This window comes from Rhinolophus hipposideros, assembly GCF_964194185.1.
Source record: "Rhinolophus hipposideros genome assembly, chromosome: 23".
In the NCBI taxonomy this organism is placed as follows: domain Eukaryota; kingdom Metazoa; phylum Chordata; class Mammalia; order Chiroptera; family Rhinolophidae; genus Rhinolophus; species Rhinolophus hipposideros.
This window is the reverse complement of record NC_138069.1, coordinates 40099124-40171212: the sequence shown is the minus strand read 5'-3', so window position 1 is coordinate 40171212 and position 72089 is coordinate 40099124. Positions and strand designations below refer to the sequence as shown.

Sequence of the window (72089 nt, the reverse complement as noted above, 5' to 3'; positions counted from 1 at the left end):
GGAAATAGCCCCTGATGACTGTCAGAAAACGGCCTTCCTACCTCATCTACTCTGAAATACCGTTTCTTCACTCTCCATTGCTTCTACCATATGCTTCTGGCAGCTTCCACCATGTTCCTGACGGTGGAAAGGGACTGATTCCAAAGGGATGGGGGAGCTGGACTGGTCCTAGCTCCTAATCCAGCCCCAACTTTCAAACGGCTGACCCCAGGACTTGTCCAGAGGAAAGGGGCCCAGACGAACTTCATGGTTGGGGTACAAGAGGGAAGGCATATGTTTCTAAATGGAGAAATTGTGATGTATTTTAAATGCTCACATTAAACAAATGTAATGCCCAAAATACAACGTAACAGAATGATGCTTCTCTCAAGAAACGACAGGACTTTCGGGTGCTTCTTTATTGAGGTGTAATTGACACAACATTATATTAGTTTCAGGTGTACAACCTAGTGATTCGATATTTGTATTGCAAAATGATCACCACAGTAAGTCTAGTTAACATCCACCACCAAACATAGTCACAATTTTTCTTTCCTTGTGATGAGAATGGGACTTATTTTTTTAAGACTAGAGTCTTTGTGCCATACAGGTAGAAGGTTTGATCGTGATACCCACACGTGAAGTGTAGGATGGCTCAATTCTACTGTCACGCCTACCAGGGGATCTCTGTGGCCATTGTTTCATCTGGAGATAATGTCAACTTTCTCCATTTTCTGCCCTTCTGTGAACAAGAGGAACTTGGGCTCCAGGGGACCAAGCCCCAACACTGATTTGGTGCGACTGAATGGATGGGAGGACCCCACCCGCCTTGTGGGGAACTGAGAAGTCTCTAGACCATTCTCTCCCTCCCCTGCTGCCTCAGTGCCACTAAACCAACACACACACACACACACACACACACACACACCTCATCTCCTGGTTTTTGAGCCCCATCTCTAAGATTAAATTATCTGCATCATTCATCCACCTCATCTTGCTCCCATAAGCCCCCTCTGTATTAGAATAATGCTTCATCAGAATTAGAGCCTGTTGAACGCATCAAGTACCACTCATTACTTGTTCAAGCAGGACATCTCATGCCCTTTCAAACAAGCAAAGCATTTCAATGAGGCTCCAGAGGATAGAAAGGGGACCAGGTAAAAATCTCCCTTGGTAATCAATCGATACCCTCCCTCTGAAGGTCCCGTGCATCGAGGCAGGATTAGGACAGGCCTTGTTTCCTTCGCGTTTCATGGAGGTTTTGCCTTTGCTGAGGTGTTCCCAGGGAGTGGGATCAGTACAGCGCTGTGAATTGTGTTTCCTCCCACAATTGCAGAGCATGTGGGATTTTCCCAAAGCCCAAGTCATTCTCATGCACCTTCCTCACTCCCCACGTTCCCTCCAACATGCAGCACAAACGTGCCCACCTCTCTCCATTCTGCTGTCATCGTCCTGGCCCAAGCCACCGTCATCCACCCTCATCGCTCTTGAAGCCCACTGCCATCCCCTTAAGTGACTCTTCTGCTCCCACTCATGCTTCCCCCACAAGCTCTTCTCCACACAATTGCCTAGGTGACCATGAATTAGCTCACGTCCCCCCCACCCTCCACAGTGACTCTTCAGTGACTCTCTAATTTAAAATAAAATCCAAGCTCTCCACCCTGGCTACCAAGGCCAGGCCTTGTCTGGCCCCTTGACCTCTCTGAGCTCATCTAAGACCTCTCCCCTTTGTCACTTGCTGTGCCCAGTGCCCCTGATCTTCCTTGAAAATAACAAACTCAGGCTTGCCTCAGGCCTTCTGTATGTGCTGTTCTCTCTACCCAGAATTCTTTCCCTCAGATTTCAGCATGGTTTGTTTCTCTTGATATTCAGATCTCATTATACATCTCACCTGTCAGAGCCGCCTTCTCTACGCTCCCACTTCAAGCCTTCTCTATGCTCCCACTTGAAGTCGCCCGACTCCCAGTCTTCACCAAATTACCCAGTTTCCTTCCCACAAAACTCTCAGCACTAACATTTCGTGGTTTCCATGTGTTTACTTGCCGACTGATTTCCCCTCCACGTGTACATGCCAACAGGACAGGGACGGTGATAGCTTTGCCCCCCAATAGCCCCAGAGCCTGGAACAGTGCAGATACTGGTCGATAAATGATTATTACATGAATAAGGAAACGCCTTGATGTAGTTCTCCCTTGCAGATTTCCTCCTTTGGCTAAGAGACAGCAAGTTCACAATTCAGATTAGTGTTTCTGTGACTAATCATAACGCCTTGTCTTTGTAAGGAGTTATCTCCTGAGTTCTTCCTAACAACTCCGTGTTGGGTGTGGCCTCCCATTTCGCCAGGGCTCAGAGAGCTGAAATGACTCCCCCAATTTCACATACACACCTGAGGACTCAAATCCGGGTCTGTCTCCAGAATGTTAACGCCGAGAGATTCTGCCTGTCTTGTCCCCACAGCATTCCCTGGGCCTAATAATGTGCAAATATTTGTTGAAGAAACGAATGGATAAATGAATGAGCAAACTCCTGGGTAGAATTCTGTCTCTGGGACCCAGGAAAAAAATCTAACCAAAAATAGTAGATTCCAGCCTCCGGTGCCTCTGGCTGTTCTGCTGGGGTGTCCAGGGGAACCAGCTCTTTCCTCTTCCCCTCCCACTCCTGCCTCCTGGGACCCAGCAGCTGGGACCCCGGGAGGTGCATCCACAACCCATCCAGGCACTTAAGCTCACCCTGTCCTTGAGTCCAAGATTTGCAAATCTGAGGCTTTTGCAGGGACGAAGTTCTTGCTTTTGCAGCGTGCATGTTCCGGGAAGCTGCAGCATTACATGAGCTCACGGGAGCTTGTTAGAAATGCCGAATCTTGGGTTGCCAGCAGTGCTGAATTAGAACCTGTATTCGAACCATCTCCCCAGGTGAACTCAGTGGATATTAGCCTCTGAGGGCTTTGGCTACCTTTATCAGGCATCACTTGTAAAACGCCCGCTCCTTGGGGCCCCATTAGCTGTCAGGCCCTCCTGAAGAACAGCCATCCTCGTGGTGGCAGTTTTGAGGCGGGGCCTAGAAAAGAGAACTAACATCTGGATCCTCTGAGTCACTCATCCAGCAAACATTTATCAGACACTTGTGATGTGCAAGGCACATGACAGGTCCCGAGGACACAACTATGAGAAAGACAATATTTGTGTCCACCACCCACCCACCAAAAAAAATCCTGATAAAAAATTACAGATGGTGATAACTACACATTGTAATCAAAGCCAGTCCGAAGGAAGTGGTTCTGATGACAGGTAAACTGTGATGATGGGACGACGCGGGTGGGGTGGGGCGCTCTAGAAAGAGACCCAGGAAGTTCTCTGGCAGGAGATGCCAGCTAGGCTGAGGCCCAAAGGATGACAGAAGTGCCATCTCTGTTCTGAGTTGAGCTGAGAGAGGAGAGGGTGGAACAGGACAGGACAGCTGATAATCTGTCACCGAGCAAATGACAGGGGAGAAGACCATGCCAGGAAAGGGGGCTTGCATTAGAGGAAGGAGAGAGGCCCATCCTGAGTGGCTGCAATGCATGCGAGAGGGAGAGGAATAGGAGACACGTTGGGGTGTGCCCGGGGCCAGATCACGCAGGGCCTACGGGCCTGGGAGAACATGGGAAGTGGATAGAGGGTTTTAGCCAAGCAAAGCTAGATTTCTGTGCCACCCTCTGTACAGGGGGGGAGGAACAGCAGCAGGGTGAAGGTGCAGTGGGAGGAGGGACCATGGAGTGGGAGCGTACAGGGGAATGGATTGCAGCTGGGTGATGGTGCAGGGGCAAGGGATTGCAGCAGATTGAGGGTGCAGGGGGAGGGACTGCAGCAGGGTGAGGGTGCAGGAAGAGGGGTTGCAGCAGATTGAGGGTGCAGGGGGAGGGACTGCAGCAGGGTGAGGGGGCAAGGTAAGGTGCTGGGCTGCAGCCCACTAGGGTGGCAGGGTACTAGGCATTCGCCTAACCTGATCCTGAGGATTACTGTCCCCTCCGCGCAGAGATGGCAGGGTGGGGGCTGGACGGTATAGTAATATCTTAGAGAGGGGAAGGGGCTTTCCTCAAGAGGGGAAGGGGCTTTCCTCAGGCTGTTGCAGCGGGGTCCAGGACAACAATGGTACTGGGGAGAGTCTAATGTGTGTTGTGTAAGGCTTTTCTTCTGATTACCGCGTTTAGTCCTTACCGAAACCAGAGAAAGGAGAGATTAGTATTTGCTCCTTCTGACGACTGATCCTCAGAGGTTTCCCAATATGGCCAAAGCCACTCAGCCAGAGGTGGCAAAGGGACAGAAATCCTGAAGGTCTCATTCCAGAGCCATGTCCCTAACCCTAGTGATCCCTGTGTTTTGGGGTGTGAGCCCCACTTCGCTTGACTTTCAAACCCAAGTTGCCTCTAGTTTCCAGGCACACCCTGCCCGGGTCCACCTTCACCTCCATTTGCAGTTTATAAGGGCAAAGAAGAAATAATTGCGGAACTAATAATCTATTTCCTCAAAGGCAGTATAATCGAGCTGTCAGCGGAGGGACTCGATGCCTTTTTCTTGCTTCTTCCCCAAAGGGGAAGACACTCGGCTCCTCTGAGCCTCCTGCAAACCAGAGGCCCCGGGCGGCCCCTTGGAGTTTGTGTTCACACCCATAGCACACGCTGGACACCGAGCGGCAGTGCACGGTTCCCACCGCCAAGGAACACTTCCTAAAATGGGAAGAAAGATAGGAAGAACTGGGCACCTGAGCGGTGGGCTCTGGGCCTGGAGGCTCCAGCTTTCTCTGTCACCATGGCAACTCCTGCAGGCGGGATGGGGTGGGAATTCTGGGAATGTGCAGGAGGAAAAGGCCACCAGCAGAGGGCTCCTGCCTGCCGCTCAGTAACTCTGCTGCCTGCTCCCGCCCCCAACCCAGCACCGGGAAGGGCCTAGATACTAATTGTAGCAATCACATCATGCTGACGCTCCTAATAATAACTAATAAGTATTGTGGGCTTCCTCTGGGCCACCCGCGGTGCTAACAACTATCAGGAACAGATTAACATGGGTATAGACGCCAACTTCCAAAGCTTATGGGGCTCCACTCTCCACGTGTAATTCAAAGGAAACAATATTGTACTACAAAATATGCCTAAGGAAATCCAAGAAAGACCCCAATGTTTCCTATGATGGGTGACGCTGTGTCTCGGCAAAATCACCTCATTCTATGAGAGATGAGATTGAGATGAGTGTCAGATGCTGTCTCCCTGGTTATGGGGTGTGTGTGTGCAGGAAGGAGCTGGGGGCTTCTGGACACAAACTTGCTTCTGGTAATTGAATTCTATTTCCTTTCTCTTCCTATTCCCCCTCAACTGCCCCTTCTTCCCCCACCCGCCACCCCTAGGGGAGGGCTTCGGATCCTGACTTAAAAAAGGACACTTTGGGGAACAAAATCCAAGTTTCCAATCGCATGCACCCCTTCCAATTTTAGGATTTCATGTTTGGGCTTTGTTAGATTTGAATTCTCTGGGTGGCAAAGAAAAAGGCAGTTGCTGATGACTGTATTTAGCTGTGGCCATGACAGCTCCCTCAGAAGGGCATTTTATTGCACATGTATGTTCAAACATTGTAAGGTGGCCCTTCCAGGCTCCGCAGCGTCACAGCTGTTCAGGCACAGCTGTTTGGCTGCAGCAATGATATAAGCTGTGCAATGCAGAGCTGCGGTGCTCTAATAATGGTGGCACTTCTCTTTAAAAACAAAAGTGTATATAGAATACATGTATATATAATCAGGAATATAAATTCTCTGCAGAAATCTGTTTTAGTGATTCTGCCATCTCAGCCCAGAAGCTAGATATTCAAGCGCTGTTTTACAATTCACCAGGACACACCAGTAAGATAGCCTCTCCCGCCCCTTTGGAGTTTAGGACTCTGTGAGATCAGAGAGCTGCAGAGTCTCAAAGGACAAGATGTGTGGGAAGGGGCTTGATTTCTACATAGAACGTGTTGTTCAATTAGTGTCCTATAGAAAGAACTAAAATCCTTTCTCCTTGGTGGGATTTTCCTTGAATCTAAAAAAGAATTTTAAAACTCCGCTGCATAGATGTTATCTAAATCTATGTGCCTAGCTACCTACCTATCCATCCATCCATCCTTCCCTCCTTCAATCTCTCCTTCCCCCTTTCCCTTCCCTCCTTCCATCCCTTCATCTGTCCATCCGTCTAGAGAGCGAGATTTCCTTTCCTGGCACCCATGTGATTTTGGTTGATTGGTCCACTTCTTAATCCCGACAATTTAGTTGCCGATGTAATGACCACAAGGAATAGTTATCACATACTGGTAGAGACGTCCCTGCCAAACAAAGTATTATATGGGAAACGATTTGTCACTGGGTTTGTAAAACGGGCCGTGTCCCTTCTGTCTGACTTCTTTGTGCCCGTGTTTGAATCCTGGCTTTGCAGTTGGTTAACTACTCTGAACCTTGGCCACTTTGAAATGCACAGTGCCTGTCTCCTATGGATGTGGGGACACTGGAGAAGAGCCTACAGCACCACGCCCTGTGCTCGGTGAGCACCCCACCAATGCTGGCACTTATTTCTGGAACTTTGGGTTTCACAGTACTCGTTTCCTGACCCGAAGCGATGTTGTTTCTTTCCCTGGGGGTAAAGAGAATGGAGATGCACTGAGAAGTGTGTAGCTCCTCGCAGTGAATGGAGATGACATTGACTCCCTCATTCTTACTCCTGGAAATGTACCCCCAAGTCTGGTCACCGAACCACAGGCACACATTTACGAGAGGCCAGCAAGGCCGGCAGCGGCCCCCTGAGCCTCCAGGCTTCACAGACCAATGGGCTGGTCTCCTTCACTGGTCTCCACTCCCCAAGGTTATGACCTTGAGCAAACCCCTTACCCAGGAGTCAGTTCTTCGGGAGCAAGGGGCCTCATGTGAGGACTCAACAATCAAAACTCACTCTCGCCAGCAAACTTTGCTTCATCCCCTTATCTCTCTTCTTTCAAATCTGATAGCTTGCACCCAGGTTAGGTTTAGGAAGGAAACTTCCGTTTGGAACACAAACCCATCACTATTCCAGGGGCAGTGAGGCGGCTAGGGGAAGAATTTGGGATTTGGTAGACGGGAAGTGGGATCCAGGCTTCCTCACGCACTAGCTGTGTGCCTACCTTCCCAGTCACCCACTCCGAGGGCCAGTTCTCTATTCTGTTCAGCACAGCGGGTCCTTGAACAATGACATTTCGCTCAGTGTCATTGACGAGATGCCACAGGAACTTAACTCGTTTGTATCAATGAGCCTGTGGTAAAACCGGTTTCCTTAAACGTCGTTTCACTTCGTAGAAGCCATCGATGACGTTGACTGAGGCCCTACTGTACCTCGTGGGGGTGTTAACATGCCAGTGTATGTATGGAAGTGCCTGGCACACCACTGATCAGCAATGATTAGTTTCCTCTCCCAGAACCAAACCAGTGCGTCGTTGCAGAGCCAGGAGAGTTGAGAATCACGGGACACACGAGGCCAACCCACACCCCCCACAGCAGGTCAAATCCTCGGCCAACAGTTAAACACACAAGGGGCTGCTTCACTTTCCCATCAGATAAGAGCAGAGAATTAGGCCTCCATTCATTCAAATAAGGAGCCTTGGGTCTTCACTGGATCCTGCCTTTCATGCAGTTTCACAGATTTCAATCGCCACCCGCTCTCTTCCTGAGTAACTTATTTCAGAACAAGTTTTAAATGCCCTCATGTCTTCAGTGGGTTCTGGGGGGTCGTTCCTGGGTATGTTTGGTCCTTCTCTCTTTTGGTGTTGGGAGTTGCTGGCAGAAGAGTTGAAAATAACCTTTTTAAAATGGTGACAGTTGTTTGATCACATGTTTATGGTATCAAAGCCCTGCTTACTGAACTAGGACTCCAATGAAAAGGATAAAGAAAGCTCAGGCGTAGCTTCTGGCATTCCTACTCCCTGATTCACCCCCCAGCGCCCTCCATCTACCCACAGGCAGTTTCTACTGACATTTAATCAGATGATAGGAAACAGAAAACACTGCTGGTTTGCCCACACACTGAAATTGGACGCTGCTGCTCCTTTTCTAACTTCCTTCAGACAAACTGTTCTTTTCCAACTCGGATCACCCCACTGACTCACAATAAGACACTTCCTTCCAGCCAGCCAACAGTGACACCCAATCGAACTAGAAAAAGGTCGAACATAAAATATCCTGACAAGACGCGGGTGTACCACAATAAAATGTTCTCCAGTAAGACAGAATTGGTATTGCTAAATAAAGTGTTTACAGTAGGGCACAAATGTTCATTTTCTGAATTCTTAAGTTTATTCAAAGCCTGTGGTCCCTATACTCACAGCATGGGGAGCACGGCTGGGGGACGTTTACAAAGGAAAATTTTTGAAAGGGGGAAAATGATATGAATTATCAGCAAGATAGAAAGCGTATCATGGAATGACAGCGTCAAAGCATAGGCTGCCTGTCTGACGTGTGTGTAGCACTTGTGAGAAATGAGGGCTGATGGAGCCAGGGAGCAGTGTAACCAAAACAGCTTTGATGAACCGAGGGGATGGTTCATTCTGCAGGCCGACTGCTTTTATTCCTTCTGGGATGGGAGAAGAGGAAGAAGGGAATTATGGAGCTGAATTGGAAATGGGACAGGGGCTGGAAGCCGAGCAACTAGGGAGAACTCCAGTAAAGTTAAACGTGGGCAATGGCAACAGCTCTGGATGTGACTAAAGGGAATCCTTGCAGAAAAGGCTTTCGGATCCCAGGAAACACACTGCGGGGTCCTGAGTTACCTGTAGAGATTCGGTAGTCACAGAAATTTAGGGGGCAAAACATTGTAAACAAATAGGTTTCTGCACTGTAGAACTTCTCAAAGCCTTAATAACCTAATTGCCTATTTTGACTTTCCAAGAAACAGGGTGCCTAATTGTCTAAGTTTATTTACTGACAAAACTTTTCATTTTTTGTCCTTTTCTTGTGGTAAGGATTATCCTAGGGCTCTAAAGATCATAATCTGAGAAGTAAATATTAGAGTTTCTTGCTGTTTAGTATTCTGTCATTACATACTTCAGAAAAAACATTGCCCTGTAAATGTTTCTAACTCATTATCATTGATATTTTCTATGTTTCCTAATTTTTAAAATCAGGAATTAAGTTTCTCCATGACTTCTGATCAGACTTTAAGGGAATATTTCTCAAACTTGAAAAAAAAAGAAAAAACCCTAAAAAAATTTCTTATTTTCCTCCTGAACTGGGTGTGGATACAAACCCATGACCAGAAGAGGTTATGAAATAACTTAAGAATGGTTAGAATAGGGCAGAGAACTTGCCTTGTCGGGTGGGTTTACGTGAACTACCAGTTGAATAAGGAAATGCAGCCCAGACAGCATCTCATAGACTTTCCCGAGTCACCATCCTGGGATTTCAAACACTTCATAGTATTTCAAGATATAGTTGTTACATCACTTGCAGCTGATAGAGCACTTGCCTAAAATAAGTATTTCCTGCAGTAAGACTAAATCTACTTGAACCTTCTCTCTCTCTCTCTCTCTCTCTCTCTCTCTCTCTCGCTCTGTGCTGAAACCATCTCCGAATGCCTAGGAATACTGCAGAGGTGGCAACCAAATGCCACCTCCATTTCCAGTGTCCCTGGGGCGTCCCCAGGGGCCCTTCACTGAACTCTGAACAGAAGTTTTGCTACTGCCAGGTAAGTTCTGGCTATTGCCAGCCAAAGCTTCTGTGACTTGGTCCTCCTGGGGGAGCCTAAGCACTGGTGGTTGAACCCTCAGGAACCGTGTAGTTGGCAGAATTGCATACTGGGAAAGAAAATTGAGAAGCAAAAGATCTTTAAGTCCATTGGTCTCAGGACAACTACTGCTTCTAGTCTTAAGGATCCTACATTCAAGGTGTAGATGCCTAACCACTGCGCTGTACACCTGAAGATGAATAATACTAAACGTCAACTATAATTTTATATATTATATTATATATATATATATATAGTCACAGGATGTGGAGCACAGCACAGGGAATAGAGTCAATGGAATTGTAACAGCTACATACGATGTCAGAGGGGTAGGAGATGGGGAAGGAGGGTTATCACTTTGTGAGGGGTATAAATGTCTAACTACTACATTGTTTTGTACACCTGAAATTAAAAAAAATAAAAAAGAGCACTACATTCAAGGTAACAAAAAGAGCAGAAATTAAATTTGACAAAATGGGATATTCTCAGTGTTATGTTTTGTTATGAGAAATCCTTAAGCTGAAAGTTTGAAAATAAAGTTTAAACTATAAATACTAACACATTACAATACTCAGCTGTCCACATGATTAATGGACCAAATCACAGATAATACTTTCAATTCACATGCTATGGAGACTACACTCCCTGAGGCCACATCCTATGATGTTAAGATCTAGGGAGGGATTGGGGGTAGGAAGTCAAAAGAGGCTTGCTAACCAAAAGCCTCGGGTTGAGTGGCCGGGAATCCAGACGCTTCATTGACAAAGACCCCAAACTACAGCTCCCAGATCCCGACCTACCCTATTAAATATATAGCTGTTCCCTGACTTTTATAGGACCTTGGGCCTTCAGCAGACGACTGAATGCATGGGTCCTGGGCTTAGGCCCCGACAACATACTACTAAAGACTACAAATAAAAAGACCTGGGCAGCATGTGAACTCACAGTGCAGGCCGAAGACAACAACCCAGCGGCACCCATGTGCTGACGCAAGCCACGCACACTTCACCACTAGCACTCATGTGACTGGACGTCTTTGCATACGGGTTTGTTCTGCCTGGGCCCACCAATATATTCTTAACATTTTTTCAATGTTATTTCCTCAACCGTGGAAGCATAACCTACTTATGTTGAAAATAAATAAGTATATTAAAAGAAATCTGAGTTAAAAGTTTTATTCATTCAACATCTCACATTACAAATATTTAAAAATTATATGCATACTGGTATAAATAGTCATTTGCAAACTATTTAATAACATTAATTTTCCACTAGCACTTCAACAAATGAACTCTTTTAAAAAAGGAACTGTGTTATATAACTTAAGAGTAGAACATACAAAAATAGGAACTTAACGTGAAAATGACTTTAATAAAAAATGAATTACCCTTATTTAAAATGCTATAATAAATACTACAAGCTCCCCATACACAGTAAAAACTATATGGAAATTCAGCCAAGTAGTACAATTAACTGACATACTTAAATAACTTTTCCTTCTGATAATATGAGCAATACACTGGAAAAAAAAACACATTAGGGATTAGTAAAAACTAGACACCCACTTGCTAAAAGTTTCACTTCCAAAAAATATAACAAAAATCTGATGAAAATTATAAAAACTAATTATACTTTAAATTTTAAAAATATAAAAAATAAAACAGTTGAATACAATATTGTCCCAATTCTTACAATGCTATCAATCACAGTAGCTTTAAAATAATAAAATAAAGCAAATGACCAAAACCTCTTTTATTCCATTTTTAAAAATAATCTCAAATTTACATTAGTAGAAAGATTGATTTCTGATTCTTTTCTTTAGAAACACCAGCAAGAAAGAGGATTACTCTTAACAGTAGAAAATGACATTTTTAAATGTCTGCAATTAAAAACAAAGAATTACACTGCAAAGATCTTTCAAAAGTTTGAAATAAGTATTGCACATAACTTGAAGTTAACTTGCCACAATTCATCACATTCAAGTTTTAAATCACCTTTTAACAGAAGATTCAACTCTTCAAAACAAAAGGGGTGAATTATCAAGTCTTTCCAACAGCACTCTCATAAAATGCTCAATTCATTCACTGCAAGTTTTATTTTGCATTCTGTAGAGGTCTGTGTATGGAGAAGGATATATATTATACCAAAGCGTGGGGACCAGAAGGGGGGAGGGGCGAGGGTTCCTTTACATAGAAAATAATCAGAAACACTTTATTTTACATTGCAAAAATAACCATGTAATTACTCTGTAACTACATTGTAAATACATGGCTGGTGCCATGCTGGTGCGCTAAAGCTACATGCTTGGTAAATTGAAGTGATACCCTAAAATCTGTAAACTAATTACATGTTAATTCTGTTTTGAGTTACATGGTAACTCCCAACTACAATCCCATGTAATCTGAAGGACATGTAATCAAGAAAGTTCAGAGTAATAGAGAATAATTGGTTATGCCCTGTAAATTGAAGTGTAACCAAATAATCTGTAAACACGCTTGTCACACAATCACAAGTAAATATTAGTAGAATAACGATTTCTTACATTAGTCATGCATACTAACATTACACACCTGTCCCACGGCAGGTTATTTTTTTCTTTATATATAATTTAAAAGAGCAGACATCTCTGAATCAAACACCTAACATCAATGTATTAATATTAAAAATGGCTAAACATTCACCAAAAATGTCTGCGTTATGAATAATTTTTAAAACTCAGTAAGAAGCTGTAGACAATTTTGTTATTTTAAATTTCTACCCTATGCTTATGCATTTATTTATTTTTTTTCTTTTAGGAACTACAGTGTTATCTGTCACTTTCATGCGAATTTTTTTTCCATTAATTTGTGACTTTACATAGACTATTTTCTTAAATTATAGGAACACCAATAGCTGGTGCTGGGGAAGGCTGTTTAAGCAACATGCTTTCTCTTTTCTGCAGACTCTAAAATAGCATTGCCAGTGCACAACATCCATAATTTAAAATGTATGCAGAGCACTGAAATGTATAAAAAGCAGAATATAAGAAAATAAAATTTATTAAAATTATTTATATTAAAAAATGAAGTATATGAAGATCTCTCAGTAATAAAAGTACAAAAAGCTACTCTTTGCAATATGAAAAATTGAGGTATTGCATAAAGAGATATCCCGTCAGTGAAAAGTGTGCCTAAAAATGTTCACTGTTGGAAAAACAAGATATACAAAACTAGTGCATAACAAATATACATTATGTGCATGACAAAATAAGTTAGCTACAAAAACACTGTACCGAAATTCAGCAGGTCATGTACAAAAGGAAAAATTATTATTCAAAGCTAGTTCTCAAACAGTGTTATTTCTTCATCACACCTGTTTACTGAGTGGGAACAGCACAATAGCACACCCCAAGCCACCTACAAGCATTGAAAAGAAGAAAAAGAGGCAAATGGACATTCCAATTAGAATTATGTAATTCAGGAGAAAAGAAAAAAAGTCCCTGACCAGCTACACAAGAGCACCCTCCATTCGCATGACTGCTTTCAACGTTTGCAGGGAATTCTTTAAAAGCAGCTCCCTTTCTATGTTGGACTATTAGACAGCAAATGCTTCCATTTTGACCTTTGGAACTTAACAGGTATATAGTTCATTAAAGCCTGTATTAAAAATAAAGGACTGCTTTTCCTAAAGATAATCAGTAGGGGTCATCAGCCAGGTGGTTCCACCGTAATGCTGGGGCAAGTCTTTGGTTTTGAAGGATCTAAGATGGTTCTGTTAGGTAACACAACTAGCAAGATTGCCATTAGGCTTTGCTTTGTGTGTGTTTTTTTTAAATGTTTTGCACACTGATAATAATCCTTTAATGGTTGGTAGGGCATTTAATAAGAGCAAGTCAATTAAAATGAAAATTACTTCCATGACCAGGGCTTCAAGAGACTATTTTAAATTTACCCCTGAAGCATACTTTTCAACACATAATAATAACGCCTTTCAAAGCTAGAATTTTATTTATAGTAAAGCATGCATTACTTGATGAAGTTGGCACTTCAAACACCGACTATGTCCCATGCTAAGTTCTGAAACTGTAATGTTATTTTATTTTATAGGAAGAGTAAGATAAACATACGTACCTTTGCACAGATTTACACAGTTACTTAGTTCAACAGTGCAAAACACTTTGCAACTACTTAACTTTTTTTTTAAACTTTTTTTTCATTTTCTATGTTACAACTAAATTACAGGATACCCAAAGTAACTTTAAATCTAAAAGTAAGCCAATCAGCAGCCAATTTGTATATCGATTTTTGTCTTCCAGTTTTGGCTACGAGTGTACTATAACACAAAATCAAAAGTGATATCCTTGAGGTATCTCTAGATGGGTTTTTTGTTGTTTTTTTTAAAACGTCAAAATGGAGAGCAAAGGCTGACACCTGATGAGTGTTAGTAAATTAGGATATAGAGTTTATATATTATAACATCAAAAATAAAATTTATACATTTGTTCTTCAGGAGAGGAAATGCTAGTTTTCCCACCAGTTGTAGTTAATTCTAGCTTTGGTAGGTTTCCTGGGGCTGTGACCAGATAAGTGAGTTTAAAAATAAATAAGTGCACTCCTTCAGCCGTAAATTTCCCCAATTTTTACATTCTAAAATTTTTAAATTGTTTCAAAGAAAATAAACCTAGCTCTGCCTACTTTATTGTGTTTTTTTGTTTGTTTGTTTTTTTTGTTTGTTTTTTCCTGTTCTGATGTGGTAACTCTGAGGCAGAATGAAATTATATTCAGCCTCCAAACCCTTAAAATGAGTGAAAATGCTTCAGTCTTGCTCATGCATTTGTGTTCGCTTTCATGCTCTTTCCTGTTAATAATTGGTAACTTCCTCTGCTGCTGTCAAAAGAATAGAAAGGAGATGGAAAAAGAGAGGCAGGAGAGAAAAGGAAGGAAAAGGCAAAAGCTTTCCTGGGGCACAGTGTCAGGGCAGACTAATAGTGTTACTGGTGCGTGGTTATTTTAATAAAAGTATTCTTATATGTTATATTATTAACAATAATTTAATTAAAAAACCCAAAATACTCTATTGTTTCATTTCTCTTTTAATATTTCTCTCTCCTCTAAGGAAATGTTGTGGGCAGGCTGGATCCTCTTGCTCTCCAACAAGAGAATAAAACTTCCAGGCAACATGATGGCAATACGACAAAGGAGTTCGTACGTATTGTTTTCAGTGACAAGAGAATCTACAAAACCCCTATACTATAGGCCATTCTTTTCCTTATACTATTGTTAAGTTACAGACTGCTACAAAAGGGCATGCCAGAGTGAAGTGGTTGAGGAAGGGGTGAGAATTAACAGAAGAGTGCACTTATTCTGGGGCCTGGAAACGAGCACTGCAGACGCCCTTTAGTTCCAGCGGAATGAAATATGTCGAGGACGGTCGCCGCCTTCCTTCACCAGGGGCTTGTGGAATTCCCTGCCAGCGCGAGAATGAATAGCAGCCCAGCAATATTCACAGTAATACTGCAAACAGGTAACATTAGCGCAGAAAAATGGAGCAAATTTCCCCCCACAACGGGCCCCCTGACATTCATCACACAGCTGATCATCCAAGACATATGGCTTCACTTCCACCTGCAATCAAAAATTTTAAAAAAGGGGTTTACATTTTCAGTGACTGGACTGGGCTACTCTTACTGTGTGTACACACCTCTATCTCCTGTCTGAATGACTCTGTGCCAAGATGCCCACTAGGAAGGCTCAATGATCCTCTTACTGAAACGAAGAGAGTCCATCTTTTAGGAACCTGGTGAGGTTTCTATACCCATCATTCTACACTTTTGTCTTATTAAATAAACACTTTTCAAAGGACAAAAGGATTCCACCAGAAATTTTAAAAAAGTGAAGGTAACTGTTTAGACTAGTACATTATGAAATCAAACCCACAGGAGAGGCTTCTTCATAGACACAAACCGTCATTTTAATTAGTGGACCTCTGTGTTCACCATATGTGGAATTATAATTTAAACAAAACCAACTAAGAGCTTCCCAGTTCCATAAAACAGCACTTCAATGTTCCAATCAGAGGGCAGAGGCCTGGCTTCAGCGTCACAAGCTTCTGAGCTGTAATAAAGCCTAGGGCATGGTTTCTATTTGCAGTGTACACATCTTGGGTTATAATCACAAAGCTGGAGCTCTGGGAAAACAAGATGCAGCCATAATATCCACAATCTAAAACCCTGCGCTGTTCTTTGTCAGTAGGAATGGTTTACTTGAGTTTAAAAGTCAAAGGTGAATTTATAAAGTGGGCCTGTTCCGGTGTTTCACAGGCCAAACTGTCATTTGAGCCTCTTGAGCATTAAAAATAACCTGGCTATTAATTCACCAGTGAGAAAAGTGCTGGTTATTTTTAGTTTTGGAGAGGCTCATGGATAAAACTCCCTTACACAGACTATCATTATCACTGGTGCCATCCAGTTCTGACAAGCGGGGCTGACAGAGGTTAGCTATGAACAAGAGGAGAAGAGTGACATGGAACATAGGAAGAGCAACATGACTAGGGCATTTCGGGCTCTGGCCCCAAGGCCCTTCCATAATATCTACTGAATGGCAAGAACCCTGGTCGAAGAATTTGATCATAGAGGAGTAAGTCTGAATTTCTAACGACTAGCGTTACAACTCTGAAGGCTATGCTGGAATGAGGCAATAAGGCAGGAGAGGCTGTTTAGTCAGATGTACATAATTTTTAGTGTGAATAAAAGACAAGGACACTGCAGCTGTACTGTACAGACAATGTACACTGCAGCTAATACTGCCCCATCCCTCCATGTTTATAATAGAATCTACACTTTTCTCTTCAGTATATTCACAGTGTGGTTCGATGACCGCTATGACCTTACACTTTGTACTGTGACAGAAGTGGAATATACATGAAATGAAAAATAAGCAGTACGTGTAAACTATTATTGACCTGATAGTTTCTACATGATGAACTGAGGACAGCACAATACAATCAATCCTTTTGAGTACAACGCTTCATAGCAATGGACAGCTAAGTCAGTCCTAACGAAAGAGCCCATCTCCCATGAAATAAGGAGCTAACACCAGAATGTAAATTCCTTCATATCAAGAAGGTTTTTCTATGAGGAAAGAAAAAGTCAGACGAATTAAATACTGAGCTTCCTAAGGTAGTTGATTCACATTCTGGTGAAAATTCCGATCTCACCACAAACTAGGAACAAACCATTTGCCTACTGGCAGTCGGTTCACAGACCGACTCTGAGTAAGGTAGAGTCCCATCTATGAGCCATAAACTCACGGAGATGGGGACTTCTTGTCCTAGACACAAAAACTTTTGTTGAATGCATGGGACACAAAGACAAGAAATAAATCTGTGAATGCAAAGAACCAAGATACAGAATGGAACACTGCCTTTCAAATACATTAGGAAAGAGAGGAAAGGACTCTCTTTGAGGTTTTCTGCAATCTTTTGATTCAGAGGATAAACTGAACAAAGAGGAATCTGAAGTGCTGGAAGGAGCACTGACTAGTTATCACCTCATTTCCAGCAGCAGGATAGATTACAAGTGAAGAGGCTATGGTTTCTTCTACTTCACGTGTTCTAATGAGAGAATTCTAAGATATGCAGTCTTAGACATGAATTTATTCAACCATTTGTAGCACAGTGCACTGGAAAATAGTGCTTACTCAGGTGCTCATGATGTCCCAGGGTGAAAAAAACAGTCAGGAGACCTCAAGGGCATTCATGCCGTATAGGGATGAACTCAGCACAAAGGATTTGGTAAGTATTTACTGAATGACTGACTGAATAAATGAATGGATGTAGGTGATAGTGTAGGAAAAATTAAATTGACTACTCAAGTAAAGTGATATAATGTTCTGGTCAGGCTACTCGAAAAACTAAGAGATAGAAGAAATTCACAGGAAATTCCTACATGCATGATACAACATACATCTAATTGGTCCTTCAGGCATAATTGTCAGCAGTCAGTTTACTGTCATATAAAATTCCCCCATTTCAGTCTTGCTAATGGCACAGAGGGCCATTTCTAGAACTGTAGAGAATGCTGTCTAGGACTTACCCGTTTATCTATCTCTCCGTGCTGCAGCTGAACAAAGCGGGCACTGATAGCAGCTATGTAACTTTGTTGATTAGAGAATGCAACTCGCCCGGCTCCTTTTGGGTATTTCAACTCAGGGTCGGTATCAATCCCAGCATAGCACACACCGCCATACAGCCGATCCATGATCATGGCGAGCTCCACTAAATAAGAGAGAAGCAAAGAAGGTACTTGAAACCAGGAAAACTTATCTGCCTCACCAAAGCTTTCCTCAAAAGCAGGTCTTCTATACTCTCAGCTCACGTCATTGTAACAATTATTTAAAATCAAAAGTTATTATAACCAGTTGTCCATTGTTTTAATTTTGTTTATCTTTTAACTAAAGACAGGTCTGCCGGGTGTTTTACATACGTTCTCTTTTGATCTTCACAGCAACCCTATGAAGTAGGTAGTGATTTCTTCAGGAAACTGAGGCACAGAGAGGATGATCAATCTGTCCCAGGTCACAGGTGGTTAAGTGACAGTGCTGGGCTAGGCACCCTGGTCTGTCTGCTCCGTACTGTGCTGCTGCCATACATTTACCAGTTAACAAGGTATTGTTTAATGTAAATAATAATTTGAACACTAGAAAACTGATTGGTAGACTTTCTGTTTGGAGATTCTCCTAGCTTATTTCCATCAAAATTTTGTTACCTTTCCCCATAGTCTCGCTATTCACCAGTTTTTCATATGAAAACTTGAAATAATGAATGTATCATTTCTCCATGAAATGGTACAATTCTGAAACTGCATTCTTGCTCAGTTTATGTTCTTTATCACACTTATACTATAAACCTCAAGTTAGTTGATTGGGGATGAAATTCTTCTGTAAGTACTACTCTAAAAACACAATACACTGCTAAGAACCCTATTATATTGCAGAGCTCAGTAAACAGCAGATAAACAAATCAGGGCATGGGAAATAAGCACTAAACATCTCATACACAATCTGTTCTTGAAGGATGGTGTCTCCTTTTCAGATGATGAGAGAGGATTACTGGCATTCTGACACATCACACCAAGCACCTGGCATTGGTTACCTCATTTAACCCTCCAAGAAGCTCTATATAAAGTAGATCCACTTATTACTCCATTTGACTGATGAGGAAATTGAAAATTAGAGAAATTAAGTAATTTGTCCAAGGTCACTCAACTATTAACTGGGAGCAGAACACATGAATTCAAACCCACACACTCTGATTTTAGAACTCTCACACGCAGACATTAACTCAAATGCTTACAGAGAATTTATCCTGAAAAACCTTTATAAAATATTTCTTATGCTAAAGGATAAAGAAGAGTTTCTGTTTGTTTGTTTAATCATACCAGCTCGTAATGGTCGAGGAACACCACCAACAAAAATAGTTTTCCGTGGGTCAAGAGGCTGTGAACCATCCATCACAAAGTCACTGTCACTGAGATTCCAAGGTCGAATCTGTACCTAGGAAGTGTGCAAACCAAAACAACTCATTCTCAGAACAATTTATGGGGAAAGAAGTTTAAAGATGTTGCAGAGTATTTTATATTTTTAAAAGCAATAATCCACATCATTACATCAAAGCAATAAAGCTGTAAAACTAGAAGAGATTTAAAAACAATGTATTCCAACCCTTCTTTTCATTTTTAAGAGTAAGCTGAACCAAAGTGGAAATTTAATTGCCTATTATAAGCTAAATCTATTTTACAGAAGCAATTCAGCTACTTTATCGAATGCATTATCAAGTGAAATCTTTTAATAGTAAAGATTTACCAATGTTTTAATTAACCAAAACTTCAATGTCAAAATAATACACACAAATATACAGAAGGTCAATGCTAGGAGTTGACAACAGTAACAAAACTTGATTTCTATTCTCACGAATGTGTCAATTAACAGAAACATCAAGCTGTCTGTGGGTTTTTCAAACAGAGTAGAGATGGAGGCCAAAACAAGAAGCTGTTTTCATGCTGGAATGCACTTACTGGCTTATCTTTGATAGTGGGACTTGATACACACAGGTAGAGTTTTCCATCTTCTTCAATACACGCATCAATGAGAGCCTGAACAGAGCTTTCGTCTTGAAATAGCAGAAATGCGTAGCCTGATGAAAAGGAAAAAAGCTTATATGGTTTCCTAATTTTTTTTCTAATTCTTCAAGAGGAAAGGTAGTATAAACAAAAATTAAGGAAGGGAAAGGACTTAAAAAATGATAAACAAGAATTAAAACTTAATATTCCTACCCAAAGGCTGATATTAGCAACATTAAGTTCAGTTTGATATCTTGAAACATCTTTCAGAGTAAAATTAAATTTGAAAGTATACGTTAGGTAGAAATTTTAAAGACGCATTTGGGAAAATATAAGTTTAACAATGGCAAATTTTCCAGTGAAGATAGACATTTATGAAAAGGCTAACCATTAAACAATATCAGGATAAACTGTATGTGTATACTGAATCTTGAGAATTACCTTTAGGAGGAAAATAGGACTTGCTCTCTGCTTTATGAGGCCAATCCACAATCAAAGGGCCAAAGCGACGAAAACTAGCTGTGATCTCATCTGATGAACAAAGCAAAAAAGTAGATTTAAATATTTTTATGATCATTTGGGGAAGTAATTTAGAAAAAGCAGTTTCAAACCTACTATTTCCAAGAACAGGATCAAAAACTCTTACATCCCTTCATCTAGATCCAGCAACTGCTAATATTTTGCACATTTGCCTTCCCCTCTCTTGCCTCTTTCCCTTCCTCCTTCTATCTATACTTATGCATGATTCTATCTACCTACCTACCTACCTACCATCATTTTCTGACATGACGCTTTATAACCCAAAACATAACCATTGGTACCTGCTCAAAACAAGGTCACTTCCTTATATTCCACGATATAACCCTCCCAATCAGGAAGTCAATTCTTACACAATACTACTACCCAATTCACAGAACAGACTCCATCCAATTTTCAACCTATCCAAACAGTATCTCTTTTCTCCTTTCTGATCCAGCACACCTGCTGCATTTAGATGTCATGTCCCTAGGGCTTCAGTCTTCTTCAGTCAGGAACAGTTCCTCATTCTGTCCTGTCTTTGACTTCCTTGACAGTCCTGAAGTCCATAGACCATTCATCCTGTAGGATGGCTTTCAACCTGGGTATGTACTCTGCTTCCTTACGACCAGACTCATGCTATGCATTTGAAACAGGATTACCACCTAATGATGCTATGTCATCCTGTCCTAACTGGGCATGTGAATCTTGTCACCTGGTCATGTTGGTATCTGCCAACTTGGTGTTGTGTTACCACCAATATACTATTTCCGCATCGCTTTGGCATGGACTGAAGACTCCTGCCTGTACTGGCTACCACAGTGATGGCTGCCAAATGGTGATTATCTAATCTTATCATTCCCTCTATATTTACCAGTTAGTATCACGAGTATACAATAAGAAAGAGCTTTCTCTTCTCACTCATTTATTCAGTCACGTATTTGTATCAACACAGACTTGTTTTATTCAATGAGGTATAATCCAGTTCTCTCCTTATTTATTTTGATGCTCAGTTTGTCTCCCAAATTGTGCCTGATTCGGCCAGTGGGAGTTCTATGTCCTTTTGAACTAGCCCCACCATTGCAGGGTTTCTGACCCTAGAAGGTATCCCAGGCTCTCATCTTGTTCTTGTCTGCATAGATCTAGAATCAGCTTTTCTTGTTTGTTTTTCTTCAAGTCCTTTCAGTGACTAAAGACCGTTAGAAACTACGATCTGGGTACTCCATGTGCTCATTGCCAGTGAATATTCATTATTTCTAAGTCTTCTCAGTGGACAAAGCTAGGAAATATATAAATATATACACACAGACACGTTTATAACTATTTCTATACCTGTGTGTGTTTATAAAAATGAGCTCATATTGATACTTCCAATTCCACTCCAACATTTCATGGTTCTTTAGTCATCCCCCTTTCCATGTTTGTAAGCTCCCTTCTCACAGTGAGAACCCTAGCTCCCATTATCCTCAATATACCCGCCCACTTGCTCAATGAAACCAATCTTTCAGCTACGCCAGGAGTTTCTGCTACGTCTGCCTCTGCTCAGCTCCTGCTGCCCTGATTCACTGGACAGCAGGCACGCACACTGCTGCCAAGGCCTCTGAGCAGCCCGCCACCCCCCCGCCACACACACACACACACACACACACACACACACACACACACACACACACACACAGCCTCACACACCCTCACCAATCGACTTCCTTGGACACTGTATCTCTGAGCCTTGCGATGAAGGGAAAGGAAGACAAGGAAGACTTGATCGCATTTTACTATTAACTTAAAAGTACTACTTATGTTATACTTATGTGGAAAACCAACGAGTAGACTATAGGAAAAAAATTTCTAAGGAACGTCTGGATAAGGCCCCTGGGAGTAGGGCAGTACAGAGGGACAGAAAAGAGAGAGACGGGGAATATGTTGACATTCCAGTCTGGTGGAACGATTTGAGAGCATAGCCCGTTGTGCTCTGATACCTGTTCTACAGAACCATTTAGCTCACTTGAGACTGGTAAATGGGGGAATCAAAAGTTATACCCAAATTTTTGATAGTGTAGGGGGCAGGGGGAGGGTTGGCACCCCCTACCTGCCCCTACCATGTTGTCCAAGGGTCAACTATAATTCTCTGTTTGTTATTGCTTCTGGTACAAAGTTCATTGGGTTTTAAACGATCTTCCTCCAACACTAGTTTCCCCATTAACCCTGCGATTTTTTAGTGCATAATTCTGCAGAACACAATGTTCTTTAGGAATACGTACTTCACATCATAGTAGAAAGGCTTGCCAACCTAAATTGCTACTGACTTATCAACATACTTGGTCTTAAGGATTAAAGCAAGATGACTAGCACAATTCCCATTAATTTTCCTCAGTTTAAACCACCTCCTTTGCCAAATTTGTCAGATTTACCTGTGCCTCTAAGAATCTTAGGAACTGTCTGTTTAAGATTATTCAGTAATTTTCCAAAAAGGTGTGGGTTATCTAGGACAGAGGAGTTTATCCCAGGCAAGGTCAGGGAAGAGTCAGTCTTCTCTCCTCTTTTTGTATGCAGGCATATAATTTATTCATCAAAGACCATGTGGGTTTCAGGAGTGCTAAAGAGTTGACCTTAAAGGGAGAAAAACCCTAGAATCCAAAATACTAAGGAACATGAGGATTCCAGTCAAAGAGAAAAAAAGGTCACCCCAGGAGCTTACTAGAGTGGATAATACTGTGATGGGATGTCAGCCCAGGACGAAGACTATGAACCCACGCTCTGCCCTTTGAGGAAAGGAGATTGATTCAGGCTAGCTGGAAATTTCAGCACAGCTTCCACCAAGACATTTTATTGTACATTAAAAAAACAACAACAACAACCTATGTTTATTTCAATCTTTGGCTTTTTGAAACGATTTTTGTCTCAACCTTCCAAAAGAATGATCTTCTTAAGGGAAATAAAGTGGCTCAATACATTTAATCTCAGGCTAAATGGGACGTTATTAAACTTCATTATTAGACCTTATAGATTTTGAGAGAAAACTCTTTTATTCTCTGTAACATTAATTAGTTTACCTCCACTTCCTATCAGGAAACCAAGACAAAAGAGATTAAGGGAAAAAGCAACCAAAGACATATAGCTGCTACACAGTCTGCTACTTTGATTTTTATTAGGGTCACTTACAACCACAGATGAATAAAATACTTAGGGACAACTAGTCCTCTAAATCTTTGCATGGTTGGCTCCTTATTCAGGTCTCAGCTCAAATATCATTTCCTCAAAGAGAATTTCCTTAACCGCCTACTCTAAGAAGACTCCCTATAATGTTGTATCACACCACCCTATTTTCTTTTAGAAACTCATTCTCTGCTCTTTTCTTGCTCACTTCCATGTTTTTCATCTGCCTTCCCCACTAGAACATAAACTCTATGCATGCAGCGACTCTCTGCCTGGCCCACTACTGTACACCAGCCTAAGAACAGGGCATGGCAGTTAGGATGCAGGAAAGGTTTGACAAGTAAAAAAACAGAATGTAACGCTCATAGTACAACTGTAGGCCGTATTTTTCAAAAGTTCATGCTTAATCTAAGATTGCAAACTTTTAAACATTTATGGAACACTCTTAAAAAGGTGGGAAAGAAATCGGAAAACACATCATTGATTTGGCCCAGAAGGCACACAGACAAAAATGCAGTTAAGCGCCTCCGTCTGCCCTCCGCAGAATCCTGGAGAAGGTTTCACAATGTTTACACTTTTTCCTTTAGTCCAGCCACTTGCTTCAGCTGGTTCACTGCTCCCCTTCCTTCTGTGAACTAATCTCATACACCAGGATAGGCAGACGTGAAAAGAGCACAGTGCAATCAAACCTGAGTACCTGGAGCGGGGAAGACTGGCATTATTCCAGTAACCACTACCTACAAGTCACCTACTGTGCGCCACAGTCTGCGTACCGTGCTATTAATACTTGTTTTTAATATACCTTCATCGATGTCAGGAGGTAATCCACCCACAAACACCTTGCGAGAATATCGTTCCACTCGTTCTCCATTCTGGTGAGTGAAGCAGTGAGGGGAACCCAGGCCACTATGGAGAGGCTGTTCCCCACGGCCATCGTCCAAGAATCCATCTTCCATTGGAAACAGTGAAGACTGACCTGGAAGAGAAAGCAGCAGAGAGAGCTAACAGAAAATGTTCCTGGCCACTGATTATCTTGCACAACAAACAAGGAGGACAGCTGATTCAACAAAACTGCTGCTTTTGTATTTCCCACTGAATAACAAATAGGATTACTTACATATACGCTCTTGAATTCCTATCCCCTTAAAGTCCCACTGAGTCAGAGAGAAAGTACATGGTTAACTAGAGGGCTGCTCAGCTCTCCCACTGAGATCCAGAAACTTCTGTGAGTAAAATGGAAGTACAGCAGAGAGAAGTCTTCTGCAAGCAGCTGGCAGCAGACTGCACTGCCTGGGCAGGGCCCCACGGCCACTGGCAATCTAGGCGTGCACACTAAGAATTGGCTTTGATTGTCAGATGCTAGATCACTTAACATTTTTTAAAAACATCAAATAATATAGCCTGTACAATTTCCTCTAAGAATGTCCTTAAAATGAACGTGTCCATTTTTAGAGTGAGTACTCATCTTAATTTACCTTAACTAATGGGAGATCATCAAAACCCATTGCATGCTGTTATCTAACTTCACTGTCTCGTCTCCTAGAAGTTCAGATTTTTAGGCATGCTAAAGATCTATTTGTTTTTGTTTTCAGTTGAGTAATAATAAGCTGCTATAGGTGCTAATTCTCAAAATTAGTCACAAAGTTTGCTGTTTGAAAATCATGTCATGTAGGATACATACGCAGAAAAGACCAGACATGCCAATGTAGTCACTAGTCTTCCCATATTGCCCTAACAGCAAAATGCAAACTTTTAAATCAGAAGCAAAACCCAGAGCTACAAATAACTGCAGAATCTCTCAAGCACTTTTTTGTCCCTTTCAGGCGGCCAATTTACTTCTAGGTACTAGACAAGGAATTTGTTAATGGATCCTCCAGAACTGTATCTTAAGTACTCTTCCATGATTGAAACATTCCAACGTCTTTTCACTGCCACACTTGTCTTCCTTTTAACTTTCATTACTACACACGAATAATAACAGTATATTTGTTATGAATTTATCCTGTAAAACCACAGCTCAAAAGAGTTATATAATGAAGATGAAAAAAACGACTATAAAATTGGAGGCTATTTTCTGAATGATCTTCAAAAATAATTTCCATTTTGAAGCTGAACTATTTAACTGTCTTAACTTTCTTGTAAAAAAGGCAAAACTATTACACACGGCAAAAATCAGGTTTACTTAGGTACCTCTAGGAAACGATACTTTAAATTTTTCTAAAATTTCTAGAGCTTCCCACCTGACCCCAAGTTTGATATTTATAGATTCATCACTTATTTAGCTAATCTCATTTTAAACCAAATGTATTATGCTGACTTGGTTAAAAAAAAAAAAAGTAGACACAAGGTATTCAAGTATAATCGAACCTCTAACATAATTAGGTATTTTGAGATGAGTCAGACTGTATTTTCCTTTTTAAAGAGTCTTAATTTTTTTCTCCTACAAAATTCCTTTCAGAAATATAAAAGTAAGCAAGTCATTAGATATAAACGAGTTGAGTTTATAATATAGTAGGGAAAGTATTTTGATTCAAATCTAAATCCTATCATCTGACTCCTTGAAATTAGAACATCTATAATGTCAATTACAACGTGTCACATATGCATGGATCAAACTTATGTTTCATTCCCCCTCCTCCCTTCCCCACAGGGTTAGAAACTGAGCAAACTTGGGTCCTCTCCAAATATAATTATACATTCAAAAGTTAAAAACAATAATGTTACCTCTCCTTCGCCCATATGTCCTTGCTGCATGTCAAATGAGAAAAAAAAAAACACAACCTTTCAAACATTGTAAAAGAATCAACTGTGATTTCATCTACCAGCTTTTGAAATGGAAAAAAATTGGCTATATGTAATTTTGTCTCAAAAACAAAGAATTTGAATGGTGAGAGGTCAATTTAAAGTTTTCTTTTTAAAGTTCTTCAAGGACACTATAAAGCTACATTGAACCTTATTTGTTTTAAGGGAAGCCTTTTGCTGTAACTGTCACTCAGGTCCTAACTAGTATGAAACTAAGGGAGTATGTGACATGATCTAAACCAACTACACCACGTTAATCTTATTTTTTCGCAGAATTCCCTGCTAACTTGCAGTTCAGTAAATATTACAATATTTTATTCTTGGCTTTTTCACCACTACAGGATAAATAGAAATCATTTCTCAATTAATCCGTAATAAAGAATATCAACAAATGAAATCTTTAGGCAACTTATACACTTCCTTTTAGCCAAAGGTTTCTTGTCAATAATCAAATCTTCCACTATGCTCCAAATGTTGAAAATAAAAGGTTTGGTATTGTATCACCAAGTAGGCTGTAGCCAAGAAGAGAAGTACATAAATATACTCATATAATTATATGTATTTCACTGAATACTCAAGAAATGGCAGCATAAACGTTAAATCAGAAAACTGTTGAGAAAATGTTTTCCCTGAAATAAATTGGCCCTTCTAAGCCCAGCTGTTCCAATACCTCAGTTCTATCCAACAAACATTTGTTGAACACTGCATCTTGCTAGGGACTCTACGTACACAGCACGTGCCCTGATGCCACAGCCACATAAGCAAACAATGACAATGTGGCATGCCTATTTGCTATCATAGTTATGCGATAGGTGCAACAGGAACAGAGAGCATCTGGTTTTGATGAAAGAATCAGCAAGAGGAGAGTGTAGCATTTGAGGTGGACCTTAAAAGGAAAAAAGGGAAAGGGCATCACAGGGTAACACCACCAGACAGGGCTGCTGTGATGTTCAGTGAACAGTGCCCAGGACAGAAGCACATGGAACAAGTGGGGTCTTGGCTGGAGGTTAGGTCTAACCAGGAAGCTGAGATAGGTTTTTGAATTCGAAGGTAGAATAACATCTTTAAGAAGTCATTACACAAACTGGTCAGGGTTTTAATTCTTAGGCCACTAGATAAATGCTAAATAAGCATATCTCAGATCTGAATTATAAGCAGTACCAGAGTATACTTAAGAGATTTCAAAAATGCATCTCTCTGCTACTGAGTAAAAATCTTCTAGACCCCATCAGAATTAAAATGAATACTATTTATATGTTTATCTACCTTTGTTTTTATTTTTTAGTTTTGATTCATAAAGTCCTCAATGATTTAATGTTCAGTACTAACATGATTCAAGAATGTGTTAAATGGGTTGGAAACATTATGGCTATAAATTTTTATAACTTCTCAATGCATGTTATTATTAGGTCTATTAATAAATACTTTATTTTCAAAATGTCCTTAGAGGACTGCTTACAAATGCCCTCTATTCATCATTAAATTCCTTCTAGTAAAATATTCCACTAATCTGGGATGCTAGACTTGCAAAGAAAGTACAGAAAGACTTATCATGTCTGTTTTTGATATACTATATATATTTCGTTATAAAAATGAAAATATTTATCTCTTAAAAAGTATATTTTCTCATTTGTTGTAACATTTGTCACAAAAAAGAAACAAACTATCCACAATAGTGATACATTCATAATACATAGTTTGCAGCCATTTAAAAAATATGGCACATGTGCTGGTACTACTAAGATGTTGTTTGTATGAGGTGCCTAAGTGTCTACTGTATGATTCTTAATGTGTAAATTTGAAAATAAAGAAAAAATAAATAGATATGTGGGCATATGCACAAATCTTTTTTTCTAGAAACAACCACAAGAATCTCTGGAAAGAGAAATTGGAACAGGGAAAGAAAAGATTTCACTTCTTGTTTTATCCTTTTATTATTTTGTACTATTTAAATGTATTATTGTATGCACTTTATTACTATATTTTTTTAATGGACCCTTTTTGGTTTTCTTGGTACTTACATTAGAAACAAATGCTGTACTAAAGAAAAGTATCCTTTCCTAATTCTGTAAAGAACAGGACTGTAGGCCGTGAGGGTTAAAATTTCCTAGGTTTTTCAGAGGCCAAGAAAGACTGCTTCTGTACTGGGCCTACCTCAGCTCCCTCCCCCCATTGTTCCAGGTCTGAGAAGGCAGACAGCAGGGCTGTTTGGAAGGACAAGGGGATAGCGCTCAGATTAGGCGATGTTATCAAATAACTGACGCTTCTTGTAGGACTAAAAAAAAGCATATATATATATGTGGGGGAATTAGTCAAAATAGTAAATTGGTTAAAAACACATAAATCAAAGGCTGGAAGGAAGCTAAAAGGATTGAATCTGTAAACAAAAGAATAAAGATGTTAGAACCAAAACACAGACAATCATCACAAAGACCGGGGCATACAGTTCAACAAAGATGCAAAGAATTATTTTAAATTATTTTATACATCAACCCTTAATTTAACATCACTGTCACAAAATTATTTTAGATTTATGTTTAATAGTTAGAATTTCCTATGTCAGATTGGCTTGCGTTTATACTCGCTTGTTAGTACAACATTCACAGAATGTTGATGAGATATAGTAAGCATAGGGGACCACTATTTGCAAAGAGCTATCATAGAGACGGGCAGAGACTATAACTAGTTTCTGCATGACTGCTATTCCTCAGTATCTTATTTATAAAAAGGGAGAGCTAATGAGAGAATACGTGATACCACATGTATATATGATGGTCAGTCAGATGCTCAGTAAATAATAATTATCCCTTTTCTCAAAAGTAAACTCGTATGTATATATTCTTAGGTTGGTCTCCAACAGTTACTCTCAGCTTTTCATTATTATTCTAAGGCTAACAATTGTAAAGCACTTTAGAATTTACAATATGTTTTCATATTACCTTTTTCATGAAGGGACCTTTCAACGTGCTCCTTAGGTGGCAACTAGAACCGTATTGTATACATTTTCAGTGACTATAATCTACGTTTCTCCTTGGTAAATTATACCCTCCCTTTTCATAAATTTCTCCCCCCACCTCAACCTTAAGTGAACAATCTTCCACCGTTCATTCCAAAGAACTATAATTAAGAGATGTTGTCTGACATTAACCTTTAAAAGATCTCTTACTAATCTCTGAGACAAGCAAATATTTTAAATGATGCTTCTAAGTGAAAGACATCTTCAGAGGAAAGGAAATACACACAAGTCTGTTAAAACTTAATATGTTTTGTTCTTGTTCTGTAACTTTTCCTGCTGCAAGGTTCCTTTTTGAAGCAGCTAATCATGAGGGCTAAAAGCAGTGGAATGGGAGGTTGGAGAAAAAAGTACAACACATAAGCACTTTTATAAAGAGGTGGTAGTGGCTGCATGTTAGTTTTCTTAGGCAAAATAAAGCTCCAAGCTGGATAAAGGGAAAACTAATGTTTTAATACGATGTCCATCTCTGAGCTAAATCAAGACATACCAGAGGAAGCTGAGGTAAGCCAATCTATGCTTAGCGCTCCTTTCTGACTTAGCTGAGAAACGGGAGTTAATTTCAGTCTTGTTTCCATAACCATAAAATGGATATTACAACTATATTCCTGTTACATAAGATTTAAGAAATCTTATTACGTAGAAAGAGGTATGTTATTGCATGAACTGCTTCCCCTCCTCAAAGTTCATCTGCTGAGGTTCTCACCCCGCCTTCCTCAGAATGTGGCTGCATTTGGAGAGGGGTCTTTAAGGTTACATGAGCTCAGGGGCGTGGGCCCTAATCCACTACGACTGTGTCTTTATGAGAGGAGATTAGGACACAGACATGCGCTGAGAGAAGACCGCATGAAGACACAAAGAGAAGACAGCCATGAATAAGCCAAGGAGAGCGGCCTGAGAAGAACTCAACTCAGACTTCCAGCCTCCAGGACTAAAAATTAATTTCCCTCTAAGTCACCCAGTCTGTGGTAGTTGTTATGCCAGCCCTAGCAAACTGACACTGTATCTAAAAAGTAGCTAAACTGTTTTTTTATACATATACATTTAGGATCCAAGGATTCCCTCTCAAAAAAATCTCTACCACTAATAACCCAGCAATAAATTGAATAATTCCCTAGAATGTGCACTACAATATTCTTTGCATAGTTATCGTTTATTGTTTGTTGAATTTTACTGGCAATGTATTTAAAAGACATGATGATATAGGAGGGTCACCGCATAGTACGAACTGATAATTGAGAGTGCCACCCCGTCCCCAAAATGTAATTTGACCAACTGGAGGAGTCAGCCCTTTTTATCTTCATAAACGCGAATTCCAACACCATTCCAACATAAACTGTGAAGCGACAGAACTACTGTGAATCTTTTTTATTTTTATTTATTCAGGATTTAAACCCACTTCTTTCCAAAAGGCTTTGAGATTGCTTGAAATCTTCAAAACACGTTATACAATAAAAATCATAGTCGAAATTCAAATGTTCATGTGAGAAAGAGAATAAACAGCTCTTCCATCTTTTTGTCCAAACAAAACAAGAAATGGCTTTCAACTCAAAAGAGGCTTAGAAGAAAAAGCTCTGAAAGTTACAGCTGAAACAAAGTAGAGCAGCTATATAATCACCTTTCTAAAGGCTTTTAAAAGCCAGAATGGACTATTTATGTTGGACAGGGGAGAACAGCTCCTTATGGTTCCTTAAAGTCTTAAAATTAAATAATGAATATAAAGCGACACAATGTGTTAGGCTTTGATTTTCAGTTTTTAAAAAGGTAGCATGGATTAAGATGCAAAGGGACTGCATTTAAAAGTGGATATAGTAAGTATTAGGTTGTCTCTCTTAATAACAGACAAAGAAAGCATGTTCAACCACAGACAGTTTTTACAAACTCATCTTAATCCCTTATTTTGTGTCTTTTTTCTTATAAAACTCTAGCACTAACATTCCTAACAACAACAAAAATGACATTCTATTTTAATTTTATTATGTGCTAAGTGCAAAGCTAAATGATTTACATGCATTTAGTTTTCCCCCCAATCCTAGGAGATGAGTAGTATTTGGTGATTTCTGAATTTATCTTCATTAAGCACAATTAATATATTACACTAGATTTGCAATATGAGTACTCCCGAAACCTGAGCTAAAATGAGAGCAAAGCTACTCAGAATCAATACATGAATGAGATTAATTTATTTACAGAAGCAATCCACCATAGGTGTTTCATAAATTGGACTGAAGAAAATGGGCTATGCATATGCCTAAATCAAGGTGACTAAGAAATTATTTCAACGCCTCTCCATCCCCAACTTGTTCTAATTTCATAATTTCTAAACAATCTTCTGTTATAATCTAGACTTTGCTATTAGAAAAACATTAAGTCTATCAGTCAACTCCAGCATCTGGTCTACCTAGAAGCTTTATTCCCCATTATATAAATGCAGAAATTGACATCCGGTCCTATTTACTGGTTTTGAGGAACTAACACTTTATCAAATCTGACAAAATCAAGTTCTGGGGCCCTGGATCAAAAATACTAGATCCGAGACTGTGGCAGTCCTAACCCCACACTCTGGGGTCTTGCCTGAGGAGCCAGCAAGTCTCTTTGACAACTCTTTGTTCTTTCTTTATCTTCCCATCATTGGGTTTAAGACAATATTAGCCTCAGCTAGTACACCTTTAGTAATAAATAAAATTTCCATGCATGCAATGGTAGAAACCATCTAATCCCCTTCTAGAATCTGTGGACTAATAAAATTTCAAAACATAAATATTTAGGGAGACAAGTTACTTATTGTTTCTTTGCCAAGTGAGGATCATTAAAAACGAGTCTATTCATAAAAAAGGATATTTACGGGGGAGAAGGGGGTGAAGGAAAAACAATTTCATAACAGATTTTTTTAAAAATTGAGTGAATTTAGTTTTAAGGAAAACCTGCTAGTGTTTATTTTTCTCACCTCAACAAAGATGGATCGACTGATCTAATTTAGTGACTTCAGGAGGAAATTGGGACAAAGAAGAGTCGATCACTTTGCCTAAGGTCACACAGCAGTACATGAAAGCCTGGCTCACTGTCATTGCCAACACACCCAGACCTGACTCTGGAACTTGTTCCACAGGAAAAGCTAAAGCCCCACTACAATGGCAACCCTTACAAATTATCACCCTTATCCGATGCCACCGTCACCACTGGGTTCAGTTTTCAGTCTACACACATTTATGCTGAAATATTATATTTTGGGTTTATTTCTGGTAGCTGTAGCAGGAAAGGACCAAAGTCTGATGGACAAGTGAGGTTTTTATCAACCCCATAGTCTCCAGAGGACCTGCTGCACGCACAGCCACTCTCATAAATCAAATCTCCGCACTTTTCCTGGCTTCACCTACCTTCTACAGAGCACGGATTTCAAACACGAACCACAAAGAGGTCCAGTCATAAAGACAATTTTTAGTTCCCCATTCACAATATACCATAGACAAAGAGTAGATTTTTTGTTTGTTTGGGTTTTTTTTGCTTTGTCTTTGGAATGACGAGAGTACAGCTACTCAGTCAAGAACACTTAGAAGCGGTGGACTGAAGATGCATTTAGGCAAATGGAAGGCACCATGAGCGCAAAGATTTGAAATCCACTTAATCGTAAATGAGTAGAAAAGAAGTACACAAGACCTCTGTATTCCACCCAATTATTTTAAACTATAGTGTTATCAAACTTTTTGATTCTTTAATTCCTTCTGTCTATAGATGCTTCCTCCTTCCCTGTGAATTTTAGTTTGTTTCAGCGGAAGCTCATACAGTAAAAAGAGCTCAACAGCACACTGGGAATATTTAGAACAGGTGAGGAGACTTTCCTGAAGGCACTGTAGAGACCAGTATAACTTCACGTTTCTTGTTCTCATTAGACAGCAAACAGTGAATGACCTTGTCCTTTGCAAAGTCAAGCCCTGTGGTCTTAGGCTGCTTTTTCTGGTTTCAGATTTCTGATTACCCACCCTTTCTCCTGGAACAGTTTTCCAGCTACATGGAAATGGCTTTCATGTTGACATTTTGAAGGTCACTCTATAGAATCTTAAGTTAGATTAAGCCATCCTTCATGTATCATTGTGGGAGTCTCATTTATTCTCAGGGTCACCAGTTTCAAGACAGAGAATCAGGGCTCCCAAGGTTTAAAAAAAGTTCTTGCCAAAATAATTATTCATAAAATATCTGATAAAGTAATAGCAACTTGCAATTATCATTACAGAGCCAACTCAAGTCGTGTCTACACTTGTTGAAGCATACCTACTATGGTTTCTCACCTAGTACTAACTAGCTTGTTTCAGTTCCGTGAACTTCACTGGGGTGAATCAATGAGCACTTACCATTAATAAGCAGAGAGCTATCGGATCCTGGATATGAATAGTTTAGACGACCTGAAGGTAAAAGAAGGCCGTTACTAAATTTATTTTTTTTCATGGATGGTTTCAGCGTATTCAATAACCAAACTGAATTAACTGTTTTAATATGTAAGGAATTTCAAAAGTTCTATTATGGGATAAAATTTTGTTGTGCTAATAAACGCAATGAGTCAGAGGACATATCAATCAGCATATTCACAAACATTCAAAAAGGGAAAAGTTTGAAAGTAGGAAAATAAAATATCCCTCATATTTAACTATTCTGTCATTCCAGGTTCTAAGTCCCTATCCAAAGTAACTTTCTTTATACCAGTATGTTCTAATACCAACTCATAACAACCTTCACATTATTTTTTGCCCCATAAATGCGAAAAAATTTTTCACGTGTATAGAGTTTTTGTTGCTTTTTAGAAGTATGTAATTAGCAGTAATATTTTTCTACATGATTTGTAAGAAAAGTGCCAGGCTTATGCCTACATGTACAGACACGCTAATGGGTTTAAATTTGCAATTAGGCAAATCAGTACAGAAGGTAAAGAACAACCTATCATTGCACTTACACATTCTAGAAAATACAAAAGCACACAGCACAGTGGCCAGAGCAGAGCAGGCACTCAAATGCTCGGTTAGTTTCCTTTGAATTTTTAAGTGGTCCAAAATCTAGTTTTGGACCTAAAATGGACACTGACAATGCCCATCAAAAAAGAATTTGTGAAGGTACTAAAATTTTTGGAGGATGCGGCATCTTCCAAATTGGTAACCAAACACAAATAAAGGGGGGTAAATGGCTCTGGGATGTCTCCATCTAAAAGGAATACCATTTCTGTTTGGGAAGAATTTTTGTATGTAAGTTGAAGGGTATCCAGACAATAAATCCTTCCTGAATGCACACCATACACCTAATTCTAGGTTGTAAGTTATAAAAATCATTATTGGCAACATGTTGAAGTCTCCATATTCCACAGACACCCACCTTCGTAAGAATGGTAGGGAACCCTCAACAAATTCTTGCTCAGCTAAGGAATGACTGGACAGGGGAAAGGGACTACTAATTATCTATCACAGTCCAGTATTGTATAAATCAGCAGTAGTGTGACAATTTCAAATTGACTCAGAATTACGAACATCCCATTAGGAAACAACAATCTAACCTCTGACACCAAAGAACCACAGTAGGCTCTCCAAGGCTAAAGGAAAGTGGGAAAGCAGAGGTTCTCGAAGGCCTCGAGGCTGGAGCAAGGCTTCCAAGATTCCAGGAAGACACTTCCTAGTTCCACTGAGCACTATGGGAACCAGAGCTAAAATGTGGTCCTATCAATCCAATATCCATATATTTACAACTCTAAATAGTCTCCACAGAAATGAACTCATGCTGTGAAAATAGAAAATTTTTCTCTACTGTTAATATAGCGTTAATTAATCCATATCCAAAACGTGGGAGTCTAGTATGAAACAAAATCTGAACTTAATAATTTTCCTACAATTTAAAATCAAATATAAGGATTGTTTTTGTTGTTACTGTTAATTGTTCTACTTAAAATTTCAGCTTGTTACCATTTAGGGAGTGGAGGTAGGGATGGAGATGGGGAAGGAGGAGATAAAAATTAATTTCATTATTTCAATTTCTTCCTAAAAATTGACTACATTTAATGCTAATATGTAAAGTACCCAAATCCAGTGAATTCCATCTGAATTGCTTTAACAACAACCCCAGATTGTATGACCTGTCGCAAGTATATTTTTTAAAAAGCACAGACTTGAGATGATGGAATAAGAACATGACCTTAACAGTTAAAAACCTGAGAGTATTGTTTATGAATCACTGAAGTCAAAGTAGCAGCTGATTTTCTGTAACAGAACACAGCATCCATTTTATAACTGTAAAACCCTCTAATAAATGAACTAACAGCCATCACACATACCATTTTTATTTATCATAAGACATTTTTTAAAAGATGATCTAAGTCAATACAGAAACAAAAATATTGAACTATCTGAAGTTAAAAGGACATGTTTGGTTATTTCTCAGTGTATATCCACGGATTCTACTATTTTTAATGCTAACATACCGGCTGAAATCATGGCTGTTTCATAAGAACTGTAATGTCTCTTCTTTGATGCCATGCAAGAAAGATTAACAATGAGAATCCAAGGACGAATCACCAAACAGGCCGGTCCAGCTTAACAAGTCAAGTTCTACCTCATCGCAAACTCACCTTTTGGGTAGCTTTTAAGAAGAGAGAGAGAATTTCAACTTGACAGGCACAAAAGTGTCCCGTGATTCAGTTCTGAGTTGCCTCACAGCAGGTCTCCTAAAGAGACCCCACCCTCCACTGCCAAGGTAGGCAGGTGAGCTTTGGTCTTTTTCCTGCGTTTCAGACTTCTGAATGCAGTAATTCTAGCCTGCAGCTAAGACAATCAGGCCCTGAAGAATCACTGGCAAGGCTCATAGTATAACTCTGTAAAGTGATACTTGTTTTTAATTTTCTGACCTGGTCTTATGAGTCCTGCCAGGCTGGAATCAATTTTGGCCTCTGAGTAGCAAAGGCATTTGTGACATTTTGTTAATCAGTAATGCTTTCTACTTCAATTTTAAAATATAAGCGGCGACATTTAAAAAACAAAAAATAAAACCCCTTTTGTTGAAAAACTTTCTTACTGTTTCCCTAACCTGTGTGCCCTATCCTGCTGTAAATTCTTTCTATAATTATAATATCTAGGGTCATCCATTCATGACATCTATCATGGATAATACCTATCACTTCCTTTCTGGAAATCTTCGGAAAGCCACGGCACTTTCACATCCTCCTCCTCTCACGTCTGCTCCAATACGCTCGCTGGGGTGTGGAAGGCGATTGTCGTGGGCATGTCTGCCTTCCCTAGTCCAGGGCCAGATTGCCAACAAGCCCCTCCCTCATCTGAGACAGCGGCCCTCTTTCTTTGTCCCAATGCAGGGTATTTTCCAAATGTTTCCCCCCCCCCCCAGATTCACCATTTTTCAGGGTACCGTTCCCCAAAAGGTATCCCCCCCTTTTTCAGATTAACTTGCCAAATTTTATTTCTAGCCATGTTGCACCAGCCAACCTTCTTGGGTAATCATTTCGGCTACTGACTAACTTTCTGCTCTCGCTTACATAATAGCTGCCTTTAGGAACCAGAGTTTTTTGTTGTTGTTGTTTTTACCTAGTACCTTGAGTTTCCTGTTTGGGCACCAGGTAAGCATTCATGAGTTCATTCCACTGAGCTTAAAACACCACCGTTTCACAAATGAATAAAGTAAAATAAAAACAATTGATGGATCTAAATATGACTATCACCCAGTGTTTGTGGTTTTGGTTTGTTGGTTTTTTTGATATCTATCTATAAACATAATCCAGGTTTTGGCACAGTTAGAATCAAATTCCTCAAGGGAAAAGGAGGGCATTAGGATTTCAGACAAGTGAAACTACTTGGTGGAGAAAATTCAATCTTTGAAGGCTCCTGGTATTGACTGTGTTATAAATGTAAAGAAATACTGCCTGATCAGCATTCCTAGTCTTAAGGGACGCTATGACAGGAAAGTAATGTTCTCTGGAGGCCAGGCTGGCATTTGGAGTCAGAAGCCTGGCATACATCATGCAGAAGGCAGAGACTATATTTGGTGACATGACTCAACCTGGCCAAATATAGGCAACTGATACAGTGCGACTCTGGGGAACTACACTACCAAATTCTACAGCCTAGAAAAGATCACACTCCAACTAGGCGATTCTATGCTAGGTATTTGCGAGTTGGACAGAACCAGTATTTACCAACCGGACTAAGAATTAACTGCTGGGGGGAGGAGTGCTCAAAGGAACAGTATGTACTGTCGTGCTCTTGTAACACACTAACTAAAGTAACCCTAGTCAATGAGCTGAAAAGAGAAAGGAGAGAAGGAAATACTCTAATATGTTAGCAGTATATGTATATACTACTTTCAAAATTAGGCAAGTTATTTTCTAAAAAGTAACCCAGATATTCTTGCTGATGATTCGGCAGGAAACCATACAATAAATGCGGCCATTACAAACACACAAACACTGAAAAATACCAAATGCTCTACAGTACTATTAGATTTCACGCGATGACCTTCTGTTTTTCACAGTCATGCCAGCTTGCTGGTGATATGGTGCAGACCAAGGAATGACAACAGGGCATAACTCTATGAGGCTGTCCAAAATAAAGTTATGCAGGCCTGTAAAGTGACAGGTAGTATGAAATTCTAAGTTTTCTTTATTGACTCACACTATAAAATCTTCGATACTCCAAAGAAAAGGAGGGGTCTTCAGTGAACATTATTAAAATTTTCTGATAGGGAAAGGGTAAGTATGGACTTAGGCCCATTGCTAAGGTAGATCAAAGATTTACGCAACACACATGTGTACACACACACACACACACACACACACACACACGTCGGGATGCTCCTACTACCTTTGCTCCTGCTCATTTTATTTAGCTCACTAAGTATGTCAAAGCTAGAATGCCATAAATCATTTTTTAAAGGTGCTCCACCTGCCTTTCCACATCTATTTTTACCAACACTGCCTGAGATCTGCAACAAGATGGCGCTGTGGGGACCGAGACGGTGCAGAGCAAAGCTCAAGAAATGTGCAATCAATTCAGTTTTTGAACACCAACTTTATGCTTATACAAATGCAGAACACATATCAATATGAACTAATAAAAATGCGTTCCATATGTTCTATCACCGAGTGATATAAAGGTAACTATCTGTAATGATTTAGTCCATTGACCTAAAAATAACGCCCCAAATCAAAATCTGTATTCATATTCTACCTCCTGACCTACCTGTGATACAACCAAGTTCCAGGAAAGATGTCTGCATGCAATATCACGAAGGGGGAACTGGCTGGGACTGACAACTTGTCCCCCTCCGAAAGAGCCCTTTGAATTAATAAACACACCGAGTTTAGGCTAAACGAAACTCCTCTAGGGGACAGAACTGGCTTTCGGTTTAAAAGCCAGGGCTTATAAAAATACTTATTTCCTTGCCTAGGTCTCCAGGTTCATTTCTCTTCACTGCCATTTCCCTTCCCACATTAGGTACTTCAGACATTCAGAATGACTGGCCCATTAACTTTTCCTTCTGGATTCCCTGCTCTGTCTAGAGTGCCCCCCTCACTGTCTGCCCCAATGTCTTACCACCCAAGCCCCCCACCCTTCTGTCCAGGTAGCTTCTCTCTCAGGTCTCACCTCCTCTGGGAAGCCTTCCCTATCCCAAGCAGCATGCTCCTTACAGTACACTTGACACTGACTACACTGTATTTACACTATCTATTCCTAAACTATCTCTTCCTTTAGGGCAATCAGATCTTTGAGGACAGATTTTGAGGTGTTACATCCCAGAGCTTGGAGCAGAGAAAGGTGCTCAGTGATAGCTGTTGAATGAATGAATGAAGCAAAGCCAGCAATTGGTGGGCTCTCTGCCATGGAACATGCAGTGAAAAGGGTAGAGAGTCAGACCAGTGCCATCTCGTGACCAAGGTCAAATTACTTAGCTTCTTTGAACCTCAGTAAAACAGGGAAATTTCCATTTACTTCACAAGGCTGTTATGAGAAACTCAGGAGACAATTTTTGCAGACTGCCCAGAAAAATCCCCAGTACAGAGTAGCTACTCAACTAATATTAATTCCTGTCCCCTCCCCAACTATACGCCAGAGATAACCAACAATTTTCCACTTGTGAGAGAAAGAGGAAAGATTCCTTTTAGTCTAATAAGACCCAAACTGGAAGCTGGAGAAGGGAGTGATCATCTGGGGGATTTTTCAGCTTCAGAGAAATGAGAGTTTGTTAAGTGTTCTTGGTTGCAAACAGAGATATAATTCTTCTCTGGGGGAGAGGAAGAAAAAAAAAACTAATTCCTTACTTTTTTTATCACAGCCAAACTGGCAAAGCAGCAAAAGTCTTGTAGGAAATGAAAACTTAGAAAATTCAACTTAAAATTTTCCTTTTAATAAGGCCTGGGAGGATCTTCTTTTTGTACCAAAAGCTCAAATTAAATTTTCAGTTGTGATATGATAGTTGAAAAACAGACTGTAATATGGCAAAAGAAAATAACACTTATCTGCAAGTAAGGTCAACGGGCTAGGTTCCTACAGATTGCGGAAGGTTTCATATAAAAGGGATTGCTTTGACTACTCAGGGCAGGTACAAAGTTGCCAGATCTAAAAGCATCTAAGAACTTCAGGCAGGCAGAAGGGAATGTCTAGAGAGAGACCAGCAAAGAGCTGACCTAATTAAGGAATTCCAAAGATTTCCCACTGCCAGTAAACCCAACAACAAACCAGCACGCAGGAAGGCTATTTTTATCCTTGCGCGAGGATTTCTGACTCTCGATGCTACATTTAGAGGACAGAGCAACAAGATAACTTGCCTTAAGAGGATGTTATGATACCAGTGATAAACGGCAGTTTTTTAAGCTTTAAAAAAAAATGGCACAGTTTTCGTCTAAATTAAACCAGCCAAATCCAGTTTAAAAAAACAAAAACAAAAAAGGATAATACAATGGAAAGAAAAGTGGAAAAAAGAGACTAACAGGTAGTAGAAAAGCTTGAAATAACCTAAAAAAAAGCCAAGGGAGTAAATTAATATTCTCCTACCTTGCAAAAAGTTGATTAAAAACAGCATGTGTAACAAGAGACCCATTTTAAAAGAACCAGTGAATAAATATCAAGAATCGTAGAACCAGCCCCAACATAAAAATGGTTTTGAACAATGGTTCTCTGCACTGACGCGAACATAAAAGAAGATCAAGACACACTTACGAAAACTCTAGGGACCAAAAGCGAGTGATTTAGAACTTCGGAGAGAAGAGAAGCCACTCTTTAAACTGGTCTCTAAAGTCCAAACCCCAACAGGCGATCTGCAAAGTCACTAGCTGGCTTTCCACGCACACCTGTCATCGGCTCTAATCACTTATTTCATATAAATTCTGATGACTTTATGAAACCTTAGTCAAGAATGTGCTTGAATTTCATACCTGATCGAATTTCACCTTTAATTATTTCTCTCAGAAGGCCCCCTTCCTATTTTCTCCTACTGATACTCAAGACACCGAGTCTTCCTCTGATTTATCCGCCTTCAAAACTAAATAATTAGCACGCTGTTCATAGACATCGGCTAATTATTTGGAGGATATGCTGCATGAGGCCAGAGGTCTTTGTTTTTTATTCCCTGATATATAAAATATATAAAATAGTGCCTGGCACAGAGTAGATGCTTGATACACATTTGTTGTATAAATGGCCTCCCACAGCTTTAGGCTTCACATACCATGTTTCCCTGAAAATAAGACCTAGCCGGACCATCAGCTCTAATGCGTCTTTTGGAGCAAAAATTAATATAAGACCCGGTATCATATCATATCATATATCATATCATATCATATCATGTAAGACCTGGTGTTATATTATAGTAAAATAAGATCGGGTCTTATATTAATTTTTGCTCCAAAGGACGCATTAGAGCTGATTGTACGGCTAGGTCTTATTTTTGGGGAAATAGTATATGTCCGAAGTGAAGAGCGGTGGGGAGGGAGGGCAGTATATCTGAATCACTTCAGGAATACACATGTGAATCAGGGAAAAGAATAAGCCAGCTTGGAAAAGTTTCCTCAGTGATTCTATTATAGTTTGACCTCTAGCCTCAATAAGGCACCTTTCTATAAGAAACCAGCAGGTGTGAGATCTGACTCTTTTACAGAAGATTATGATAATACAGGTCTTAAATTCTGTACCCTGTCTCGTAAATAGAAATTAACAAACTTGAATGCCTATTCTGTGTCTGAAGCATACTAAGACAAAAATGCATAATTTCTTTTTTTATGTTTGTTTCCCTCTTAAATGCTATACAATACACACCTAAGCTATTGAACCAGGGGCCAGAGGCTGTGTGTTCCTATCTTGATCCCCTACGTACCAGTTAGTTGATCGATTTTATAGAAGCTGTAGCATCTCTCTGAACTTCAACTTCTTCAATTGTTAAATGGAGATCACAAAACTCACATAAAAGGATTTAGGTTAGAGATAATTCTCAGAAGGGGCACAGAACAAGAGACAAAAGTAAGTGCCCTTTCACTGGGAACTGCTTCCTATACAGAATATCCAGGTCTTCCTCAAGAAAGAAAAGTGGAGACCAGCACCAAATGTGTCCTCTGATGTACTACTGCCTGGTAATGGAACATACTCGAATGTTGGTGAAACTGGAATATAAGCAGAAGCTAAGATGTAGGATACTCCCACAAACCATGTCGCTTAAAAAGGGCTGGCGCCCCCTCCTAACCGGGGCCACCACATTACCCAACTCCAGGGTGCACCCCGCTTGTCATATGATGCCCCTGCACCCTGCCATGTCGCCTAAAGAGCCCGCAATCCTACACCTGCCTCAAAGGGCAAAAAGATGGCTTCAGATGTCAGAGACAAAGTTCCAAAACGCTATTTGGAGGCTAGGGTAAGTGACGTCCCCATTCCTGTCTGTCCTCCTTACCATTTCCTCTCAAACTTTTCATGTTGTGTTTCTTTTGGTCATGGGGACCATTCTAATGGGAGGAGGTTAAAGCAGAACAATTAGAGAAGTTCTCTAGAGCAGTGTTTCATAACCTTCTATAATTAGCAAGACCTACTTTGATCAAAAAATGTCAGAGAGGCTGCCACCATGATAATGAGTGAAGCCCCCACTCCAGTGAATACTGTAAGCACAACTACAAAAACAAAACAAACAAGAAACCCTTCGTAGTAAAAGGCTCCTATGAATTCAGCAACACCTTTAAATGTATTTTAGTTGCGTTACCCCAGCATCCACATGCTTTGGGAAGGGCATCATGCCTCCCCAGAGGACAGATCTATCATCTACCTGGAATGCTCGGTCCTAATGGGTTCATAGGCCCCATCAAATAATTCCCACCAGTGACGAGGCCCGTGGTGCACAGACTGAGAACACAAACATTTCATGAGGCCCAGTTTTAACACCTGCTTCCTAAACATAGTATTTTTAGGCCTGACTCAAAAAGAAAAGATGCAGTCTACCAGCAAAGCCCTCACTCAGCCAACTAAATTCGATTTTTGGTTAGATCCTTTTTACAAGCTACTCAATATTAAATCCTGCCACACCCAGACTCACATGAACTTCATATACCACTTTCAGTCATTAAACTACCAAAACCTTCAATTTTGTCCCTTAGGAAGAGCATGCTAGAGACTGTATGGGATAGCTGATGGGAATTTAAAGCTCATGAAGTCCAATCCCTCTGTTCGTAGGTGAGGATAACCAAGATCTAGAGAGAAGTGACTGATCTAAGGCCACATAACTGCTAATGGCAGAGCCAGGTGTGAACACAATCCTAAATGCTTCTCTTTTTATTTCTTACGATTTGGGAAAGTCTGTTATAAGCTAACAACGTCTGATCATTTACAATAAAGAGATCAAGTGGCTGATTTAAATATCTCTTTCATTAACCATGCCAGACATTTGTTATTTGGAATCTTATAGCCAGAAAAAGTTATGATTTTTTTAGGTTCATTATACTTCAGTTAATTATGGCTGCTCTTCAGAATTAAGATTTGCACTTTATTGTTGGTTTCTCAAGAATTACAAAAGGGTCCTCTAATTGGTCGATTCCTCCTTCTCTTTCCCAATGTACAGCAACCAGCACCGACCCAACTGGATTCCAAAGAGATTATGGAACTGCTTTCCCTTCAGAGTTCCACTGATGTTCTTAATTGACTGGTTACCAGGTAATACCCGGAATAAAACAAAGCCTTGGTTTTAGAATGGAGTGCACTGGTGTGGGACTACATTCAGAATCAGTCAATTAGACAAAATAATAAAGCCCACAGGTAGCCTGGCCATCTCAATATCTGATTCAAAAAGTAGTAACTAGTTTAAAAAGTATTCCTTTCACAAATTTTTACTGCTGAACAGCAACAAACTCACTGAGTTTTCTCTCTTTTAACTTTGGTAGTGAGGATAGTGGCAATAGCAAGGGAAGAAAATAAGGGGCAGTGAGCAGAGAAACTCAGAAATCAGGCCTGTACAGCTGACAAATAAATCAACTGCACACAATATCCTGGCAGAAATTCCATGGGCATCAGGAAGAAATAATTGTGTGGCACAACTGTGCAACTTTTCCCGTCCTTCCTGTTGCTAAATTGAAAGCAAAGAGAATCCTGGATATTTTTATGACAGCTATGAATTAGGGGGCACTGTTTGCTTCCCTCAAAGTCAGCAAATAACATGTTCCAGGCTTATGTAACAGGATCAAGGAAAGTCTTAAGACTTTCACGACAACCCCCTATTGTATTTCTCCATAATCAAAAGGGCTTTCAGTAAGCAGAGATATTAGTCTGTAGGGCTGTTTCAGTAGCTGTCAGGAAATGAGATAGCAAGTCACCTCTCTACAGAATTTTATAACACAGAAGAAAAACCAAAAATAACAAGTGACACTATCAAAAGGTACACAATATACTATTACTAATTTGGACGTGGAGCATGGACAAAGGATCTCTATAAATGTGCTGGACCACCTCCTACTTTTTGTACTGCAGCGAGGTCCCTAAAATTACTGACCCCTAAAAACACTGACGAACTGGTGGCAAAGTCTGAAAACCTTACTACTTAAATGTTTGTGCTCAGATTTCATTTCTCAATGGGAAGCAATATTATTCCTGTGTGTCCACATGGTAATACCTATACTTACTGAGTTATACACAATACTTAATGTGAAATGTAAAACATTACAGAAAAGCAGTTGTTAATTTACTACCTGATTGCTGCTTGTTTTCTGATTTGTTTTTTCTAAGTGTCACATATAGTTCATTTCTTTACCCATTACTGCCTTGAATGTGTGTCAATCAAAATTGAGTCACAACAGCCATAAGATATGTTAACCTTAATACACTGTAAAAAAAGAAAAAAGGTAATGAGTTAAAAGACTCTTTTAAAGAAAAGTTTAGGATCTTTAAAACTTCTAATAACATAAAATATTTCCTGTCACTTTTTCCTCTGCCTACCTTTCCCCTCACCTGTCATCCAGGTAAAATTCAGTTGCAACAATGTTTTAAGATGACCACTCAATTATCATGGACCCAAAATCAGATTCTTTGTGCTCAATGTTCAGGATTCAGATAAGAGGGCTGCTTAAGTAATATGGACCTACATCATGGATGACATAATACAGATTCCCCCTTTGTGACAGACAACTGCTTATATGATTTTCAGAACAAAGGAAACCCCAGGGGCACTATTCTATCACACATGGAGGATAGAGGACAGAGAATCAGTACTCCCTACTTAGCAGAACATGTTACGTAAATACACTGGGCAGTCGAGGAGCTGCACAGGGACAGGAATGGTTAGCACGAACCCAGCCGGTTTCAGTTCAGAGGCCAGAGTAAAGAAGACTTCAGCCCAATACTGTGAGCACATCGGTGTTCACAAACATCACATTTTGTTCTCCCAGGCATTTCCCTTTCCCCTCCTCCTCTTAAAAAAAACAAAACAAACAAAGCACAAAAACAAAACCGATACCAACAGCCACCCCCAGTCTGAAAAAGTGTAGTCACACTGTTCAAACTCCATACTTTCGTAAACTCTGCCTCCACGGTGCTGGGAGGAATCTAGCAAATCCTGATCAACAGTAAACCAGAAAGGGACAGTAGTTCGGAATTCAGAATACATCCTGCACCAGTAATACAAAGGAAATCGTGCCCCATTACTTCACCCTCTTCCTCACAAAGGCAGTTACCTCAACACAGAAGCCCAGGTCCCATCCTCTGGCACAACTAAGCCAAGCAAAAGAGAAAGGCTATATTAGGATGTTCCATGTCAGCAGTCAGGAAAGGGAGAGGGCAGAAGGAGAGGAAAGCGTATAGTTTCTAAACAGTCACACAAAAAAGTTCATTGCCGCCGAGTTTAAATTGTGTTCTTTGCTATGTACCTTATTCCTCCACTACTCATAAGGCTCCTAGAAGTAGGGCTAGTTTCTACTCCCCAGAGACTGCAGCCACTCCCCTGCTCTGTGACTTCAAATCACTTGGTATCATCCAAACAGAGCAAGAAAGAACCAGCCCAGGAAGGTTCCAACCTGGCTCCCGGGGCAGCTGCCTGGCTGACTGAATCTTAAGACTTGTTGTCTTTCAAGATGCCCCAATTTGCCAGAAGACAACTGAACACCAAATAACAGTAACTGACTTGGAAGGAGATATTTGATTATGAGTCCAAGTAAAATTAGCTGGTTTGCATTATCCATTTCTTTTCTATGGCACTTTGTACCAGGCTCCATAAATTTCCCTTAAAGGAAAATGTCCTCCTGGTCTTCAGAAAAGGTGACAGGATAGGTGTGCAGAGGAGTGCGTAGTAGTCTTTTCTCAAATCACCACAGGCAAGCTGACTTAAGCAGGAAAAAGTTAAATACTGTAAGAAATGATACCGGCAATCCACCATTTGAAATAAATCATTTTAATAGTATAGCAACAGAACTATTTTAGTAAGAGTTCCTTTGGCTTTTAAAATTTTTATTTACTCTGAAATTCAAATTCAGAACTCCATGGTATAAAATTTAGTCCTATTTCCAGCAACTCTCATAGAATGTTTCTAGAGCTTTCTCAGTCTACATAAAGTTGGTATGCACTTTACATACTTAAACATCTGTGTCAGTACACAATATGTATTCTTTAAAATAGTGACTGCAATTGGAATACGTGACTGCGATTTGGAATACAGGAATATTAATAGCGGATCAAAGGAAAATGTAAGGTTTCCTGGTTATTATTTGTGGCATCTTTTTTCAAGTAGCACTAACTTCATTCTCCTACTGTAAAGATACAAAATTTAAATAATTATCCAAATAGTCACTCTTTTACTGTGACATAAAAAAATCTTATATAAAATTAATTAAACAGGCTTTGTGCACTAAACTTTCAAATGAGCCTCATGATCTTCTAGAGAGATTATTATAAATTGTTTTGCTAAACAACAAAGAAAAGAGGCACAGATGGAATTTTCACTTGCCCTCTCATTGATGCATTTGTTTCAAACCCACAGCAATGAAATACAGAGGGGGAATGGGCATCCCAATTTAATGTGTAAATAAATAAAGAAAAAGATATCAAAAGTATTTTAAAATGCAAGGTCACAATACCTTCGGCAGTCAGGAATTAAATACAGAGCATTTTTGAAGCAGATCCAGCCCTTAAATTCTTATTAAATGAACGCATGAAGCAAGTGAGGCAGTAATGTCTAATTGTATAACGTACTCCCACTACTGACTCGACATACGCAATAGGTTTCTTGGGCACTCTGGGGATGAGTAAAAGATTGTCACTTTAAATAACTTGCTTTTCTGAATGCAATCATTCCTGCTTACATTCTAATTAAGTATTTAAAATGTCTGACACTCAGAGGGGTTGGGATGGATGTGTTGAGGTCCCCCTTTCAAAACCTAAAAGCAACATACACTCTAAAACAATATGAAGAGAAAAAGACTCCAATTTCACAATGCTCTGGGGAAAAATAAGATGATATTCTGACTCATAATTTAGTTAATTAATATCTGAAGGACAACTATAATGTTTTGACAATTTACAGACTGCCTTTATTCTCTCAATAATTTTGCTATCTCATTTGGCTTTCTAGAGAAATGAAGCAAATTGGACATTAAACTATTTTCATATGTAGGATATAAAATACTCAACCACTTTTATGAAATTGTGGATGGTTCTACTCCGTTTGACATCTGCTAATTTTCAAGTGCTGTTTTCTGTTTCTTTACTCCAGTGCTTTCTCCCTCTGCTTCCACTCCACAAACTACTGCTTCTTGGTTGGTATCTATATTCCTTCATTCCCTTCACACACAGGAAAGATAAAAAGGCTCCTTAATTTTCAGAGGTCTTTCCTACTATATACTGAATGTAATGCCGCTTCATGAATCTATTTCTTTGTGTCCAACCTGTGCTTCAGAAGCCTGAAAACAGACGTACTCACATGTGGCTTTCACCTGGTTCATGCCTTGCCATGACTAAACAGTAAGTCCCAATTTTACAGACAAGCGAAAACAGAAATAACAGTAAGATACAATATTCCCCAAACAATCATCTAAGCATCTACAATAGTAAAAGACTTTCCTGTCTAGGGGAAGAAAACACTTGAGAAGCCTAATAATATTTAGTAATGCACACCTGGAAGATCAAAATTCAAATTCGGTCTATAGCTCGGGCTCTTGGCTTCTGAGACTGGGCAGGAAAGAAAAGAAAGTTGGTCTTTGGGGAGGAGCGTCTGTGGACTGTCACTGGCTTTGGTTATACAGAAGGCGACACACAATTTCACAGATAAAAATAACATACAGACATGCCAGCTGATCAGAGAAAGGACATAGAGATAAAGTAGAGGGAGGACCCTCTTCCTTCCCAAAAGCTAAACCTCTGCACGTGGAAAAAATACTAGCCTTAAAATTCTTAGAAAAACTGTATTTAAATAAACTGTAAAATAAAATGAATATAAATTATGAAATGAAGGTTAGGTACTCCTTTTGCACTTTTGTTAAAATATTTAAAAAATAAATAAAAGGTTTCCAACAAGTCAGTTGCAATCAATAACACATTTATAAAGAAACTCAAAAAGTATATTTGAAGGTTTCTAGGCATATTAAGCATTTTTCCATCTGTTGATGAAAAAAATAAAAATTTTAAACCTCATTATGTTAAGGAAGATTTTATTTTCCCCAAAAGGAAAGGTAAATTCAGTTTTCTGTTTTCTTTTTTAAATTTTAGCAAGTAATATAGCGATATCAATTCACTGAACTTGTAGTTCTTGTATCAATTTTAGGCTTTATTATTTAAACACATACATACAAATAGCATTTCTATGAGGAACCGCAAGTGAAAGATAAAAATAAATAAGGCCATTCGTAATATATTTTATGAAGTTATTTTTAAGATAAAATGAACTCAAATATAGAATTTGCCTTCATATGATGGAGTCTTTTTAAAACAACTCTCAAATTCTTTTAATTGAATTTTTACACTTTTTTTCTGAGAGGCATATTATTCTCTATCAGTCTCATAGAATTAATGCCCATTTTCTGTTTTCTCCATTTCTAAAGATGCAGAGCACATGGAGAGGCAATTTCTCTTCAAAATGGATAGTCAGGTTTTATATACTTATTTTAAAAGGACAATGGGTTATTTTTTTTAAAAAAGATATTCAACTTTTATTATCACTTTAAACAAAACCTCACAAAACAAGCAGAACCACTGTTAAAAGCAGGCCTAGTTTTCCTAACAGCTGTCTAAATCAGAAGAGAGTTGCCGAGAAATAAAGTATTCCCCTGAGCAAATCTACATTTTGGCAGTGCTAGACTACAGTGATATAAAGTTCATTATCTTGGTTAAAAAAATATATATGTCAAGCATAACTATAATCTGGCATGTTAGGACCATAACTCATCTGTGAATTCTTTATTGCTCTTTGAAGGAAAATGTATACAAAGTTCATTTAATATACTTGTCACCTTGGCACTTCAACTTAAATTGAAACTGGCTTTCTCAGTTGATAAGCATAAGAACAGACTTAATAGATGTTTAGTAATAATCGATATCATTTATTGTGTCATTTATGAACTAGGCAGCATGCTGGGTTTTATAGATACATTATGTCATTTAATCTTCACAAACTGTGGTGGCAGAGTGGCAATTTAAATCCAGATCTATCTGACTCCCCTTGGTCTTTCCATTCTGCCACACTTCCTCTTATAAACCACAATTTTACAAAACCTTTATGTTCCCAGACTATGCCAATCAGATTTAATTTTTTTCTGTCATCAGACTTAACTTTTGGTTATCCCTGCAGAATCAGGTTGAAGAAACTTAATAATTTAGGTAAAAATTGGTAAGAGGAAATTAGAAAGGGAATATAGAAAAAAGGCAGAACGTTACACAAAAGTTCAACAATAAGAGAGAAGAAACAGACCTGAGAGAGATGTCCTTGCTATGTCTGAGAAACCATGGAAATGCTACTGTTATCCTGAGGATAACGTGTGCAAGTTCTTATACCTGATTGAGGACTAGTCAGAGGCTTGCATCTTAGAGCATCATGTAATCAATTATTTACATCTGCTGCTGTTTGTAAACTGTGCTCTCTCTAATAAAAGAATAGGTACATATCAGGAAAAATGAGTTCTAATTATTTATTATCCCTAGTATCTAGTACATAAGATGCTCTCAAAAAAAAAGTTGCTGGAGTCAAATACATTAAGAATAAACAAATGTCCGTTAGCTTCGTTTTCTGTACTTAACGTTTAATTTTGAAATAATTATAGATTTACAGCAAGTTGCAGAAAGTGGTACAGATAGTCCCATGTACCCTTTATCTGGTGTCCCTAAACGGTAACATTTTACATAACTACTGGGGGTGCCAAAAAAATGTTTACACATGACTTGTATGGATCTTTTGTTATCAGTATATATTGAGTATTACAATTTTAATACAGTTTTTTCCTTTCTTAAGATGTGTACACATTTTCTGGGGAACCCTCTGTATGGTACAAAACCAGGAAATTGACATTGGTACAATCCACAGACCTTATTCAGATTTCTCCTTTAGCTACTTTTTTTTAGAGTGTGCAGTTTTTTCTGGTGCTAGAAAGGGCCTTAGACTCTCCTCATTTTTCTGATGAGAAAAACGAGAAGGGTCAAAGAGGCTGAAGGACGATCCAAAGTCCAAGTGCTAAGAGGTGGGAAAAGCAGACTCAGATGATCTCTGAGGGAGAGAGAGATCCCCTCTCAGAAACAGAGTACATCCAAATTAATCAACCAGCAGAATTCTGTGAGGAAATCAGTCAAGACCTTCAAAATAATCTTATTTCAAAGTTACCTCATCAGATGGATGCATATTTTTTCATGTATCATTTTTTCATCTCTCCAGACACCAAAAAGCTTTCCTCATTAAAAAATAAACCACTATTCATTTGTTGAAAAATATTTAGCTTTACTGTATCAGTAATATGATAACCAAACTGAAGGAAAAACTGGACGAGGCTGGTCACCACTTGAAGCAGCAGGCTGCCTTGCCACCTTTGACCCCAATGCAAGCTGTGTCTGGCACAAAGCAGGCTCAGAAATATTGAATGAATGAATGAATGAATGAATGAATGAATGAATGAATGAAATGAACGAACAGATAAATGAAGCACGAACAACTTAAGTGAAATGATTAAATATACCAAACAACCCAAATTTTTTTTAAAAAGTGCTTTCAAGTAAAATATGATTTTTGTGCAAAAATATTTTATGGGATAGTTTTCACAAAATCAGAGCTGGAAGAGCCCTTAGAAACATCTAGTCTGGTCATTCTCAACCCTGGCTACACATGAGCATCAACAGATACATTAAAAACTAACATGCCAAGCCCCACCCACACATGGGACAGGGCCCAGGCATCTGTCTTTTATTTTTAAAGCTCCCCATTGTAAGTCTCTTATTGTAAAAGTGATTCTAAATCCCTTGTTAGAAAGATGAAGAAACTGAGGCCTACTCAAACTTAAATGTCTTATTCATGAGCACACAGCTAGTTAGTCACAGAATTGGGGCCAGAATCCAGGCAGGAATAGCACTATTCTTTTCTTAACATAATACATAGGAAATATTTCAAGAACCACAAAACTTCACTTTAACTTTGAAACTGTTGGCCACTTAAAAAAATGTGAACTAGGACAAAAAACTATCAACATTTGGACTCTTCCCAGTGTATAGTCACTGTCATGAGTGGACAGACAAGATTTTAGGCACTAAGCAGGTCTTACCTGAGATATAAGAAAAGGATATGTATGATTCATGTCTTTCCAGTTAACTGCCCACTGTAAGCAATTAGTAAGTATTCTTGTAGTTCTCTTAATTAATGTTATTATGGGCCTACAGTGGATGCCTATAGAATATGTTTGATTTTTTAACCAAAAGAGGTACATGCATAAAATTGATGGAAGTAGATACAAAATATGAATCCATAATATTTGCCATATTGTTCATCAGATTACACAGGTAATACGTAATTTTAACTTTGATTAAAATCAAAATTACATTTTAAAAAAATTACCTTTAATCGAATCGTTTTCAGCTCTCATTATGTCAATGAGTGAACTCTCCAGGGAGTGCATGTCAAACGTCCGGGGGCGATCCTGTAACACAAACAGGCACAGACCACTTTTAAAATAGCTTTTAATTATAAAAGAGGACAATAAGCTACACTGAATGGAACACAGATCAAAAAGGGAACCTTCCCTCTCTGCGGAAGGTACACTATTACTACATTTTATTTTTAGCACTTACAAAACATCAAAACCACAAAAGTAAGTGCCCCGGGCTCAGCAAAGAATGATGTGATTTCTAATAATAATTTCAATGAAAACATTAGTTTTACTAATAAAGGAGAAACGATTACAACTAATTTTACACAGTTAAGAGCATTCAATAAATATAAAATTCATAATCCTCTGCCACTTGCGGTTGCAGTATCTGCCAGAGCTTTCCAAACTGGTCCCAGCAGTGACAGACTAAAGTAGCATTTACACACGCTATTCACAACAGCTGTATCTTTTCTACAAGACATGGTTTGCAAACAGTCATCAAATGTTTGCAAGACCTCTAGGTGGCAAAGTATTCTTCTGCCATGATTTTTCTGCCATTACAATTAAGGGGAAGAAAGGGTGCGTAGAAAACACTGCTGGTCACAAGCCTGGCTGGAGTGGGTGAGGAATCCTAAAATACACACTGACTCAACTGCGCTGGCATTCTTCTGGATGAAAAGGACTAGAGATAACTGAAATTAAAGTTTAGCTTGCTAAGTGCAAAGTAGGACATGAAAACATTTTCAGATTCAACTGAAAGCAGTAATGCATGCTTCTGAGTCACTCTGTAAAGCAGCACACAGAGACCACCGCCAGAGTATTAGAGAAAAGGGGCTCCCAGAGGATCTGACAAGCGGCACCTGTAGTCCACAGCCTTCTCTGCAGTGGTACTTTCTCTTGCATTATTTTTTAACTCAAAGCTTTGGCTTTTTAAAAAAATTCACCTAATTTTATTCCTTAAAAAAATGGGGGGGGGGATCTTTCCTTTCCCACTTTCTTAGCTATCTTCTTAGAAACTTTAGACTGCTTCTAAGTATGTCCTTTATTCAGGGAGCATTTTTTTGATCAACTTTTCTCCTCCATCCTTCCATAACACGACTCACGCTGCACTATTATTATACTTTCCTGAAACGGGGATGTCTCCTCACCCCACCCCCTCCAGTAGTCAGTGATGTTCACTGGATGAATTCTTTTATGACACAAGCCTTTTTTAACCCCTGCAACTTGAGGAGTCCAAGGGCAGTTCCATTTGGATATAACCTAATATTTAAAGTAGAGAGTATTACAGGTGTTAGTTACATCACGTTTTTCCACTTTCGGCTGGTATGACACACTCCCGCACATCTTTCTTTCCCAATTTTCCTCCTAATTCTCTCCTCGTCATCCTCATCTTCTCAATATGGTCCATAGAGAGGCAGGGAGACATCTTAGAGTTCTCAAGGGTTACTGTTCACAAAAGAGACTGTCCTGTTTTTATCTTTCCTCATCGCAAGCACTGAATTAAATCAAATCTCTTTTTGCATATTCTTTCGAAATCAGAGGCATTCTTTTGGAAGCAAAGTGGACTTGAGGCATACCTTGAGAAAGAAGTTACTATAAAGTTCCACCAGTTCATCCTACAGTAGCTGGACTTACCCTTTTTTCAGCAATCTGTGAACCACACCCATAACCGGGCCATCCACTATCTCCACCTCCAGTACCAAACCAGTTTTGGAGGCAGTAATTCTTGGGCTCTGCTTGCTTCCCACTGGCAGGAAGTGTGTCTCACATGAAATGTTCCCAGTGTGTATAACTCCAAAGATTACTCGTATATTCATCTCCTCAGCCCACAACACTGCCCAGAGGGCCTGACATGGCAGGAACTGGCTAGCACATGATTTCTGTTTCAATACTATCGTTGTCTATGTGTGCCACGATGTGGAACAGGTTGAGAAGCCTCGTCCTACGTTTCTGCATCACTGGGCCTCACACAGGACCTGGCAGGTGGAACGCAGGCATATGTTTGCTAAATCAATGAATGAATGAATTCCTTCAAGCAATTTTTAAATGTTTAAAATATTTCTTCTCTCCTACTTCCTTATCTTAGGTTTGTGTTTACATTTCCCTTTCCCACTATAGAGTTGTACGTTTTCTTTTGCCAAAATAACTGCAATGGGGGTTGGGGGTGCGGAGACTCAGCCTTTTTTTTTTTTTTTTTTAACACAACCTTGTGAATTTCCAGAACTTGGATTTTGCCGATCACTGAAGAACAAGAGCACCAACAAGAAGCAGTTGATAAAGAATACTACACAGTGTTTTTTGGTTTGTTTTATGACAGCTGTTTTCACTATGTAAAGAAGTCTCCCTTTTACCTATAAGTTGCTAATTGTGGTACTGAAATTTAGCGAAGCCACTTTATACCCCCCCCACACACTCCAGTATATTTCCTGGAACACGAAGATTTTTGTTAAGATAACAACCACTGATTTCTAATTGGTGGAGTATATTAAAACTAGAATCCTAAACAAAATTTAAAATTTTCAGTAATGCTTTATGAGACTTAAGAAAAAAAAAGCCCTTCTATCCTTTATTTACACTTATTTAAATTACAAGGAAAGTCGGTACTTTGCTTTCATCTGTCATGATTTCATACAAGGGTGACACATAAATTACCAATATACAAACTGGTCTTGATCTCAGATGCAATGTGTTGAGAGGAATTTTCAGGCTCTAGGACTCAGCGGAAAACGGTCTAAAAGATGGCTGATGCGTACTGAGAACGAGGTCCAGGACCCAATGATCCAGTATCCCTCCCATCCTCGCCTGTCCTGGCCTAACATGTACTCCTCCCCACAATCCAACCTTATTAGCAACTAACATTATCATAAACTTTACATTTGTATAACACCATTTCTTATGATGCTTTGGTAATTCAGAGTTCAACAACCACACATTTTGTCAAATAAATATTCTGCTCTCAAGAGGGTCTCAAGTTGATCATTTCTTGATTTACTCCCTCTCACTGATCTTTTCTGTTTGTATGGAACCACTAATTAAAAAAAAATTCAAATGTAAGTGTGCCATTAGGAAGCAGGGAGAGGAGTAGACACAAAATTTAAAAACCCAACGAATCAGAATAGCACAAAGCTGACTTTCTAACCCAACAAACGAAGTGTCAAATCAAGAGTGCTTTGATTTACATAGTTCATTTTTCGATTTGGCCTTTTTTGAATGCTTCTTGGGCCAAATATCATAACCACTGATCTATTTTCTAGGACCCATTTCCCAGAAAGTAAACTAACTGTAAGATAGAAGCCTTGGTAAGTGACAGTTCCTCTTGCTTGAACTTGAGCTGATGACCAAAACATGAACATCAGCAGAAATCAATGGAATGGGCATTAGACATCTGGAAGCCCCAGCTCTGCCACTGGCGTGTCATGTGAACTTGGGACTGTCATCCTCTTGACCTCATTCCTGATATGAAAAAGGAAAGAATTTGGTTCGATCTCTAATGTTCCCTTCTCAGCTCCAAAATATATTTGTAGTCTAGCTTTCTGATATCCTTAGTTTGTGTTCTTCCAAGATTTACAGTTTAACTTATGGTGATTATTATGGCAGGAACCAAAAATGTGAATGAGAATGACTAATCAAAGTGTATCGCTTTTTGCCCACAAAAAGGGGGGGTTGTCAATGACAGCTTAATGAATAAAAAGCTTTTTAAAAAATCTACTTCAAACAATTCATTGAAGGGGGATGTCCCGATCTCTGAAAAAAAGGTCAAAGAATCTATTATAAAACAAAAAACTCCGACAACTCTATTTGCTTCAATCCACCATTACTAGATTTACAGCAAGTTGCTGTAAATCTCCTGGTAACTGACAGGGAGAAAAGGTAGAAAGGCAGAACTACCCTTTATTGGGCATTGACTAAGTAGATACTTTACTAATACTGTCTTATTTAATCCTCAAACCTCCTCATCAGTTCGACTGTATTATTCACGGTTTAATGACAAGAACTAAGACCGAGGAAGAGTCAGCTGACTGCACAGACAGGTCACTGCATAGTTCAGTGGCTCAGCAGGATTCAAGCCCAAGTTTCACTCCAAATCCTGCGATGCTTCCCTGGCTAACGTCACGCTCATGGCAGTCAAAGGACCACACTAATTACAACATACATTTGAATACATGAAACACTCTGCTGTAAGAGTCCAAAGGGCAGGAATGTGCTCACTAGGGCCCAGAAAACAGTATGCACTCAAATGTCACTCAATAAATGAAAGAAAGAACAAAATGTATATATGAGTAATATAGGATGATATCAGAGATACTAAAACATAAGAGAAAGAGAAGCCTTATTTTCCTTTTCTCTGTTGAGATGACAGATAGATGTGGTGCACAAATGAGTGACCTATCACAAATGTTATCTCTAGGTTATCTACTGCCAACTGCAGGAGTAGAAGTGGTAGTAACAGAAATAGTAATAATAAAATCAGCAGCTAACGTTTATCTAGCTCTAATGCTTTACATGTCTAATCTTACTGATTACTCACAAAATCCTATACAATTAGGATGTTCAGTTATTGTCCCATTTCACAGATGAACAAACTGAAGCTCAGAGTGATAAATAGCTTTATCAATAGCAGATAAGTGGAGATGGAAGAATCTGAAGGAGGAACCAGGCCTTCTGACTCTAGAACATGTAAGCTTAATCATGAATGAAATTTGAACAATTATATCCAAGGCTCAGCAAAGCAAATTCAATTACAATGCTTAGACCTCATTTTATTTTGTAATTTTAATTGTTATATTTAATATATTGAGTTGCATGTCATTAACTGATTGGTTTCAGTTTCTGTCATCTCTACTTCACAGGACAATTTCTAAAGGAAAAATCATAGAAGTTACTATGAACATCAAAGTTGATAAAAAATAACTTTCTGAAAAAACAAATTAGTATTTCCAAGAGCAGGACCCATCCTTTTATTCCACACCTGAATAGTCCTGACTGTCACGGCAATACAGAAAGACCTACATCAGCATATAACTGATGACATGACGTGGCTTTTCATAACATTCCAGAAGTAGCCACAAGAAGCACATGAACCTCTTGGTCTATTACGATCAGAAAGAATTAGATTGCAATTAGGCCACAAACCGAAATCATCATTCGTGGTTTTTGGTTTGGGGTTTTTTTTGTTAACGTTCAGATGGATAATCTAAGCCAGTGTTTCTCATACTTGAGACGACCTCAGAGCCATCAGGAGGTCTTGCCAAAACATGGATTACTGGGTCCACCCCCAAAGCTTCTCTTTCAGTAGCTCTGGGCAGGGTCCAAGAATTCACAGTTCTAACAAATTTTCAAGTGAAGCCAAGAACCACACTTTGAGGATCACTGAATTGAGCAATTCCATTCAACGGGTAAACTTCATTAGGTGGTTGGGGCTGTGATTTGTAGCTTATATCCTGGTTGGCCGGTCATGATACAGCCCAGCTTGAATATTCTACATGAACCATTTTAAGGTTTCCTTATAAAGAGAAGGGCTTTGTTCTCAAAACCTGAAACAAAGCCCTATGTTCCAAGTTTTAAGGTTATAACTTGGAAAAAAATTACAATCAAGTTCAATTTCAACAAATCAACCACCATGACCACTACATTGGTTCTTGTCCTTTTATACTTGAGTTCATATGTTTAAGCATTACTACACTGGGACTAAATCACAAAATGTAATTAATTGAATGTAACCTCATTAAGAACCAAAGGCAAACTTCAGCTCCTCCCTTTATTCATTCCCTTCCTATAAAGACAGACATTGCTGTGATTGTCACTTGTCAGACCACTGTGTACCTGTATCAGCCTATGGAAGTTTCTCTTTCTGGCTTAAATTTTCCCTGGTGAAGAAAGGAAAGGAAAATATTTTGTTTTAAAAGTAAAGTGTATGCCAGTGTGTCAAATATGTGCCAAAATAAATAAGAAGTTATATATGACAGTAAAGCCCATAGTTAATCAAAGGTAACTATGGGAGTTTTAATCCAAGATTTTCCAAACTGTAAATATTCTTCTTGGATTAAATATTTAAGTCCACGGCCATCAAAAGTTGACTACACAGCCAACTTGGAAGATCTCACTTCCAGATGACCCACACGTCCTTGTGCAAGTCCCTTTCCCAGTGTCCGCCTAGCACGCTGACATCCCACATGGTAGTAACAAGCTTTCTTACAGCAGTGTCCCCACTGGACTACAAACGCCACTCATTTCCATGGTCACACACTGTGGCATACGTGTAGCCTACAGTAAGTTCATCATCATCGTCACCGTCAATATGCAAGTGGCTAACATGTTCCTCCTGGCTCTGTGTTGTGTGTCTCACAGAAATCAGGTATCATTTACATAAATTAGTTCCTCAAAACCATCACGTGGAGTGGGAACTATTATCATCCCCATTTTAGGCAGATGAAGCGATGAGAAGTTAACATTAATAACTGCCCTCAAAGTCACATTATTGCCCTCAAAGTCTCCACAGTAAGTGGAGAAGTCTGGCTTGAGAGCAGAAGCTCAGAAAAGTGGTCCATTTAAATGAACCTTGTCATGACCTAGAAATTTCAATCTATTACCACCTGCAAGGCATGAGATCCTTCATTGTACACAGGGCCTGAATTCAAAGAACTGTCAGAGGGTGAAGGCAAAGAGGTAAGTATCTGCACATTTAGTAGCTTCTCATCTTACCCAGCAGGCTCCCTCTTCGGTCAGTGCTTTCTCATGATGACTATTTTATAATGAAGGCAAGGGGTCTTACAGATCTTAGACTACCAAGCGCTCCCTAATAGAATAATAAACTACAATGGAATGAATGAATGTCTTTGGTGTATCACCCTGATTGTATCATTAGCTCCATTCCCTCCCCGGTGAAGTGACGCATCAGCTCTCTCCAGAAGGCCTTGGAGAAGATTTTCTTTCATTCCACCTTCACTAAATAAACCTCACTTGTTTTGAGCATTAGAAATCCTTAAAGTGGTAAACGTTTCTTGTCACTACTTAACTGTATTAAAAAAAAAGGAACCGGCATTCTAGACTTGATTACTCAGTTCCTGGATCAATAGATTCCTTCTTCTTGTTGACTATTTGGTTATTCTCACCTTGCCCAGCAGACAAATAATTAGAATCGATTCCAAGACCTGCATTTAAATCACCACTTACTAGACAAGTGATCTTGACACTGCAGCGTCTCTGAACCATGATTTCATCAGCAAAATGAGGCTAACACCTCATTTAAAAAACTGTGGTGAGGAGAAATGAGATAAGGTACGTGACAACCTGTGCATGACGCCTGGCCGTTAGTAGACCTTTTCAACAAACATTCCATCTGCCCCTTCTCTCTGGTGCGATGTAAAAGAACCTGAAACCAACATTTTAAATTAGGTGTTGTTTACATCTGAATAATTCGGCTGTGCTGTGATATTTGCCATTTTAATAGATCATCAAAACGAACCAAAACCTATAAACCCAAAAATGGCAGTATATGATTTCTTGTACCTAATAAGCTATCCAGGGCAAGAGGTCATTAAATAAAGCAGGTAAATACTACGCAAGTTCATCCCTAAGGAATGATGAAATGAGCAGCCTCTGGCCATTCGTGTCAGAATGGTCACCCAAATGCACACATACTCTATTCCTAAACTGAGCTTGTGTCCTGTCACCCATGACATCTCTTCTCTTTAGGCTTGACAAGAATTGTCAAAAAGCAGCCTGTGCCCAGCGCCAGGCTACCTTAGCCCTCACATTTCCCCCCACTCCGCAATCCTTAATTCTCCCGAGTCTCCTGAGCAGAAGGCATTTCAACACTCAGGCACCAAGCAAGAGGTCACCAGATGGCACCCTTCACGAGGAGAAGGAACATGCCCCCCTTGGCCATGAACTCCCAACCGTGAGCCACTGAAAGAAAGCATCAAACATCTGTGGTTGAAAGAAAGAGATGAAAAGGTTTGATGCAGTCCAAAGGCCTGCAAAAGACCCCAAACCTCTACATTCCTCTTAAAAACAAAAACAAACAAAAGTAAAACCAAAATGCTCTCAGTCTTGTCCTGTTCCATGTCCTTTCAGGGATCCTTCCCACAAGTCCACAGAAGACCGAACCTGGGGGAAGGCTGAGACGGGGAGAGGAAAACTGGCCAATCTCTTCCCAGATTTGGGTCACGGGCTGATGGCTTGGTGCTTTTGCTAGAGCTCTCTCTTTTTTCCTTTCTATTTTTTTTTGATGGCCACGTGACCCCCAGCATCTTTCTCCGCCCAGAAGGGAGGACACAAGGCCAACAGTGGTTTCCTTCAAGACTAGCACCAGGCTGAGTGGTGAAACAGGCTGAGCAGGTGCAACAGAAATGTGGGCCTTGCTTCAGTTACTCACTATCTTTCTTCTAAAAACAACTAGAATAAACATTTTTATGTTTTTAAGGGGGAAAAAAGGCTCCTTATCTTTTTTAGAGACTCACACTAAACCATAGATGAAATGATACAATATCTGGAAACTGCTTCAAAATAACATGAAAGGGGGAGAGAGGGTTAATATAGAAGAAAGAGGATCGTCCAGGAGCTACTCCAGGTGAAACCTGGTGACGCGTACATTGGGTCTGTTGAATATTTACTATCTACTACTAAATATGTTTAAATTTTTCCATAATAAGAAATTTTAAATACGTGGGGGAAAACCTTTCCAAAAGAGAGAAAAAAATAACAAAACAGTTGGTCACTAAATTTTTCAGCAGTGTTCAAGAAAATGAAAGCATCATCTAAGCTGATTTCCACTATTATTTAACTACAGTGACTTTATTTTAAAAAAATAATAGTTCAGTTTATAAAAATTGTTCTTAAAACTCAAGCTCAATTACTACACGCCAGATATACAATGTTTTTCACATTTGGAGAAATTGTGCTATTTGCAAGATTTTGAATACTTCTATTTGTGACTTGCTTTCTTATAAGAACAGAATCTTTTAGAAGATAAATACTAGACATATTTCATTTCATCCTCAAAAAGATTAGACGAAAGAGGTGAGAAAAGGAAGGGTCAGGAAGGTTGAATAGTTTGCTCCCTAGGTCACATAACTAGTAAGTGGCAAGAGCCATATTTGGAGCCCAGATCTGACTTCTATTGTATAATTAGGACATTTTTTTTCTGAATAGCAATGTTCTTATCCTGAATTTTGTTTTGAGGGTTTTTGGTTTCGTTTTATTTTTTTTAAGGTTCTACGGAGAGTAAGATGATAGCCATTTTACTGACTAGCACCAGAAACATTCCTCAAAAACAACTAGAAGAACTATTATTAAAAGTATGTTACATAATATTTGAATATAAATATGCCTCTGAAATGTATAATACTGAGAGATTAACTAACTTAGTTTAGATCTATGATATAATAATGATTGGGATATATCTGGTAAATATTCATCAAATTGAAATTGTCCGATCTAATTACTATACAATATGAAAAGTACTTGTACAGCTTAAGGCTTTGAACTTGAATAATTCAGTTTGTAAACATGGCAGAGGACCTGTAAGTGGCTGATGCAGTTTTTCTTTGACATGTAATGGTACCTGCATTCTGCTATCCATAATTTAAAGTTTGCCTTTTGTGATACAATTTTGTCATCAAACTTAAAACGAGAACGTCTGTGTACAAGGAAGCTTGTATAACTGTGTACTTATAAATGTGACCATTAATAAAATATTTAGAAATGCCATTTACACATTGTTTTTGTTATACCTAAATTTGAATCTGTTAGTTTGCCTTAAATAGCTCATGAATTAAAATAAAATGAAATATTTGGGCTAGTTGCTAATTTGTTTATAGTGAGAAAAAAATGCATGTTCGGTATTGTTCAAAGAAGATAGCACAGATCAGAAACACATTAAATAAACCAAATCAAAACAATTTTTATGAGCTATCTAGTCCTGTGACTACACTAACATAGCAGGTGCTCAATGAATATGAGATAAATTAATTAAAATATGAAAAACAAAACTCAATTCCAGCATAAAATCTAATATATATCCAATTCAAATCTATGGTACCTTTTCCTACCTCTTAGCAAAAAAAAAAATCACAAATTTTCTATTAAAATATAATCACGCGCGCGCACACACACACACACACATACACACACACGTTCTACATTTCTTATAATAACAATTGTAAGCAAAATCTTTCAAATACTGAAGATACAGGCTACCAATACTAATGAAAATTTAGGTATACATACAACTATAAAATTTCTCTTCAAGAAAATTAACAATTCTGCTAAATGTTTTATCTATCTTGGGTTGCATCTAGATTACTCAAACGGAGTACTCTGAGAAGTAAAGTGTATACAATAAGACAAGCAATACTAAGGACTGTTCCAGCCTTTCACAGATGCCCAAGCTATATTTGCAATTACCACAGTTTCATAATTTTACTTAATATTAGAAATCCATATTTTAAATTAAAAAAAAAATTAAGCTGCCTAATAATATGGCCACACCCCTAAGGTCCCTCACAATAACCCTTCACTGTTAGGTATTATTATCTTGATGAAGTACAGTCTTCCTGAATTTAAGCAATTTGCTCAAGGTCACACAGCTAATCACAGTTCAGAGTCAAACTTAAGTCTGGATCCAGAGTCTGTGCTGCACTCTACTACATTTTTGGACACACAAAACAGCTTTTCTCAGTAATTATTCAAGTTTCACCTTCAGAAACAGATTAAAAATAGGATCTACACATTTATCTTTCTATCTACCAAAATTTTCTGAAAACCTGAAAGTGGAACTCCTTCAGTTTCAAGAACTTAAAATGTGATGAGAATCTACACTAAATTTGAAGTTAAAAACTATATCTTGCTATAAAATATACCTTAATTATACCTTAATTATATATTGCTATAAAATATACCTTAATTTCTGCAAGAGCAAATTTCTTTGAACAATTAAATATAAAACGAGTTTTGTCAGGAAAAATTAAAATGAATGCTCAAGCTATCGGCTCCCTCCCTGACTTAAAGAGAAACACATTACACACATTATCTTGTCTGTGATGGGAACCAAAACCAAGGTACAATAGAGAGCTGAAAAATGTGATAATGGATCTTCAAGCTTATTTTCTTTATAACAAGACAGAGAAAAGTCATAAGAAAAATTAATTTATACTGTAAAATTCAAACTAAGCTTATGTTAACTTTAAGACTACTTTTCCATTCCTTTCTCATCAACACTAACAAGGATTGTTCTCAAAAGCATAAACTCATAAACTAAGTAAATAGCATCTTTCTAGTTGCAACTAGCAACAACCGCATTCACTAGACTTGCAATAAACAGATTTTTCCTGAGAGATGTCAGAACAACGTGTTGATCATATTCCATGGCTTCTCTGAAGACAACAGAAAAAATAATCAAAAAACTCTACCCCACCCAAATTCTATTCCATGAGAAAAACAATCAGACCTAGTTAAAAGGCTTTCTACAAAAAGGCATAAAATTGTTTCTGGTTGGCTTTTCCCAAAGTTCTTCAAAGTATTTCAATTCTGCTGGAGCCAGAACCATCCATCCCATACACTCCAGTTAAAAAATTAGTTTCCCCTCTTCTAATATAAATAAATACAAAGTCAAAGACAATGTTTCTTATGCAAAGATCCCTCTTGGGACTATATTAAAAAACAAAAAATGTAATAAGGTTGTACTTTAGGCAATTTAATAATCCACCATGACTTTCAGAACTGAAGCAATGCAGTAAACTTTGTCTTTAAATATAAGACGACATAGAATTTTAAGGATCAATAAACTAACAACACAAGGAGAGTTACTGAAGTGACATGAATCATTTGCCTGGTTAAGACAACTCAACAAATCCATGGTGACTGTGTCTAAAGTAAGAGCACATGATCTCTAAATCCTAAAATGTGTCCCTATCAACCAAATTTCAGTATCATCTTTGTGACAGATTTTTGCCCCTTTGTTTTCCTGCCTACTTCCTGGTTCTTGGCTAAATGAGGTGGGAGCATAACTGAGCTGAAGACAGGAGAGTACCAGAATACGTACCACACTATTCTTCTTTACTTTTCCTGTAAGGACAAAAGACATAAGCACCCCTCCAAAGAGGTGCTATAGTCAAATGTCATTACCGGCCGGTGCCTCCAATATATTACTTGGTTTGGACATCAGAATTCCAGGATGTGCTTGTCAGGATGGGGAGGATTTTCCCCTGCCCCCCTTAATGTAAAGGTCAAATCATGCATGCCTTTTAGTCACATGAATGTGGACCTTGTTTCTTCATTTTGAAATTGGGACAATAAAACTAAACCTCAGAGGGCTGCGAAACATATGTGAAAGTACTAGCTCAGTGCCTGGTATATAGTATGTGCTAAAAACAAAAAAATATTGACTTGAATACTAAGTTTAACATTTGAATGTTGACAAATAAATATATTGTATTATTTCCCACTTTCCATGGTAACATTTCTATAAAATGTTATCCATAAATCAGCTTTTGATCATCAGGTATGTTATTCACTGTAAGATGTTTCCTCTCATCTTACATGCTTCTGGGAGGCGTTTCCTCCATCCTTCTCACCTATATTATGTCTTTGTGAAGCGGCACTGCCATATTAGTGGTTAAGAACCAAATTTTATCTGTTAATAATAATAATGATAATAACAATAATTTCTACCTTATATGACTGTTGAATGAATTAAATGAGTAAATACATGTAAAACACTTAGACCATCGTAAGCATGTTAGCTATCATTAAATATATATTAGTTTACTTGTATCTGAAAACTGAATTTTAGGCTTGTTATCTGAATTCACATAATGAAAACTTTAAGCTAAACAAAAATAACTTAGAAACAAATTTTAATACAAAAAAAATCCAAACTCTAATGAATGTCTTGTTGTATCAGTTATTTAGAGGATTATTCACATATTTGAAATCTTTGCTCCTGCTCCATAATATTAATAAAAAATGTTAAGATTACTAAAAAAAACTAATTAAAAATGTTAGCACTCATTTTAATTCACTGTATGTACCCACACCTGCATTCAACAAATGTAAAAAGCATTCTGATTCACTCCAAATTAAAATAAACATTACCCAGTATTAGTTATATTTCAGGTAAATTGTTTCCTTTTAATATAACAATACGACTTAGCCTTTGATTGGATACTAATATTATAATGTAAATATGTAAGCTCTAGCCTATGATTTCTGTGGTAAATTTCAAGATCTCTCTTACAACTAAGGAATTTTTTTCTAATAACAATTGAAATTGACTTACTAATATCTATACATTTCCCTAAAATGAACAGTGCTCAAGGTAAAACATTTAAATAAGATAGCAGTGTTGTTGTTGTTTTTAAAAAAAGAGTGGACTGTGATAGTAGTTTAAATTTCACAGTAGCTTGCTTTAGGATCAAAAGGAATTTAGGAATCACCTAGGTCACCCCCTACATTTTATGAAGAAACTGAGCCCCACGCGCCCCACCCCAATGCAATACTGACAGGGCCAAGACCACAGCCAGGTCTCCTGGCTCCCAGTCAAATAAACGTTCCTTTAGGTTTTTTCATGTCAAATTTAACCAATTCATATCAACGCAAAACTATTTAATTTTTGTGCCAAAAAATTAATTCAAAAGAATAATTGTTAAAACACACACACAAACACATACACAATTACGTTCATTTAAGTAAGCACCACAGCAGTTTACTAAGTTCTTATGATATTTTCAAAACCCAATTAGGAATTTCTCATCATAAAGATTTTTTCAAATCATTTATTTTTATTGACTTTCAAATCACCCTATTGCTAGTGCTCAATCTCTCTCTCTCTCTCTCTCTCTCTCTCTCTCTCTCTCTCTCTCTCTCCCCCCCCCCCTAAAAAATGGTGGAGACAGTGAGCAGAAATCAACAACTCACTTTCCAATTTAATCCTACCATATTTGAGCCAGGTGTACTGACTCATCCTTTTTTCCATCCCTAGCAAAATAGACAACAATTCTAAGGTAAGAGTTAGTTTCTAACATCTTTTACTATCGATTTTAGTCTATTTTATTATTATTTCATAAACTAGCTTAATCTCTAAAGAAACCATCTGATTGAAAATATATCACAGGTTAAATACAATCCATTAGCCCCATAAAAATATTAATCATGTGCATACATGTATAGTTTATTCATCTTCTGAATTTTTTATTTTTCCCAAAGCAAACCTTTAGCAAAAGTAAGTAAACTGAGAATGGAAAAATAAACCATGAGGTCACATAAATTTATTCCATCAATGTATAATAGCAAAATAAAAAAGAATAGTGTATTCAATTCTCAGCCAATCTTAATCTAGTTAAAATGTATAAAACGCCATTGTAGATTTTTTAAATTAGCAATATAGAATAATTCATAAAAGCCACCTTGGCATTAAATTTCCCTTAAATTTATGTTCAAAGGAATATCAAAAGTACTTCTTAAAAACAGATTTCATGGGTTTGTCAGTGTTTTAAACATCCTTTTACCTGACCAATAAAACACAATAATTGCTCTCTTCAGTTTGAGTAAAATCCCTTTATATATATGTGTATATATGTGTGTGTATATATATACATATGTGTGTGTGTGTGTGTGTATATACATGATCCAAAACTTAATTTAACCAAATATTTTAAGATACATCTAAAAATTGCACCTGAATCCTTAGATGAAGGATATTAAATTCCTTGGAATGACACAGTGTTTTCGTGGCAAACTTCCCCTACCAGTAAGCAAACCATTAATTAAAACAGATAATTCTGCTTGTGCTGACATCACATTTGGGGACATTGCAACTATTTATAATCTGTTTTAGCCCTTGTAGAAAGAGCTCTAAAATAAAGCACATGTGTATGTGTACACATGTATGTATACAGATATATTTTTAATCCTCGTTTTTTTCAACCTAGAGTTTATACTCTTATCAGCTGTGTAGCTCTTGCACAAGTTATCATATCTTTCTGATATTCAATTTTTCTCCTCTGTAAAATGGGATGATAACAGAACTTACCTTGTGGAGTAGTTGTGAGAACTGATTCAATGTTAGCTTACTAATCCATATAAATTTCCTAAACACATATAAACGATAATACCCCAAAAGTATACAAATTTAGTAGGGCATCTGATGTCCAATTAACTATGAAATTTCCCTTTATCTTGCATCTATCCACTAGACTGGCAGCTGATTAATTCAAAAACATCAAACAAGGTGACTCTTGCAGAATAAGAATACACCGGTGGCAAGAAAGACAAGTGATTTTCACCTGGATCTATTTTTAGGCATGGTTTAATTATCTACACCCCTAGTGCTAACACTGGAAAATAAACAAATGGGTGAAAGACAACAGAAAAGAGTCACTGAGATCTACAGCTTCACAGTATTCAAAAAGAAATGGGGATGAAGACAACATTTAGATCATTTCTTTAGCAGTCCTTACTGACACAGGGCAGGCCAGAATTTGCGAGACATTTAAGAGGAAATTGATGAATTCAGACTGTTCAGGCCCAGGGTTCAGAGAGGTTCCAGGTTTAAACATAACCAGTGAGAAAACTATAATCCAAGAGTTGGTTTTCAGTGACTCAGTACCATTTCTTTGGTTACACGGTTACTGCATATGGGCAGAAAATGCTCATCAGTTTCCACAATGAAAGATATTTACTTCTATACGTTATTCACTCTCACCTAAATAAATAGGAAAACACCAACCGATCCTCTTGTCAGGCTAGAAAGGTACTACAGTTAATAATTATGACATCACTAGCTACCTGGTACTCATAATTATGCCAGTTTATACAATTATCTAGGGGAAGATTACAATTCGAAATTTGCCAAAGAAATAGATGAATATTTTATTTCAAATTACACTCTTCTCCTGCCAGAATAACGTCTGGTGATTAACTCAAATTCTAAGAAGAGCTCTGATACGAACATAGACAATTCCAGCTCTCTCAGTTAAATAGATATTACACCATACCATTTCCTTATTCGTCTCAATCTATTAGTGGAACATAATCTTACCGGAAAAGGAAAAATGTTGTCAGGCCTGTTCAAGCTATCTTCCATCCAGGATTTAGGAGCAAAGGCAGAGCTGGGGCGAGCGTACTTCTGGAGCTGAATATGATTGCTTGCAAAATTTTTCTTCAAAGGTGAGATGGAGTTCAGGGGGGTTATTCCTCCATTTAGCCCTCTGCGGTGATCACGGCCTTGGGAACCTCCCCAGCCACCATATCCGCCACCTCCAGGGCTCCAGGAAGAAGAGGGTGTAGGAGAGGGACTCTGGTAGCTGCTCCAAGGAGAAGGAGGTTTGTTAAGATTATTCGCCAAATGAGGCAGCTGGTTAAAAGCAGCATTTCTATGTGTGAAAGGTGGGGGGTGGGGACTGGCAGGAGACCTCCTTTGCTGCTGATGCTGGCTGTGATGATGCTGGAAATGAGGGTGATGAGGGTGGTGCTGTGAGAGAGGCCCGATCTGCGGGGAGAAGCTGCCTCCGAAGCCAGGGCTGACATGATGGGGAAAATTTTGAAACAACAGAGCACCGTTATTAGCCGAAGCAGCCGGGACCCCTCCCTGGTGAAAGAAACTGGCATCTTCGTTGATGATTGTAGAGGAAGAAGGTGCGATCGCAGCTGACCAGTTACTGAAACCAGTAAGAGATGACGCACTGGATGTCAAGGGTTGGGTGGAAGTACCTAGCCCGGTGGCTTCTTGATAATCAAACCCTGTCAACACTGGCGATTCGATTCTGATTTTCTCCTTCCCATTGCCATTTTCTGAAGAATTGTCCCCCTGGTTTTCTTCCGATTTTGCCTTCTCAGTTTCAGGCAGTATTCCAGCTTCCTGGCCTGGACTGGGGGAGAGCTGCTGCTTTTCCAAAGGGTCTTGCTGCTCCTGTTGCTGGCTTTTTGCTTTTTCTGACCCCAGGATCTCATCCTGAATGTTGTGGGTAGCTGGAGCAGGGAAGAGCCAAGCTGAGCCGGCACTGCTGCCGTTGGCAGCTGTGTTATTATTTATAAAAGCAGCAGGGCTGGGGGTGGCATTTTGGTGGTGGTGTGGAGGCTGCACATGTGGATGGAATCGGACTGGAAAAGCAGATTTATTCCCAGTATTGCTTTGCACTAGCACTCCAAACCCGTAATCCCCCATTTATTATTTTTACGAGCAGAATCTCACACTTAAAAAAAAAAAACACACGACAACCTGATGTCTCACGCCCTTGTAGCCTCTCCCCCAAATTTGTCTGTTTGTTTGAAACGTCTTATGTGTAGCTAGCGCAGCGATCGCAGCTTATCACTTTCAATAGTTTGGATTTGGAATTCTGGTCTCGGAAAGAAAAGCAAAATAACTGGAGAGAGAGAAAAAACAAAATCTCTTACACCATGAGCATGACTCCAAGCGGGCTTATGTCTAGGAGGGAATAAAACCACAGAGGGTAAAAACTCAAGTCTTTGGTTAGTAAAAGAGGCGCTTTCCTTTTCCAAAAGAAAATGCACACGAAGGACGAAAACACAGCTTCTCTACGGCTGTAGGAGAAGCAGCATCGCGCGAAGTGAAAATATAGGTATATGTGTGTGTGTCTGTATATATGTAACTTAACGATCACATGGGGTCTTCCTCAGCAGTGTAGATTCGCTCACGCACCAGTGAGACCAGGGCCAAGGGGAGGACGCGCTCGCCTCTTCTTGGCAGCTTGGTTAAAAAAAAAAAAAAAAAAAAGGAATAATTTACGGACGTTATATATTATCTGTGCGTGAGACGTTCTGTGAGGTGACGCGGCCGGCGTGCGGGGAGACCGGCGCGCACCGCCGGCAGCACGGCCGCGGGCAGCTCTCCGCGCGCCTCGCCCCGCTCCTGCCCCCGCCCCGGGCGCGGCTCCGGCCGCCGGGGCTTCTCCTGAGGCGCCGGGTGCAGATCCTGCCGCGCTCGCGGTGCTCGGCCCCCGGCCGCCTCTCCCCCATGAACCGGGCGGCAAACACTCGCGGGTCCCCGTGAGGGGTGGCGCAGGAGCGACTACAGCGCCCGCACGAGGGCCGGCCGGCGGCCTGAGGCGGCGGGGCCCACGGGGGCGACCGGGGGCGTCCGGCGGTTACGGCCTCCTCCCCTCGCGGCGGCTCCGCGGTGTTTTTCCCTCATGGGACCCAGGGGCGGTCGTTCGGTTCTCAGTTCGAGTCTCCGCAGGGGGGGAACGAGGGGAAAGGCGACCCCACCAGGGCAGTTCTCCTCACAGACAAGGGCCTCCCCCCGGCCTCGCTCTCTCTTTTCTCCCCAAGGTTTGGGTTTTAAAAAACTATAATTTAGAAGGCTTTTGTGTCTCCTCACGGTTGCTGGGCCGTCGTCGTCGCCGCCGCCGTCGCTTTCCCCTAGTCCCACAGTCCCCGCTGTGGTGGCGGCGGACTCCGCCTGGCTCTTCTTCTTTCCTCCTTCTCCCTCCTCTTCGTCCTCTGCTGTCGCCGCTGTCGCCGCCGCCGCCGCCTCCCGGTGCCCGGGTCCCGCAGCCGCGGCTGAGTCCTTCTCCTCAGGACCTAGCCGAGTGAAATGACAACCAGCTGGAAAGACCGAGAGATACTTCCGGTTCGAAGAGGGAGGGGTGGGGTATCGCCGACACCCCGCCCACCTGACGAAAGACCAATCAGCGGTTAGAATTTAGGCTAGGCCACGCCCCTCCCGCTCAGGTCTCCTCCTAGGAAGGTCGAAAACTTATCTCGAGAGACGCCCCTTCCGTCTGCGCCTCGCCCAGTGAGGCCAGGCGCCTGTAACCCGCTCCCCCACCCAGCGTGGGCACGGCACGTCGCCATCTTTAGTATGGGCAGAGGCCTCCTTGGCTGTTTATCTCCCTTAACTAGGCTTTGCAGGAGGAGCGTATCGGGACTCACGATAGAGAACGGATTCCGTGAGCACTAAGGAAAAGAGTCCAGGTATTGGGTAACGGAGTGGCGACCCGTGAAACCGCGAATGAAGCGGACGACTGCCCACAGTAAAGGTGGATCCCTAGGCGTCACGTGCTTTCGGCCGAGCTCCGCCCCAGAGGGCTCTGGAAGGGGAGGTGGGTCTTCCCAGCAGCTGGGCAGTGCTCAGAACTGCGTATGTTGTCCTGAATGTAGACCTCACGCGGGACTCTCCCTTCACCTGGCATTCCACCAGCCCCTACACCCCCAGCTTGGTTTAGGCTCCCGTCTGGTGCGGCTTCCAAGGCACAAAGATAAGGCTGCTAGGCGCCCACGGCTGAGCCCTCATCTCTATCCTGTTCTGATGCCCCCTGCACACTGTACCAGAAGGACATTTCTAAAACGAAAATCTTATTGTGGTCCTCGCCTGCTTAGATCTCTTCTATGGCTGCCTGGGTTCACGTGTTTCCACTCTGTGGCTAGAGCATCCTAACACCCACCTCCCTCCAAAGGCCCCACACCAAGCTGCTTCAAACATACTCTCAGTGCATTTTTACCTCCCTTTCCTCTCTTCTCCACTTGGAAAACTCCTGTTAGTTTTAGAAATCAGTTCAGAAGCTACTAATTCTGTCTTCTGAATTCTCTCTTAGGGGCTTCCATGGCCCCGTGTTCATCTCATGCTTGTTTATCACAATATAGTGTAATGGTTGTGTATGTCTGCAGGACCAGTGCTCAACTGTGGGCTCTTGGAGGAGAGGACCTTGCAAGTAGGAGGCATCAGTGAATGAATGCTGAGGAAATGGATGGACAAACCTACCTCACTGAAGTCTTTCCTGAATGACAGTCCCCTTTCCAAATCCAAATTATTTCATTCCTTCCGCCACTTGGTTTGGAGCTCACACCTCTCAAATTTTCATCATTTGGGTTATTCATTTGCTGCTCAAGGGCATGTCTTGCTCATCTCTGTACCCCACAATGACCACCATCAGGTCTAGGATAATTAGTGCCTTGCTCTCAGCTCAAGCTCTAAAGACGTTGAGTAAGTGTTTTCCTTTAGTAGGAAATGGAAAAAATCAGTAGAGCCAGAAGTGACTATGGAAGGAGTAGGGGGGAAAAAGACAGAGAGAGAGAGAGAGAGAGAGAGAGAGAGAAAGAGAGGTCAAAGATCTTTAAGATTAACCTATGAACAAAGGTGGCTTCTGTTTCATTTCTGTAGCCAATGGACCCAACTTCTGCTGCCTCAGTTTCCCAATCCTACTACACACCCATGTAGAATACCTGTTTGGGGCCTTAGTGATTTTATTTCATTGTGTCATGGGCATGAATCTTATCTCTG

The 72089-nt window shown here is 39.6% G+C and overlaps 1 protein-coding gene across 4 annotated transcripts; it reads right to left on the bottom strand.

Annotated features, from left to right (window-relative positions):
* Window positions 1-14200: 14200 nt before the first annotated feature.
* On the bottom strand, window positions 14201-69714 carry CPEB4 (cytoplasmic polyadenylation element binding protein 4). 4 transcript variants are annotated; one of them, XM_081036272.1, is made up of 10 exons: window positions 67890-69558; window positions 51820-51901; window positions 33657-33707; window positions 26217-26240; window positions 24295-24468; window positions 20262-20351; window positions 19776-19894; window positions 19140-19254; window positions 17796-17977; window positions 14201-15327 (listed from the first exon to the last, which is right to left on the bottom strand). In XM_081036272.1, exons 1-10 carry the CDS (start codon window positions 69012-69014, stop codon window positions 15100-15102), a joined length of 2190 nt encoding a protein of 729 aa, XP_080892398.1. In that variant the 5' UTR covers window positions 69015-69558; the 3' UTR covers window positions 14201-15099. The 4 variants fall into 4 exon arrangements, with proteins under 4 accessions (XP_080892398.1, XP_080892400.1, XP_080892399.1 ...); XM_081036274.1 differs by lacking the exon at window positions 26217-26240 and having other exon boundaries at window positions 67890-69698; XM_081036273.1 differs by lacking the exon at window positions 33657-33707.
* Window positions 69715-72089: the final 2375 nt, after the last annotated feature.

Excerpts from the sequence above, each read along its gene's own strand:
- CPEB4 (XM_081036272.1), bottom strand. The coding sequence starts at position 69,014 with ATGGGGGATTACGGGTTTGGAGTGCTAGTGCAAAGCAATACTGGGAAT. Across the intron at positions 20,352-24,294 it reads ACCTCCTGACATCGATGAAG|ATGAGATCACAGCTAGTTTT; the intron begins GTATATTAAAAA and ends TTTGTTCATCAG. Across the intron at positions 19,255-19,775 it reads CCACTATCAAAGATAAGCCA|GTACAGATTCGACCTTGGAA; the intron begins GTAAGTGCATTC and ends CACACTTCCTAG.